This window comes from Macaca nemestrina, chromosome 1, assembly GCF_043159975.1.
Source record: "Macaca nemestrina isolate mMacNem1 chromosome 1, mMacNem.hap1, whole genome shotgun sequence".
NCBI lineage: Eukaryota > Metazoa > Chordata > Mammalia > Primates > Cercopithecidae > Macaca > Macaca nemestrina.
In genome coordinates this window covers 131883216-131955304 of record NC_092125.1, presented here as the reverse complement: position 1 = coordinate 131955304, position 72089 = coordinate 131883216, and the positions used below count along the sequence as shown (strand labels likewise).

General features: G+C 42.0%; 1 long non-coding RNA gene and 1 pseudogene across 1 annotated transcript; both read left to right on the top strand.

Annotated features, from left to right (window-relative positions):
• Positions 1-18523: 18523 nt before the first annotated feature.
• LOC105485482 (uncharacterized) lies at positions 18524-59408 on the top strand. The gene is made up of 4 exons (XR_989594.2): positions 18524-18610; positions 25178-25333; positions 28197-28313; positions 59268-59408. It is a non-coding gene; the product is annotated as an uncharacterized lncRNA (long non-coding RNA).
• On the top strand, positions 25720-26813 carry LOC105485481 (L-lactate dehydrogenase B chain pseudogene; annotated as a pseudogene).
• Positions 59409-72089: the final 12681 nt, after the last annotated feature.

Below are 72089 nucleotides of genomic sequence, written 5' to 3'. Positions count from 1 at the left end.
TTTCGTGTGGGTCTTATTTTACTAATGCTTCATGAGAGCATTTCTTTGCCCTATTTATCTTCCCAGAATCTAAACTGGTCTTGAGTCATATTTGGTGTACTCTGATTTCCAGGCGAGTCCACGCACCATAGACTTGCCTTTCTGCGGTGGTGAAGAATCCCCCTGATGACTGTGGTACCCCACCTTGTAACCTTCTAACTCCTCCCCCATCTGTGACTCACTATTTCCTGCCTTAGTGCCCTTCCCCTATTTTCCCTATAATGTAACAATTTTCCCTAAATTGTCCCTTCTTATTGGAGAGTTTCTTTCTCTTTCCATTGGTTCCAGGATTGTTTCAAAATCGACTTCTTCCAGGAATACTTCTCTGATAAATTCTGGCCTGTTTTAGCTGGGCATGGTGTATCATTCCTGTAATCCCAGCGCTTTGGGAGGCCGAGGGGCAGATCACTTGAGGTCAGGAGTTTGAGACCAGCCTGACCAACATGGTGAAACCCCGTCTCTACTAAAAATACAAAAAATAGCCGGATGTGGTGGTGGGCACCTGTAATCCCAGCTACTTGGGAGGCTGAGGCGGGAGAATCTCTTGAACCCAGGAGACGAAGATTGCAGTGAAATGAGCTTATGCATTCGAGCCTGGGTAACAGAGTGAGACCCTGTCTCAAGGAAAAAAAAAAAAAATTCTAGCCTATTTAATTTTTATTGTCTGAGAATTTATACATTAAGCCTAGAAGTTTCATTATAGAATTTCTTTTGTCGTAACAGTTGTGAAGCTATTTTGTCTTATCAGAGGTATTATCAGGTTAAGAGATGCATTAAGATCTAATTACTTATGTCACATGAGCACCTCCCTTGCCCAACACCTTTTAGGCTGAAGTAACAAATCTTTGGGAGTTCGGGGTTATTATTATTTTTTCTTTTTTTGAGACAGAATATTACTCTGTTGCCCAGGCTGGAGTGCAGTGGGGGGATCTCGGCTCACTGCAAGCTCCGCTTCCTGGGTGCAAGCGATTCTCCTGCCTCAGCCTCCCAAGTAGCTGGGATTACAGGAGCGCACTACCACACCCAGCTAATTTTTGCATTTTTTTTTTTAATAGAGATGGGGTTTCACCATGTTGGTCAGGCTGGTCTTGAACTCCTGACCTTGTGATCCACCCGCCTTGGCCTCCCAAAGTATTGAGATTACAGGTGTGAGCCTCCACGGCCGGCCGGGAGTTCAGGATTATTGAAAGAGTTTACCTCATGGAGGATGAGCTTCCCTGAAATGTAGGAAGGAGGTCTGGTGATAGAACATTCTGAGGGGGTCACGGACCTGTGTCCCACTCCTCTCAGCACCTCAGGAGTTAAGAGGACCACCGAGGGGGACATATAGAAGCCAGAGTGGTGCATGTTAAGAATAGCGGCCTTGAGACCCACAGCGGAGAATCTCATCTTAAGCTTGGTTCAGAGGGAATGGAGCAGATTTAATTTTATTTGGAGACAGAAAAAATTACAAAAAACAACCACAACAAACCAGTAAGATATTTCTTATACCTTAGTACTGTATAGTGCAATAAATCACTCATGCTACATGTAAATTCCTTCAGGATGGCAACCATGCCTTTTCATCTCACCTGGTCGACAGCCCTCTGTTTATGACCTGAAGGACTGACTCACTGGCTTGTGAATTTATGGGAAACAGCACATTGGTATCTGTGCGTCAATCAGCATCAGAGCAGATGGTGATTAGAAGATAAACAGAAAAAAAGGAGAGTGCACTTCGCTAACTGTGGTTTTTTTCAACCCATAACATCAAACTTCAAACTGTAGTTGAAGTTTTACAATAGTTGATAACTTCTAAATTAATAAGCTCTTCTAAATTAATAAACTGCTTCACCTGTCCTGTAAATCAGGCATTCACCAACAAATATTTATTGAGCGTTAAGTTTCAGAGATTGGTCTAGGTTTTCTCATGGAGCTTTCATTCTACCAGGGGAAGAGATATCAAAAGCAAAAAGAAAACAAAACGATAAAACAAAAAATTAAAAAAAAAAAACCTTTTCCTAAAGATAGCAAATAAGTTAATTACATGGTATGTGATAAAATACCACACAGGGCAGGTGTAGGGATGGGGAATACTGCAGAGGTGAAGTGGGGTGGTTTGTTAAACATCATTGAGCAGATGACATATAAGCATAGATGTGCAGGAACTGTGGGGGTTAGCCCTGTGGAGTTCCAGGGGAAGAACATCCCAGAATGGAGGAAAAGCCAGTGCTAAGACTGGTGATTAGAGCATGTTTGGTATGTTCCAGAAACATCGAGGAGGCCGGCATGGTTGGTACAGAGTGAGTGAGAATGCAAAGATGAGACAGGTGGTAGGAAGGACCAGGTCATGGCAGGTCTTGTAGGCTGTTGTAAGAACTTTGGATTTTTTTTTGGCAGGGTCTCATTCTCTTACCCAGGCTGGAGTGCAATGACGTGATCACAACTCACTGAAGCCTCGACTTCCTGGGTTCAAGTGATCCTTCCATCTCAGCCTCCTGAGCAGATGGGACTACAAGCGCACACCACCTTGCCTAGCAAATTTCTGTAGTTTTTGTAGAGATGGGGTTTTGCCATGTTGCCCAGGCTGGTCTTGAATTCCTGGGCTCCAGCAACCCTTCCTTCTCAGCCTCCCAAAGTGCTGGGATTACAGACATGAGCCACTGTGCCTGGCCAGAACTTTGGTTTTATTTTGAGATCCATGTGGATGTACTGGAGAGTTTTGAACAGACAGAAGACACAATCCAACCAATGTTTAAAAGGACCATTTTGGCTGCTCTGTTGAGAATATACACTGGTGGTGGGGTGCCTGGGGGAAGCAAGAGTGGATGCCTGGAGACCAGTGAGTGGCCTCCTGCAGTAAGTTCAGGCTGGAGGAAGTGGTGGTTGGACTGTGATGATCCTGGTGGAGACTATGGAAGTTGCACATTTCTGGAGATCTATATCTATACCTATCTATCTAAGATAGATAGCTAGATAGATAGATAGATTAGATAGATTAGATAGATAGATAGATAGATTTATTTTTGGAGACAGAGTCTTACTCTGTCACCCAGGTTGTAGTGCAGTGGCACGATCTTGGCTTACTGCAGCCTCTGCCTCCTGCGTTCAAGTGATTCTCCAACCTCAGTCTCCTGAGTAGCTGGGATTACAGGTGCGCACCACCACGCCTGGCTAATTTTTGTATTTTTAGTAGAGATGGGGTTTTGCCATGTTAGCCAAGTTAGTCTCGAACTCCTGACCTCATGAACCGCCCGCCTCCACCTCCCAAAGTGCTGGGATTACAGGCATGAACCACCACGCCTGGACTGTTTCTGGATATATTTTCACAGCAGAGTCTATAGGATTTCCTGTCAGATCGAGTGTGGGATGTGTGAGAGAGGAATCAGAATGAATCCAGTTTTACAGTCTGAGTACTGGAAGGATGGAATTGTTTCCACCTGATCTGGGGAAGACTGTGGGGAGAGCAGGTTTGCTGGAAGTTGGTGGGCGGGTGGTGGTTGTTGGAATTTCAGGGGTTCAAATGTGGACATACAATGTTATTAATGTTTTGTTCACAGATCTAGCAAATAGTTCTGTGAATACTTGTCTTATATTCATGTAAACAGTGAAAATCCATGCAGTCTTAAGTACTCACCACATTCTGAGCCCCTTAGGCAGCCCCTGAGACTCCCCTTCACTTATGTTGCTATAGACAGATTAGACTGGGGATGGTCGCTGGGTACCCAGGCATCAGGGGCCTGTGATGACCACTTGTGAGGTCCCAGTTTCAAAGACGCTGTCCAGTGGGAGCAGCCCTTGTTGTGTACTTCTTTTTTTTTTTTTGAGACGGAGTCTGGCTCTGTCACCCAGGCTGGAGTGCAGTGGCCGGATGTCAGCTCACTGCAAGCTCCGCCTCCCGGGTTTACGCCATTCTCCTGCCTCAGCCTCCCGAGTAGCTGGGACTACAGGCGCCCGCCACCTCACCCGGCTAGTTTTTTTTTTGTAATTTTTAGTAGAGACGGGGTTTCACCATGTTAGCCAGGATGGTCTCGATTTCCTGACCTCGTGATCCGCCCGTCTTGGCCTCCCAAAGTGCAGGGATTACAGGCTTGAGCCACCGCGCCTGGCCTGTTGTGTACTTCTTAACCCATTCATGTTGTCTCCTGTGAGGAAATTTGATGTTAGAAAGAAGATAGAGGCAGATGGATCAGGAGCAGCAGAGGAAATACAGCAGAGGGAGAGAGAAAAACCTGGTTCCTGAAAATGGTGGAGTAACCAGAGCCTCCTGCTTCTGAGGTAGAGATGCTATGAGGTCACCAGGACTGCTTTTGAATTCCTAACCAGTGAGGAACCCTTCTTTATTTATTTTTGGGCTCCTCATGGGTTCTTGCTCTGCCATGTTGAGACACTTTCTTGTCTTCCTTTGCATGTCTACAATGTTCACATCCATCACTGCAAGTAACATGAGACATAGGTTATTTGCAACAGGAAGGTACCTAAATGATACATGATGATATGGTAACCTAGTATATGTTAAGGTGACATGGGAAATTAAACAGAGATGATAGAGTTCAAGCTTTGCTTTCCAAAGAGAACGAATATGATTCATAAATATAAGGATTATAGAAAGATACATTTCATTGTTTGTTAGGACATTGAGTCCCAAATATTTATTCAATACCATATGTGAGGCCCCATTTCATGCGTCTTGATGTGTGTTGATGTTTCCATGACTCTAAATTAGATTCGTTTTTCTGTTTCCTAGATTTCACCTTTCTATATCTTTCCACATCTCTTCCCCCACCCCCATTTACCCTGTTTCTTCCTGATTTCCTCACCTGGTTAACTTTTTTTTTTTTTCCTGACCTTGACTACTTTTTTCGCCATCAGCTCTAGCTCTGCTGTGTTGTTAGTTCTCATTAGGATTTTACTAGAAGTGGGTGTCTACATAACTCCTCAGAATGAATTGAACAGTAGATATTTGTAAAATGAACAAAATAACTTTTCTTTTCCCATGTACTTTCTTGGTAGGGATGAACTTAGTCATGGACAGAGATAAAGCAAAACACATCTACAAAGGCTAAGCCTGCATGATCATGATACTTACTGTTCAAAAACCTCTAGTGACTCTATGTCAGAGCTGGGATGGTCTGTGATAGAAGAGTCAGTTGTGTGTCTTTCTACACACAGAAATTAGTTTTCTTCAGGGCAGAGAGAATCTTATTTATCTTTGTATCTGTATTCCCACTGTGCCCTGCATGCAGTAGGCACATAATAAATGATCCTAGGGAATAAGTTGAAAAGAGTGGGATGAGTTGCTCATATCAAGTATTACATAGTTTAAAGTTATAGGCTTGAAAGTCAGTTTCAGCCCATGAGTAGCAGCTTCCAAAAAAGAAAACATCCTCTTTTGAAGTTTAGGCAGCGGATGATACTCACTGAGGAAACCATGATTAAGTCTCAGGAAACAGAAATACAAGATAAGACACAATCTACTTAATTAATCCGGATGGGTGGGCCTGATATTAAAGGCTTCTGATGTCAAGACCAACCTGAATCATAAACTACCCGTTTGAATAACATCCTTCTACTTCCCCATCTTTATCCGCTGAAAAATATTTTACCTCGATGTCCTCTTTCCCACACCAACTCTTGGACCTTGTGATATTTTACGAGTGTCTGTAGAAGAATCCGTTCTTCAGATTTCCCAAAACTGGGTGAAAGATGTCCTCATGGAGTCAAAAGTGACTAACATGATTCCGAATGAGATTCTATTCTCAAAATGGCAAATTTCTACCAACCGTATTTTAAAGGGGCATGGATGAAAATAATTCAGTAAGCCTATAAATAGAAAATAAAGTTAAGAAAAGAAGTCAAATTGTTGCATACTTCCCAAACCAGCCTCCCTTCCCAACGAGCAACCAGATTTGCTTGGTGTCATAAACTGCTTCCTGCTCTTCCGGGAGCTGCCATTTCCTTGGCTGTATCTACCCACAAGTGTCAATTCCTGATAGCTTTGCTAGAGTGTGATAATAGAAAGCAAGGCTCTTTGAGAATTATTTTTAGTTTTTTTTTTTTTTTTTTTTGACAAGGTCTTGCTATGTTGCTCAGGCTGGAATACAGTGGCTTAATCATGGCTCAATGCAGCCTTGACCTCTGGGGCTCAAGCAGTCTTCCCACCTCAGCCTCCCAAGTAGCTGGAGCCACAGGTGTGTGCCACCATGTCCAGCTAAGTAAAAAGAATTGTTTTTGGTAGGGATGGGGTCTCCCTATGTTGCCCAGTCTTGCCTTGAACTCTTGGCCTTAAGCCATCCTCCTGCCTTGGCCCTCAAAGTGCTGGGATAACAGGCGTGACCCACCATGCCCAGTCTCCAGGTATTTTTTGAACAAGGATGAAAAAGAATTAAAAGAATTAACAGGGTAGATGATTGGGGTGGGAGGGGAATCTTGAGGTAGCTGTGAGTGACCACTCTTCCTTATTTTTTCATATGCCTAAAGAAGGGGATCAGTCATTCATTCAACAAACATTTACTGAGCTCTCCCTATTTCCAGAGACTGTCCTAGGTACTGAGGTTACATCAGTGAACAAAAGAGAAAGAAAATACAAATTCCTGCTTTTACGGAACTTATATTGTAGTGGGGGAAATTCTTCTTGTCATCTATTTCTTTCTCCCTTATGATCAACGGATAAGCTTGTCAGACAAACTGAAGAAAAGAAGAGAAGATTTATTTCTGTCTTTGCCTCTGCTTTTGCCATCCTTTTCTCTCTCCTCGGATGTCCCAAGACTCCATGATTTTCACAGGGACTCCTCCTGTAAATAAATAAAGTTGAGAAAATAAATTCCCACTATTTGCAGTTTCATAGAAGGATGCCTAGAAGAGGCAGTACTAGCTCTTTCAGAGGGATAAACCTAAGTCATTATTTCTTGCCAAAACCAGAATCCTGTTCCCCACTTCTGCAGAAGACATTGTTTCATTGTTCCATCAGGCAGCCAGGTGTAAAATCCAGGGCTCATTGTTGATGTCTTTCTCTTTTCACCTTCAAATTCAATCACTGGTCAAGATCTGTGGATACTATATCCCATGTCATTCTCATTCTCCCATCCCTCCCACCAAACAGTCTAATTCCTCACTTACACTATTGTGATAGTCACCTACTTCCTTTCTCTCTTCTCTCAAATTCAGCCTCCACAATACTGGATTTACCATCCAAGGACCAGCTTCGATCATGCCACCTCCTTGCCTTTCAACAAGCTTCATTGGCTCCCCACTTTAAATATATTCTGATGTTCTTTCAGCGCTGCCCTAAAACATCTTTAACATTTTATCTACAACTTTTAAATTTTTAAATTTATTATTTACTTATTTATCTATTTATTTTTGAGATGGAATCTCGCTCTGTTGCCCAGGCTGGAACGCACTGGTGCAATCTCAGCTCACTGCAACATCCGCCCCCTGGTTTCGAGGGATTCTCCTGCCTCAGCCTCCCTAGTAGATGGGACTACAGGTATGGGGCCAGCACGCCTAGCTAATTTTTGTATTTTTAGTAGAGACAGGGTTTCACCTTGTTGGCTATGCTGGTCTTGAACTCCTGGCCTCAGGTGATCTGCCTTCTTCAAAGTGCTGGGATTATAGGTGTGAGCCACCACGCGGGGGCCACCATTTTTTTATCCCAAGTTCCTGCCTGATATGACATATGGTGAGACGACATACTTTTCCTGGTATTTTCCCCAAGCTTTCCAACAATTAATCCTTTACTCCCACTTTCCTTCCTTTTGGAATTCCCCATTCACATCACTCCCATTTGAAATTCTGCACATGAGTTAAGATGAAGTCCAAACTTCACTTCCTTCCTGAAGTCCTTTCTGACCCCTTACCACACTGTGTTTCTCCTTGAGCACTCAGTTTATCTCGCGAGGTGGTTAATGCTTGCAGTCTTTTGTGTCTCCTCTCCCCTACTAGCAATCAGGGCATTGAGGCAGGTCGGTGACCTCTTCTTCTTTGTGTTCCTCTTACGACTTTACATATGGCTGGTGCTTTGACAAATGTTTGTTGAATTCTGGAATGATGGGGGATTTGAAGCACATGTGTGGGTCAGCGAGTGGGGCACGTGTGTTTTTCGTTTGGAACCAGGTGGGCTATAGGGATGTGTATTTTTTGTCAGGAGTGCTTTAGAGGTCATTTTTGTTGGGCTTAGGGTCAGCCACATTTGAAATGTTTCCATTGTAAAATGAGACAGAGAAGCCTAGGCCCATGGAGATAAGAGTGCTGTCTTTGGCTGTAATCCTGATTTATGAGAGGAGCTGACAAATAACTAGTGCTGAATAACGTTGCTTAACATTTCCCCCTGGTGTTGGCCAAAAGAGTGGTGGAGAGAGACAATTCATGTTCATTGAGTGTCTAGAATGTGCAGTGCAGGCGTTGATTGTGCTCAGTTCTTTTGTTTTGCTTTGTGTGTGTGTGTGTGTGTGTGTGTGTGTGTGTGGAACAGGGTCTCTCTTTCTCACCCAGGCTGGAGTGCAGTGGTGTGATCATGGCTCATTGCAGCCTTGACCTCCCAACTCAAGTGATCTTCCCGCCTCAGACCCCCTGAGTAGCTGGGACTACAGGTATGCAACATCATACCCAGCTAATTTTTGTGTTTTTTGTAGAGACAGGGTTTCACCATATTGCCCAGGCTGGTCTTTAACTCCCAGGCTCAAGTGATCCGCCTACCTCAGTCTCTCAGAGTCCTGGGATTATAGGTTTGAGTCACCACACCCAGCCTTATTATTATTTATTTTTTTTTTGAGATGAAGTCTTGCTCTGTCACCCAGCCTGGAGTGCAGTAGCGCAGTCATAGCTCACTACAGCCTTGAACTCCTAGGCTTAAGTGATCTTCCCCCCTCAGTCTCCCAAGTAGCTGGGACTACAGGTGATGTCACCATGTCCAGCTAACCGACAAAAAAATTTTGTAGAGAAGTTATGTTGCTTAGGCTAGTCTCCGACTCCTGGCCTCAAGTATTCCTCCCACCTCAGCCTCCCAGAGTGCTGGGATTATAAGTATGAGCCGCTGCACCCAGCCCTGCTTGGTTCACAATAAAAATGATAGTGAACACTTTGGGAGTGCTTAATATGTGTCAGGCACTGCTCTCAGCACTTTATCTTTGTTAACTCGTGTCATTCTTATAACAGCACCATAAGCAGATGTTATTATTATGAGGAATTGAGACACAGAGAGGGCAAGTAACTTGCCCAAACTCACACAGCTGGTAAGAAGACATTCCGAACACAGGAAATCTGGTGCCAAAGAGCAGTTCTTAAACCTATTGCTACGCTAAATTTCATTCAATCTTTGCAGCCCCCCATAAGGTAGAGGATATAACCTTTACTACATAGATTTAAAAAACTGAGTCTCTGAAAGGTTAAACAGCTTCCCCATAGATATACATGCAATAAATGAGCCACCTGGAATGTCAGTTGAGTTTCTATCCATTGCCACAGGAGCACGCATGAGATTCTATTTTTTTTTCCCCAGTGCAGTCTGTAACAAATTATTATCTTCTTTTAAGAAGAGTCATGAAGACTGGAAGAATTATCCCAGGCTGAGGCCTTGCAAACAACTCTCTAGAGCTAGGTCAGAAGCTTCTTCCAGGTGAAATCTTTGTGCCCTCTTCTTTTATGCTGATTATAGTGATGATGATTCAGGCTCAAAAGATTTCCTGGAAATGAGTGTCCAGTTTTGAGTTAATGGCATGACATGCCCAATTGGGTCAGTGAGTGGACCTGTTGATTGTGAATTCCCAGGAAATCCCCTGAGAGCTGGTCACAGTTGGTTAGATAAGGACGTTCCTTTTCTCGGGTTTTTATGCACATTCCCGGAGGACTTTAGAAAGTCAATTCAATTCATTTATGAAACTGGGAAATGCTCTATAACTTCTGCCCCATTATGTGCTTATCTCTCGAGAGTGTGTACCAGATGAGATTGCATGCCTACGTGTAGCACTTCTGTGCAGTCTGCATCTCTACAGGCAGTACAGCCAATGACAATATCATTTATGTGCACGACTGTCCATTACTCACCATATAATTCATGAAATGACCTATTTCATTCATTTAGTATCTTGAGAATTATTTTAAAACATAGATTCTCCTCTGTCTGGAAGGTTTAAGCATGGCCCTGCTTAAAGATGGTAGATGAACCAGGTGCCCTGTTAGCCACCTTCTGATTCCCAGAGTTCTATAAAAGCCTGGAGGTAAAGAAAATGAACCCAATTTTAAACTGTCTTTGACAGTAAGAGCTAAAATAGAATAACTATCCAGTTCAGTATCTGTTCCTAGGTCTACTTTGACCAAGAAATGTGTCTTTTTTTTTTTTTGCTCTTAATATTGTTTTTAATTGACACATAATTGTACACATGTATGGAGTATAGTGTTATTTTAATACACGTATATAATGTATAATGATCAAATTTGGGTAATTGGCATATCCATCACCTCATCTATCAAGCAAATGTGTCTTTGAGAGCCAGATGGGACAACAAATAATGATTGCGGTGGAACACAGCATTTTAAAGGTATACTTAGGTTGCTCTTTTGGAGATGCTATTGAGGGAGGAGGTGAGACTCAACTCCAGAGGCGGGAACTCAGACACCGGACCAGATTGAAGATCAGCTAAAACAAGGCCAGGGCAGAAGCAGCTTTCCATAAGATATGCCCACCAGCCTGTGATGTCAGCTTACCATTGCCATGGCAACACCCAGAAGTTATGACCCCTTTCCACGGCAAGGACCCAATGACCTGGAAGTTACCCTTTTTCTAGAAATTTCTGCATAAACCACCCCTTAATTTGCATGCAATTAAAAGTGGGTATAAATGTGTCTGCAGAACTGCCCTGAGCTGCAGCTCTGGGCACATTGCTTTTGGGGTAGCCCTGCTCCACAAGGAGCAGTGCCTCAGCTGCTGCTGTGTACACTGCCGCTTCAATAAAAGTTGCTAACACCTCCGGCTTGCCCTTGAATTCTTTCCTGGGCAAAGGCAAGAACTCGCCTGGACTGAGTCCTAGTTTTTGGAGCTCGCCTATCCTGCATCACTATGAATGGCGCAAGTGCCAGTAGGGACACATTTAAAGATAGGCACGCATCTGGAATTTCAGCTGGCTAAAGATTAAAAATCTGGATTAAAAACTAATTTATGATAAAATAGAGGGCTAAGAAAAATCTATCAAGTATGAAGTATGTGGCTGGTTTCTGTGGTTGATTTTTTTAGCTAACTCCCAAAGGGCAATCCTCTCCCTGAGATGAACTACTCTAGCCCACCCTTACTCCCAGCTGGAGGCGAACTGCTCTTCTCTCTTTGGAACCTTGAAAGGATTTAGCCCTATAAGGTTAGAGTTGCTGGGAAGATACTCATTGGTATATTTGAAATCTCTCGTGTCACAGGCTTCGAAGATAGCTTGCTAGACAAAGGTAAACAGATATTTGAGTGAGTTTTTCCAAGATAAGCCTGCTCACTGTATTTCCTTTTTACCCATCTCACCTCCAGCTTTTTCACCAATATATTCTAGGATGTCAGAAAATCTGAAAATTTGCCAGTAGATTTGAGATCATTTGAAGTTATAAGAGAAGATAATTCTTTAATTCTTTTAGTTTTTTTTTTTTTTTTTTTTTTTTTTGAGACAGGGTCTCATTCCATTGCCCAGCCTGGAGTGAAGTGGTGCGATCATAGTTCACGGCAGTCTCAAATCCCTGGGCTCAAGCAATCCTCCCACCTCAACCTCCTGCGTAGCTGGGACTATAGGTGTGCATCACCACAGCTTGCCTCTTAGCACTTTTTGAGAACATTTCACCTAAATGGAAGGAACTCTGAACCTGGCAATAGGTTAAAAAAGGTACATGGGTGAAAGGCTATGCTGTGAGATGGAGCACCTGGTGTTTTTTACTTTATGCACTGGTAATGTTCGCTGGGATTAAGGAGATGATTTTGTGCACCTGGTTCTGGTATGACATTTGGAGCGAATCCCTTAGCTCCATTGTTAAAGGTGAGCTTACCTTTAAAAATGAAATGACGCAGATCTTTCTTTTGGAACCCCTGATTTCTCTTTCTTTATCCAAATTCCCCTCACACCCAAAGAAAGAGTCATTGAGATTCTTCCATTGTAGGAAAGCAAGGTCACATGATATAGAGTTCTGAAGATTTAGGTTAAAAAAATGAGACCTGGCCCTTAATGGCATGGAAGACGCCCTTAACAGGTTGTGCTATCTCCAAGGAAGCCGGCTGTGTGGTCTTGTGAGCGATCACTGCTGGGAGCTTGGGCTTGGGTGCTGGCCGCCAGCAGCAAGGACCCCCTTCCTCCTGTGGTTCTCACCTCTGGAGGCCCCTGTAGCTTTGTTTAATGTGTCCGTTAGGTCCTCCATAAAACACATGGTAAGATGGAGCTAGGAGTACAAAAGTTTTAATGAGAGAAAAGGCCTGTGAAAGATAGGGAGAAGCAGCAGGACAGTGCAGGGAAAGCCTCAGACTGCTATACAGATCTGATTGTCTTGGCCAACCCAGTTGGGAGTTCTCAAAGGTTGCCCGTTAGCATGGTCCCATATTGGGCAGAAATGACCAAGTCCTAGTCTACCTGCTGTGCTGAGACTGGGAGCCTCTGAGGATGAGTGTAGCCAAGACTTAAAAGCCTAGGTGAAGCCTGGAGTTTCTAACAGCTCTAAGCTGTCAGTTAGCTATACTCCTTGCAGCTGCCAGCAAGTGATTGCTGGAGGGAGATATGAACAGCACACCCTATGGCTGCCACAACTGGCACTGTTATTGGGGGCCGCCTGTTATTTTCAGCCTCACTTTTTCATCCTTGGGCTTATCCAATGTCTTTTTTTTTTTTTTTTTTTTTTTTTTTTTTGAGATAGGGTCTTGCTCTGTTTCCCAAGCTGGAGTGTAGTGGCACGATCTGAGCTCACAGCAGCCTCTGCCTCCCTGGATGAAGCAATTCTCCTGCCTCAGCTTCCTGAGTAGCTGGGATTATAGGCATGAACCACCATGCCCAGATAATTTTTTTATTTTTTAGTAGAGATGGTGTTTCGCCATGTTGGCCAGGTTGGTCTTGAACTTCTGACCTCAAGTGATCTATCTGCCTCGGCCTTTCAAATTGCTGGGATTACAGGCATGAGCCACCATGCCCGGCCTATATCCAGTGTCTTTATCATAAGATATGGTAAAAATATAATGGATTATGAATCTGACAATCTGAATACCATTTCCTATCGTTTTGCTAAAAATTTTGGATCTGGTGGACAATTCAAACCACTTTTCTGTGTCTTTGTGAAATCTCCAAGGTCCCTCCCAACCATGACACTTCAAAATTTATGATTTGTTCCAGGATTTCCAGGATTCAGCATAACATACCTGTTGTCATCCCTTCCAGGAACTGTGGCTTTTCTGGCCTGGCCCAGGAGTTGAGAATGGTGATGGTTCATGGCCTTCAGTGCTCTTTGGTCTCACCTACTCTTGTTCCTTTTCAGTTTATGTGGATCCGTGAAATGGAAGTTCTCCATTCCATGTCCCTGCCTTCATTCCTTCTAGCCTTTGCATTGTTGTAGGCAGTCACTATACTAAATTTGAAGGAAGCAAAGATGACAATGATATAGTCTCTGCTCTCGGGGAGTCTGGTGGAGGGATCATCATGAACATGCAATTGCTATAGAGTGCTGAGGGTCATGGTCTTCGTGGGTGCTGTGGGAGCTTATGGGGTTCAGGACATCCTACCGCAAAATATGGCACCTTGGCACTTGAGGAAACACAGAATCAGGCCATAGACCCTAGAAAGAATCCTCCTCATCCCTTATCCTCTGAAAAGGGCCATAAAACCTAGCTGAATTTCCCTTAAAATAGGTCATAAGTTCCATAGGAGTCCTCCCTCTACCCAGAGAAAAAGGATATCCTCATGTCTGATGACACAGAGGTGCCAAGAAGAATCTGGACAAACAAGCCTTGCCAGTTTCCCCCAGTTCATTACCATTAGATCACATCTTTTTTTTGTCCTCCAGTCACACTTCTGCACGACTGTCCATAAAACATGCAGGTCTCCATGTTTCTTTGGGTTTCTATTTCTGAAGACTCCCATGTCACATAAAAGTTAAATAAATATGTATGGTTTTCTCTTGTTAATCTGTCTTTTGCTGTGGGGGCTCAGTCATGAAACTTGCCATGCCTGAAGGAATCAATCTTTTCTTCCTTGCAGAGCACTTTAGTATGGGAGTCGGGGGCAGGGGTAAAGGGAGGCTGTCCAAAGGCAAAGTCTAAGCTGAATCCTGATGGATGACTAGGAGTTCCTCAGACAAGTGTGGTGATGGGAAGGGGTGTCATTGAGCAGGTGCAGAGAGGGCATTCCAAGTGGAAGACACACAAGTGCAAAGCTTTAATAGGGAGTGAGGAGAAACTAGAAATTACTTAGAGTGGTAAGGCACAAAGTGGGATGAAAAGGGAAATCAGAGGGTGTTACTTTAGGGCCCCCAAGAAAGCCTATCCTCAGGGAAATGGGAAGCCAGCAGTGGCTGGAACAGCAACAACAACAAAGATTGGCTTTCTCACACCTGCTCCTGATGACCTGACTATGCCCCTATGGCTGTGACTCTTGTGAGCTGTGCTCTCGGGCCGTAGATTTTCGGGAGAGAGGTGGATGTTGCTAGGGGAATGTGATTAGCAGGCAGTGGAGATGGTAAGTTTGACTGTCTCGGCAACATTCTGAGGTCTGTTTTTCCTCCTAGGCGGCAGTCACAGGAATTATTTAAATCAATGTCATTTCAGGGTTGAGGCCCCCAGCACATTGTAATGGAAAGTGCACTGGCTGGGTTCAGAGGCCTGATTGCTCATTGAGGTGGCACCGTTTACAACCTTGAATGACGCTGCTGGGGTTCAGAACACAACACCCCAAAATATGACACTGTGGCATTTGAGCAAACAGCAGAAGCAGGAAGGTCTCTCTCGCCTTCCCTTCTCCTTCTCCCCTGAAGCAGGTCATAAAATCTAAGAAGTTGTTGACCTTCCTCTGAAGCAAGTCATAGGCTCTTCATTTGAAAGGTGCCATCCCTATACCTGGAGGAAAGGAGCTGAAGACAGAGAAATGCCCTGAAGAGTCTGAACAAACAAGACTTGCTAAGTTCCCTCTGGGCTTATTGCCATTAGATCACAGCCCCTTGTCCAATCATACGTTCCCAGCACTGTCCCCTCTTCATCAAACCTAAGAATAAAAACACACAGGTTTCCCTGTTCTTTTGGGACATTGCCAAAGTCTCCTATGTCAGGTAAAATTTTTTTTTAAAAAGTTTGTTTGGAGACAGGTCTTGCTCTGCCACCCAGGCTTGGAGTGCAGTGGCACAAACACAGTTCACTGCAGCCTTGACCTCCCGACTCCTGGGCTCAAGCCATCCTCCTGCCTCAGCCTCCCATTTAACTGGGACCACAGGCATGCACCACCACGGCTGGCTGTATTTTATTTTTTGTAGAGATGGAGTCTCCCTGTGATGCCCAAGTTGACTTTGAACTCCTGGGCTCAAGCAATCCTCCCACCTTGGCTTCTTGAAGTGCTGGGATTATAGGTGTCAGCTACCGCGCCTGGCCTAAATTTTAACTTAAATGAATTCGTATGCTTTTCTCTTGTTAATCTGTCTTTTGTTATTGGGGCCTCGGCCACAAACCCCTGAGCAGCGGCTGAGAAAACATATTTTATCCCTTACAACTCTGGCAAGTAGCAATCTTTTTCAGTTTACTTACTCCCAGTGCCCTTTCCGCTTTAGAATAAGGTCCGCTGATTGAGTCAGATGCCTTCGCACCTTGTCCAGTGACTTGTGTACCTGGCGGTGGTTCTGGGCGTGTGCTCTACCAGCATCACCTGGGAACTTGCTAGAAATGCAAATTTATTGTGCTCCACTCCAGACCTAGTGAATCAGAAATCCTGGGGGGGGAGTAGGGGGTGGGGACTCAGACATCTTGTTTTAAGCAGGCCTGCAGGCGATTCTGGCGAACATTAAAGTTTGATAATCACAAATATAGGGTAAACTTTAATAAAAATTTGCCGCAGCAAACGAGAAAATACCAATTTAGCTCTGTTTGCTGCAGCTTCGCAGTTTTACCGGGAGAGGGCGCTGACGGACCTGACTTTTGCCTTGTCTCGCAGTAGAGCCCCACTGGAGGGTAAACAGCAGCCACAGTAAGTTCTGTTGCAGAAATAAATTACAGATACATATAGGAAAAAGGACTTCAAAAGGCTGCGGCATCAAAGTGTCAGTTAAAGAGAAGGCAACGCTCAGAGTTGCAGGTGGAGCAGCGGGGCTGCATCAGCGTCTCAAATTCCGAAAATATTTTGGGCTGAAGTATTTCTTTGTAGCATTTCGTGGAGCCCCTTTCCTTTGATATACACTAGCCTTCCGACTTGCCTTTGTTCTTTTTTGCACGTCAGGTTTTATCGCTGACAAGCTCCAACGCGTCAAAGGCGTTAGATCTGAGGGCTGCAGCAGCCTTCGCGGTTCCGCATTGAGCTCCTTCCTGCAGCCCACTGCGGAGGTCACGGCTACGTGTGGGCAGGGAAGGCCCCCTACCCACTTCCTCATTCGGACCCGCCACCCTTAGCCCGCGATCACCTTTTGATCTCTTGTGTCGCACTGGTGTCCCCCCTGTTTCTCCTGCAGCTTCCCTGGAGTCCCTCATTGTGGAGCTGTTCACGGCCCCATTCCCTGCATAGCGGGATTTTGCACCCGAAAGAGGCCCTGAGGGCCAGAACTTAATACAACCTTGAATACCGGGGCAGGGAATGGGGGTAAGAAAAAAAAAAAAAACTCCCACTGGTCCTCTTCTCTCTCTCTGGCACTGCATATTCATCTTGCCACCAAGTCACACCCTCATCAGGAAGTCTGGTTTTGGGTGTAGTGGGCACAGGACGATTTGGGGGATTTTTGCATTTGTTTGAGCTACACGGAAAGAGAAATATTTAACTCCTGAAAAGAATCAGCATATCAGGTGCCTTATTACACTGTGTGGATGTGCTATGGAGCAGTTTAGAAACCTTTCTGCAGTCGTGTTCTGCAGATTTCATCCCAACAGAAAGTTGCATCTTCCAAAAAATGTAGTTCAAAATAATAAGGCTTCATTAGTTTTTAAATGACCAGTGCATTTCTTTCTCTTGGGGGAGCGGGGCAGGGAAGGGGATTGTGTGGAGATCTGTACTAGGAAACGAATGCCTGTAGGTGTGGGAGAGACATGTTTTGTAATTTTATGAATATCCAAGGGATATCTTTTCTCAGTTGACACTGGGATGCTCATATATTTATTCTAAACAAGAAATTCGAATGGAAAAAGCTTCACTGTTCAGGAGAGACGGCAAAAGGAAGGGTGAAATCGTTCAGAGCACGGTTTTGGTTTTGTGGTGACAGGTTCAAGGCAATGAACGCACATAATGTTTTGCTCCTCAGGGCCAGGTTGTCTCCAGTGTGTAGTGTATATACACATTTAAATGATGGCTTGGAACTGCAGAGTTATCTTGACTTTAGAATAATAAGACAGAAAATACAGAAAATGCAAGGGCTACTCCGCAGCTGTTCTTGATCTGTCATTGTGATACAATCCAGGTTTTGTTGTTGTTGTTGTTTACTTGTTTTATGGTTTCCGCCCTCCCTCACAATGGTCTACAATCCTGGAGCTTCTCTGTCACTTTCTGGATAACAGGGAACCATGTCTTCCTACCCCCATTTTGTTTTCATTCCCAAAAATTGAGGGTAAAGGTATTTCCCTTCCACTGCATGCCAAGAAGTCAATGCTTGCTGCTGCATCCCCAGAAGAGTGCCCGACACATGTGAGGAGCTCAAGAAACATTTCCTAAATAAATAAACAATCCCAAGACTTGTGCTCTTTCCACTGTGTCAACTTCCTTTTGCATCTTGACCCTTCTCACATGGCAACACCTTTTCTGGGTAGGGACCTTCCCCCTCACTAACCACCCAGAGGTTAAAGTCCTCCTGGGAATCAGAAGATTGTGCTGCTTGCTCAAGATCCAGATGGCTTGCACTGTGCAGCAAACAGTACATCTCTGTCTTGCCTTCCAGCTGTCAAAATCCCAGTGGAATACCCTGGCTGCTCCACTTCCAGCTTCTTTCCCTGTCTGACCCCTTTATAGGCTATATGCCTGGGATCTCCTTGCTCATGCCAAAGTGGGGGAAGGCGTGGCTTCTATGGACTTGATGGTCCTACTGAGAAAAGGCAGATGAAACTTCACTTGAAAGACCAGGGATAAGAAAGCCTACTCGGCATGACAGCATCCAAAATCCATTTGTTGGACATAAGTTCTGAGACAGTTAATTGTATGTGTCACCTTGACTGGGCTGAGGCATGCCTGGGTAAAGCTGATAAACATAGTTTCCGCTGCTCCACCTGCAACTCTGAGTGTTGCCTTCTCTTTAACCGCCACTTTGATACCGCAGCCTTTTGAAGTCCTTTTTCCTATATGTATTTGTAATTTTTTCTTCTGCAACAGTCAATGAGGGTGCAATTGCCATTTGAATCAGAAGACCAAGTAAAGAAGGTCCATACTTACCAATGTAGGTGAGAGTCATCCAATAATCTGTTGAGCACCTGAGAACAAAGGTAGGGGAAGGAGGAGTTTGCCCCTTTTTGCTCCTGCCTGGTTGCTTGAGCTAGGACGTTGGTCTTTTCCTGCCCTTGTGTATATCCTATTGGTTCTGTTCCTCTGGAGAACACTGATTAAATACAAGATTCTTGGGCTCAGTCATTTGAATGTTTCCAGTGGTTTCACTCAGATTCCTTTTAGTATCTATTTAACTCATTGTGTTCCTAGTGTCCCATGCCCTGTGGTGAAAACATCTGGGTTCAGCGGTGGCGGGTTGGGTTGACTTAGGGCTAGGACTGGGCTGGAAATTCAGGCACACACTACTTGGCTGCTTCCTCCAGCAGCCCGGGCAAAGCCCCTGAGCCTCCTCCTGACCTGAAATTCTTGTCCAGAACATTAAGACAGTGGGATCTTTAAGCTGGGAGCTCTGATGTTACTGCATAGAGTTCGCCTCTGATATTTTCCCTTTCACTTTGTAGTAACTCTAAGACTAGGTTCTAGGAACTAGGTTCTTGCCCTATTCTTTTTGTCTAAGCTCTGCTTATACCACTCTTCTGGTAACTGAGTCCTAGTCTTGTTCCCTACAGGGCCTGAGCTCCTGGCCCCTTTCCCTGTCCAGGGATTATGGCTCACTGTAGCTTCGAATTCCTGGGTTCAAGGGATCCTCCTGCCTTAGCCTCCAAAAGTGCTGAGATGACAGGCATGAGCCACAGCACCCACACTCACCTTCTGGCATTTTTTGATCACCTTCTCTCACCTGCGTCATGCCCAGTTATCCTGGGACCAGAGTCTTGCTCCTAAATGCTGGACACTGTGCTGGGTTTCTATTTCTGGGTCCTCCCGATACAATTACTTGGCTCTCTGAGGGAGTGCTCCAACCGCCCGTCTACCCTGTTGGATACAACTGGACTTCACGATGTCGATACTCCCAGAGACTTCTTCCTAGTACTGACTTCACCCAAAGAAGTCTGTGTGCCCTCAGGTCCCAGCTGTCCTAGTTTGGCTCATCACTTCAGTCTCACCCCTTCCGACTTGCACACACCTCCAGAGAGACTTCCTTGACACAGGGTCTTGCTCTGTTGCTCAGGCTGGAGTGCAGTGGTGAGATCATAGCTTGCTGCAACCTCAAACTCCTGGGCTCAAGAGATCCTCAGTCTCCCACCTCAGTCTCCCAAGTAGCTGGGACTACCGGTATGTGCCACCATGCCCAGCTAAATTTTTATTTTTTTTTTGGAAAGACAGGGTTTCCCTATCTTGCCCAGACTGGTCTTGAACTCCAGGGCTCAAGTGATCCTCTTGCCTTGGCCTTCCAAAATGTTGGGATTACAGGTGTGAGCCACTGTACCTGGCTTAGAGAAACTTTCTTTAGAAAAGATTTAGAACACCAATTTGTCCCTAGCACCACTCAGTTTAAAACCTTCAAAGGTTCTTTGTTCCCTTTCAAAGAAAGTTCAAATTCCAAGTTATTATCATCCTTTACCAGACTGTAGTATGATACAGTTTTGTGTAGTGGTTAAGAGCACAGATCCTGGGTTCAGACTGCCTGCATTCAAATTCAGGGGCTCCCTTTTAAGCCAGTTGATGTTTCTCAATCTGGGTCCTTGGAAAATGGCCAAACAGCAGCAGCAAGCCTCTCCTATCTGCTTGCACAAAGGTGGCACAAATTGCTATTGTTTCTATGACAACTGATGGCTTTTTCTCTCCATTTCATAAAAGCTGCCTGTGGAAGAAATGTGCGAGGCAGTGACTGGCCTGGTAGACCACCCAAGCAATGTATGTCACGATTTTATTGTCTTCACCAGTCATGGCTCTTTGTCTCCGAGTTCTGTCATATACTAGCTGTGTGAACTTGCTCTTGGGCCTCAGTTTTCTTACCTATAAAGTGGTGATATTTAGTCTTAGGGTAGTCAAGAGAATTAAGTGAGTTGATATACCCAAAACACTTAGAACAGAATCTGACACATCATAGGTATTGTGTAACTGTTAGCTGTTATCAGTTTTCAAGACTGATTCTCTCTAGCTGTCCACTTTTACTACATGTTCCACCTAGACTGAACCACCAGTGTTCCCCTTGAACATATCATGGTTTATGTTTATACCTGTTTATGTGTTATTTCAACTACTTGTCTTTCAAAACCCAGCAGGATTTCAGCTTAGGAGAAGCCTTCTTTTGCCTCCTACATGATTTAGATGATTCTACCATACTACAGGAACAGCATCTACTACTATGCCATCTTTTAACCTGTAATTGACCTACTGTTTCACCTGCAATACAGGAGGCATCTTCAGAGGAAGGGATGCTTCTCAGTGTTTGCGTCTACAGTTGCGTCTAGGACAGTGTTCGTGGAGAGTGAATACTCATTCAGCGAAAGGACTCCATTGCTTGTGAAGTTGTGGTTATGATCTTGGTTTCCTCAGCTATTAAAGGAGCCAAGCTTGACCTTCCTTTAGCATGACCCAGAGTGGTTCAAGCCAGTAGCTGTTCTTACACTGACTCAGTCCCTGCGTGATGATGACTCATTGCTGGGGTTTTACCTTCCACAGGCTCTTCTGATAGATGGGATTTTCTGAAACTTCTTTCCTCCCATTGGATCCATGATTCCAGCACTGTCCTCCATAGCTTCTCCCCGTCTTCTCAGGGAGAAGGTGCTTTGTCCTGTGGACTGTGCAAAGACCTTCTTGCTGTAGAATGTAGAATGTGTGACTATGACCGAGCCATTCTCAGAGGCTCATCAGAAGTGCTAGAAGAAATACCTTGATTGTCAGAGACTTCTAGTTACCTATAAATGTCTCTTTCTTCTTTTACTTAGCAGTGGTACTTTGTTCAGAGTAGCAATGAATCCAACCTAAAGACCATATTTTCCATATACCTTGCAGCTAGGTATGGACATACGAATAGATTCCGGCCAGTGAGTTTTACATGGAAGTGTTGGCTGCTACTTCTGACAAACCTTTGCAGAAAGGGAAGAGCGTGCCTTTTATCCTCTTTCCCGCTGTTTGGAATGTGGTTGTGACTGCTGTGGAAATAACAGCCACTGTGGGCCCTGAGGCTGAGGCCCTCAGCCTAAAAGTGGAAAGGAAATCTGAAAGGAGCCTGGCTCCCCAACTGTGGTAAAACTCCCATAGTAGCCCAGGTCTGCCAGTTTCTGGCTTTGGCCAGGGCTCTTTTTAGCTTAATTTAATATTTCACTTCTTACCAAACACCCAGAATTCAAGAAGACAGGGCTCTTTTTGACTCTCTGTCTCATGCAGCTAAACCAAATCTGACTGATTTGGTGTGCAATTTGTTCTTGTCCTAGCAGGAGCATGCGGAAAGCTTCTGAATGAATTTGGATCCTGGTTCAGAATCGAGCCTCAAACCAACCCACTTGACTGGGGTGGGGTTGTGTGTCTTCCCCCTGTGAATGGCTGCCCTCCTGCCTCCTACTGTTTCCGTGTGATTCCCAGCCTCATTCCCTCAGATCTCTAGTTTCTTTTGCCCTTCATTTGGATTTGACTTTCTGCCTGGTGAACAGACCCACTGCCCAGTTGGTATCACCCATGGCTTTATCACCAAACCCTAAGTCTCCACTCCTGGCTCCCTGATCTGTATCTACAAACCTTGGATACTCTCAGCATCAGTACTGACAAATAAAAACAGCATAAAGAGCAGGAGAGAGACTCCCAGAAGGTCTGCTAACATATCTCTTCTCCATGAGCCAATGAGACCTGAATTTTTACATGAGCTTAATATAGTTAAGGCCACTCTGTCCCATCTCTCAGGCCGACACGTTCAGTATTGGGTGAGCCACCAGGGACTGCCAGCCATTTAGAGCCCACTGTTGAAGGATGGGGTTACTGATTTATGGGGAAACCATTCTGCAGCAGATGGAAAGAGGCCTTCAGTTGAGGGAAAGCCACGGCCACCTGGCCTTGTGCGCTACTCTATCAGCGTGGTCCTTGGCCGCTCAGCTTCACCCTTGGGAACTGTTCCTTTCCCAGTGCTAGACTTCATCACCAACTTAATTATGGTCTCTTAGAGATGATTATAGCTTCTCCTGATGAGAACAGATCCCATCAGACTGAGGTCCACACACTCGGCACCCTGCTGCTCCCCGTAGGATGACGCTGGTGTAAAAAGGTTACCGTTGCTTCATTAGCCCTTGGAGAGGGGAACTGGGGGTTGAGTCTTTCTGAAAGTGTTTCCACATTGAGGGCTGTATTTTAATTAACCCTCAATCCTAAGCAAATATGTGACAGCCCACTTGAAGGGCATAGGTTTGCTGGCTTGGCAGAAATTCAGGGGCTCCCTTTTAAGCCGGTTGATGTTTCTCAGTCTGGGTCCTTGGAAAATGGCCAAACAGCAGCAGCAAGCCTCTCCTATCCGCTTGCACAAAGGTGGCACAAATTGCTATTGTTTCTATGACAACTGATGGCTTTTTTTCCCCTTTTCATAAAAGCTGCCTGTATGATGGACAGCAGCATGTGGAAGAAATGTGCGAGGCAGTGACTCGCCCGGTAGACTGCCCAAGCAACCTATACCATGATTTTATTGTCTTCACCAGTCGTGGCTCTTTGTCTCTGAGTTCTTTCCATTGTTTGCTATGCAAGTCACACAGAAGGAAGAATAATAGCTGCTAGGCTGAAGGAAGAGAGACCCCAGCAATTTGTATGCAATCTCATTTGAACTCTTGGATTTGGGAAGGCAGTTTTGCTTCCCCGTCCCCTTTTTTTTTTTTAACTGCTGCTCAGCTTCTTGTGCTTAATGAGGCTTTTCAGAAAGGAACACTAGCAAACAACAAAACATGAGTTCTGCCCTTTAAGCAATTGCTTTCTAAATTATTTATCAGAATATAGTTGTACTATCAAGGTGAATAAAGAATTTCTATATTTGTAATGTACAGGGCCTACGTCAAACAAGTCAGATTGTTTGGCTCCTATAACAGCAGTGGCATTTAACATCCCATTTCAATGAACGAGGAATCTATAGGAAAAAATAACTTTCTGAAAATAACAATTACCAAATTACGTTAAGTATTTCGGTTAGTGGTTCCCAGTCAGAGGGCTGAATATCTTTGGAAGGGCATAAACATCAGTGCAAGGTATGGCAAATCTATTAGACAATCACTATGTCCACAGTGTGAATAAATACAATGGCTCCTACAGATAGGTCATTTTATTTTTCAACTGTGTATAGATGCTGTTTCAAATAGCAAAGTGCAAATGGATTTTCTTCTTTTCCTTTTTTTTTAATTTTTTTTTTTTATTTTGAGATAGGGTCTCACTCTGTAGCCCAGACTGGAGTGCAGTGGCATGATCTCGGCTCACTCCACCTCCACCTCTTGGGTTCAAGCAATTCTCCTGCTTCAGCCTCCCAAGTAACTGGGATTACAGGCATGAAGCTGGGATTACAAGCGTGCATCACCACACCTGACTAATTTTTGTATTTTTAGTAGAGACGAGGCTTCCCATATTGCCCAGGTTGGCCTCGAACTCCTGGCCTCAAGTGATCCGCCCACCCCGGCCTCCCAATGTGCTGGGATTACAGGCATGAGCCACCACGTCTGGCTGCAAATGTATTTTCAAAAGTAGCTAAATTACTAGAAGCTTCTGGCCATTATTTTTTCAGTCAACAGATACAAAACAAACATCTGCTATAATGGGGGAGGGGTCTCAACAATTTTTAATGTTAGATAAGGGTTCTTGTAGGCAAAATGTCTTGGAAATTGTACTCTGTAGTTTCCCCAGATGGGTAAAGAAGTTTCAAGAACATTTTGGGAGCTAGGGTATCAGACATCTAAAGAGGTGTTTAGAGATTATGTAAGCTGTCTGGGCAGCAAGTATAGAGATCACCCTATAGATAGAGAGATTTAGGTAAAAATAAGTCCTGGGTTCAAGATCAGATGGCTGGAAGCGGGCAGTGTGGGGAACAGTCTTGCATCTAGTTCTTGACCCTAGCAGGTGATGTAGAGGTTTGCATGAGACAGAGAGAACCCAGAAATAAGGGGGCTTGACTTAGAGAATCTCTCTGAGTCTTCTAGCTTTGATATTCTGAGGTTTTGTATCATATACCAAGTAGCTGGAAACTATCTAGGTTGATTGCTTTTGGGGGCTTTGAGAGCGGCGATGGGGTGCGGAACACACTACCCCCAAATATGGCTCCTTGGCATACTATTTTATGCCAAGGAAACTGCAGAAGCAGGATGGTCCCTCTCTGACCTTCTTCTGCCTTTCTCCCCTGAAGCAGGCCACAAGAGAATTCTCTGTTTACCTTCCCTAAAAGAAGGTCCTAAGACTCTTGTTCCAGAGGGTTCCTGCCTTATACCCACAGGGCAAGATGAATCTGAACAAACAGGCCTTGCTATGTTTCCTCAGCTTATTACCATTAGATCATATCCTTTTGTCTTCCAAACTTCTACACATCTGTGGACAAAAATACAGTTTTCCCTTGTTTCTATGGGTCTTCATTTCTAAAGCTCCCATATCATGTAAAAATTTTATTAAATTTGTTATGCTTTTCTCGTGTTACTCTGTCTTTTGTTATAGGGTTCTCGGCTGTGAACTTTGGGATGGGTGAGGAAAAGATTGTTTTTTCTCCTCTGCAGCAGGAATAATAGCAAAGTTACACAAGTTAAATGGCACCCGCACTTGGTTGGAAAACTTGTGGCTTGGGAACTTTCTTGGGAACTTCATTCCATAATAGTGTGTTATGGATCTGCTCAGAAGAAGACTTCATCTCCTCAGTTCACTCCTTTTTATTTGTAAGTATATTAGCAGTAGCAGACATTGCTTGAGGGCTCAGAATTGGAGAAACTCCTTAGTTCCAAGACTTCAGAGCACACTCTGCAAAGGATGGGGCAGGGATGCTCTGAAGGATCCCAAATTATTAAATGACCTTTGTATGTCTATCTGCAAAATGGGATTCAAGCCAGTGGCCCTGTTTTTCAGTTAGTGGTGGTAATATCATATAACTTAAAAAGCATTTTGCCCAATAAGTGATAGTATTCAAACCTAAGAGTCTTAAGCTTGTTTTGTGAAACCAGCTCAGTCTAAATGATACGGCAAATAAGACAGTGGAAAAAATAAATTATAGCTTTTGAAGGCTTCTTTTATTAAATGAAAAACAGTCATATTAATATTAAACTTATGGACATTGTGTTCTCCGCACTGCTGTTACTGAGGTCTCCAGCACCTTCTCCCTCCTGTGTAAAATGGCAACTCTTAAGGAAAAACTCATTGCACCAGTTGCGGAAGAAGAGGCAACAGTCCCAAACAATAAGATCACTGTAGTGGGTGTTGGACAAGTTGGTATGGCGTGTGCTATCAGCATTCTGGGAAAGTCTCTGGCTGATGAACTTGCTCTTGTGGATGTTTTGGAAGATAAGCTTAAAGGAGAAATGATGGATCTGCAGCATGGGAGCTTATTTCTTCAGACGCCTAAAATTGTGGCAGATAAAGATTATTCTGTGACTGCCAATTCCAAGATTGTAGTGGTAACTGCAGGAGTCCGTCAGCAAGAAGGGGAGAGTTGGCTCAATCTGGTGCAGAGAAATGTTAATGTCTTCAAATTCATTATTCCTCAGATCGTCAAGTACAGTCCTGATTGCATCATAATTGTGGTTTCCAACCCAGTGGACATTCTTACATATGTTACCTGGAAACTAAGTGGATTACCCAAACACCGCGTGATTGGAAGTGGATGTAATCTGGATTCTGCTAGATTTCGCTACCTTATGGCTGAAAAACTTGGCATTCATCCCAGCAGCTGCCATGGATGGATTTTGGGGGAACATGGCGACTCAAGTGTGGCTGTGTGGAGTGGCGTGAATGTGGCAGGTGTTTCTCTCCAAGAATTGAATCCAGAAATGGGAACGGACAATGATAGTGAAAATTGGAAGGAAGTGCATAAGATGGTGGTTGAAAGTGCCTATGAAGTCATCAAGCTAAAAGGATATACCAACTGGGCTATTGGATTAAGTGTGGCTGATCTTACTGAATCCATGTTGAAAAATCTATCCAGGATTCATCCCGTGTCAACAATGGTAAAGGGGATGTATGGCATCGAGAATGAAGTCTTCCTGAGCCTTCCATGTATCCTCAATGCCCGAGGATAACCAGCGTTATCAACCAGAAGCTAAAGGATGATGAAGTTGCTCAGCTCAAGAAAAGTGCGGATACCCTGTGGGACATCCAGAAGGACCTAAAAGACCTGTGACTACTGGGCTGTAGGCTATAGAAATTTTAAAACTACAATGTTATTAACTCTGAGCCTTTAGTTTTCATCTGTGTACATGGATCACAGTTTGCTTTGATCTTCTTCAATATGTGAATTTGGGCTCATAGAATCAAAGCCTATGCTTGATTTAATGCTTGCAATATGAGCTCTTGAACAAATAAAATTAACTATTGTAGTGTAAAAAAAAAAATTAAACTTATGTTCTCCATGACGTTCATAAAATTTGATATAAAATATTGCCAGCTCATCTGTTGAATGGCTAAACCCTTCAATTTACCCAATCTTCCCCTATAATTAACATCCTGTTTTGCCATTTTCTTTAGCTGGGAAATATTTGCAATGAGTGCTATATAACCACTGCCTCCAAGTTAAGTTTAATTTAGTTTTATTAATATTTATGCATAGATAATTATTCTTAACTGCATAAATGCAAAAATATAGATTTCTTGTTGGTGCAACCTTTTTTCTTTTTGTCTTGCTTTCTCTCTCCCCCAGAATCACTCCCATGTCAACACCTTTGCATGTATTCTTTCTTTTATATTTATCACACACAAATATTCAATTCTATCTATGTCAACACTTGTACATTGACCGGAGTTTTGGAGTATCTCACTCCTTTACTACAGACAGGTTCCTTCCTTCCCACCTTTTTGCCATGTGCCTTCTTTAGTGACATACAGTTACCAAATCAAATGGCTATTTTGTAGTGACCCCTTTTCTAGGCTCGTGTTGATGACATCATATAACTTTTTTTTTTTTTTTTTTTTTTTTTTGCGATGGAGTCTCAATCTGTCGCCCAGGCTGGAGTACAGTAGAGCAATCTCGGCTCACTGCAAACCCTACCTCCCAGGTTCAAGCAACTCTCCTGCCTCAGCCTCCCGAGTAGCTGGGATTACAGGCACATGCCACCATGCCCAGCTAATTTTTGTATTTTTAGTAGACACAGGGTTTCACCATGTTGGCCAGGCTGCTCTCAAACTCCTAACTTCAGGTGATCTGCCCACCTCGGCCTCTCAAAGGGTTGAGATTACAGGCATGAGTCACTGCGCCTGGCATAACTTTAAAGCATTTTGCCTAATAAATGATAGCATTCAAATCTAAGAATCTTAAGTTTGTTTTGTGAAACCAAGTCAATCTAAATGATATGGCAAATAAGATAGCAGAAAAAAGTAAATTACAACTTTCGATGGCCTCTTTTTTAAAAAAATAAAAAAAGTCATAGTAATATTAAACTTATGTTCTTCATGTGATTCATTAAATTTAATCTAAAATATTGCTAGTTCTTCTGTGACCTCTTGTGATAAGAAAAGCAACTCCTGTTATTAACAGAACTGTGCATCATATATTCTAAAAGGCAAAAACTTCTTCTTTTTTTTTTTTTGAGACAGAGTCTCATTCTATCACCCAGGCTGGAGTACAGTGGCACAATCTTGGCTCACTGCAACCTACACCCCTTGGGTTCAAGTGATTCTCCTGCCTCAGCCTCCCGACTAGCTGGGATACAGGTGAGTACTAACACTGTCGCCTAATTTTTGTATTTTTAGTAGACAGGGGGTTTCACCATGTTGGCCAGGCTGGTCTCGAACTCCTGACCTTAGGTAATCTGCCCTCCTCAGCTGCCCAAAGTGCTGGGATTACAGGCGTGAGCCACCAAGCTTGGCCATAAAAGGCAAAAACTTAATAATGAGATATTTAATGTTTCTCTCCCATGATTAAATATTGTAATCCCATTAGAGATCCTATATTGAACAAATACCACGATCTCTCTCAAATGGTACTGATCCTTGTCAAGTAGCCCCTCCTGAGGTTCCACTGGCTTGTAACTGTGAGTTCCATCTTCATCTCTACCGCCTGTCATGAGGTTTCATACTTTCTCCCGGACTTCTGATCCAAAGGCAGCTCCTGGAGGGGGTCTTATGTTGTATTCATGTGTTTCAAAATAACCCTCTGCTTTTGTTGTGTGAATGACTGGGGTATGGTGCCCCAGAAACTGATTAGTGAGTCCTAGCCTTCTTCCTTCCTGCATGCAATTCAGTCCTTGTAGAAAGCAAAGCCTTGTTTTTATTTTTTTATTATTATTACTATTTTTTGAGACAGAGTCTGACTCTGTCACCCAGGCTGGAGTGCAGTGGCGGGGTCTTGGGTCACTGCAAGCTCCGCCTCCCAGGTTTACCCCATTCTCCCGACTCAGCCTCCCGAGTAGCTGGGACTATAGGTGCCCACCACTATGCCCAGCTAATTTTTGTGTTTTTTTTTGTATTTTTAGTAGAGATGGGGTTTCACTGTGTTAGTCAGGATGGTCTCGATCTGCTGACCTCATGATCCACCCGCCTCGGCCTCCCAAAGTGCTGGGATTACAGGTGTGAGCCACCACGCCCATCCAAGTCTTGTTTTTAATTATGTAAGATCTGTGTATCCCTCTCATCCCACCCCAGCACTTAAACACTGATATGGTTTGGCTGTGTCCCCGCCCAAATCTCACCTTGAATTGTAACAATTCCCACATGTCAGGAGCGGGGCCAGGTGGAGATAATTGAATCATGGAGGCAGTTTCCCCATACTGTTCTCATGGTAGTGAATAAGTCTCGCAAGATCTGATGGTTTTTATAAATGGGAGTTCCCCTGCACAAGCTCTCTTGCCTGCTGCCATGTGAGATATGAATTCGTTCCTTTGCCTTCCACCATGATTGTGAGGCCTCCCCAGCCATGTGGAACTGTGAGTCCGTTAAACTTTCCTTTGTAAACTATCCAGTCTTGGGTATGTCTTTATTAGCAGCATGAGAACAGACTAACACAACTACCTTCTTCATAAACCTCTCCTCACTTGCCTCTCAGGAAGTTTTACTTGATTGGCAGCCTCCCTACCTTTGCCTCAGGGATGTGATCTTTCCTTCATCCTCTTCTCTACACACATTTGGGAGGCCAACAGCTCCTAGGACATTAACCATCATCTTTTGCAGCAACTTCCCAAATATCTCTGTCTAGACTTGCTCTGTCTTACCTATAACATGAACAATCAGTTGGATATTTCAATTTAGCTGCTCCACTGCTGCCTTTTCTTTGACATGTTTTAAGTGAAAACTGTCAATTCATTAATTAATGCTCCCACTTCTTTATTTACCTTTTATCAACTCTCTGTTTAAAATGATCATTCCTGGCACTAGGTGCAAATTATTAGAATTATCTTTGTCACTTAATCTCATATCTATATCTGATCTATTGCAGTGTTAGTTAAGATAATGCTGATACAGAAAATAAGTAAAAACACAGATAATAGCTCATGATAGCAGCACATTTCTCAATTACATTACATCCCTAATAAGAGTTCCTACTCACTGGGTAGCTCTCCTTTAAACAGGGAGAAGGGACATGAGCGCCTTCCATCCTTTCGCTCTATCATGTCCTAGGCTCTGTGCTTGCTTGATAGAAGGGGAAAAGAACAAGGAGGGTGAGGTGCGGGAGGTCTTCGGTTCAGACCTGGGAGTGTTGCCCTGCCCCTCATTTATGGTATGCTCCTTTGGCTGGAACTCAGGCACCTCACCAATGTAACGATAAAGGTGATTGGAATGTATTTAGCTGTGTGTCCTGAAAGAGTAACAAATGCAAGGAAGCTGGCCAGTCTCTGCCAGTTGCCAAATCATGCAGATTGTTCTTCTGTAGTCTTTCCCATCCATGTCCTTTGCCCATTTCCATGGCTACTGCACTAGGGCAGGTCCTTATCCTGTTGTATGTGGAATACCACAATGTTTGCTGAATGATTTGTTTTCTAAGTTGTTTTCCCACGTCTAGTCTTTTCTCCTCTAATGAATTTTGATCTAACAACCAAAGTGAGCTTTTCAACCTACTCAGGGACTCCGTGTTGCATAGCGTTCAGAGCTCTCCAAAGTTTGCCTCTGTATTCTTATTTCTTTTGATTCAACTTCATGGACGCTTTTGTATTGTCCAACTGATCTATTTAAAGTGTCTGGTCTTCAGGTTCTTCCTCACTCAGTTTCTTCCACCTAACTTTAAACGTTGACATATTATACCTGAGTGAATAAACTGACTTAGCAGTCAGAGTGTGTTTAAATTATGGCGCTGCCACTAATTAGCTTTATGATTTTTCTATGCCTGTTTTCTTTTGAAAAAAAGAAAAAATCAAGGTATAAAACCTACCTGTCCATGTTTAGAAGTATAAATAAGTTTGTTTAAATAATGCCCTGAGTTGACTGGTATTCACATAATAGTTATTAAATGAGCAATGTGCAGTAACTAAGAATGTCCTTCTCCATTGGTAACCACTCAACTCCTACACTTTAGTCAATATTTTACCTAAGCATATTCAAAAATTTGAAACCTTCCCCATCCATTCTATCCCAAAGTGATCTCTTACTGTTGTGAATCGTTGAATCTACTTATTTGCCAATTAATCTTGTAACGGTTTATGATATCTTTATGTGCACAGAACTTTTAATGTTATCTTTTGTTGGAAATAACCTTTCCTGTGAAGTTTCCCCCGCTTGCCAGTGAGATTTGGAGAACTGACTGTGGCTTATGTATCCTTTAATCTTCAGTGCCCTGCATAGTGATGTTTTTTGGTAAGCATATCAGTAAGAGCTGTTTAGTAATAATAAATACATTTCTAGTTTTCATTGTTGTACTCCTGGCCACGAAGTGAAGGGACATGTAAATGTTTATTTGGTAGATTTTAAGGTACCAGTTAGAGGGGTTCTGCTGCTCCAAATTATGAGAATTCAAGCTCATAATTATGAAGAAATTGATGGAACTGTGAATACTGAGCCTGCTGGCATCCTGGCCCCCAACTGGGGCCATTTGAACACTTCACATTAGTAATCACTTCTTTGCAGGGTAGTGTGGGCCCCCCATGAGCAGTTAATTAGGGGGAGCAGGTTTATTACTGCAAAGTGGTTGAGTTTAGAACAAGCTAAATAAGAAGATTGAAATCATTTTGGAAGAAACATGGGATATTAATACATTGGCTGTAAGTAATGAAAGATAATGATAGCATTAAATTCTAGCAACAATATTATTAACTGCAAGGGAACTAATTTGTAAACTCTGAGATGGATTTGCATTTGATGAAAGGACCACTGAGAATGCCCACCATGGAGACACCTTTGGTAAGATTTGAGTGTAACTCTTAGCAGCTGCGTTGTCTGGGGCTCATTGCAATGACTGGATTTGGATTCTTTGGCAGTGAAAGATAAACACCCTTGAGGCAGGGGAATAGGGTCTGGAGGCAGGGAAACTAAGGGCTTCCAAGAACTAAATCCCAACCTTCTTCACCCACGTAAATAACTTTGTAACTTTACCTCAGCTATGGCAGAAAATATTCTCTTCATTTGCATAGGGTATACAGCGAGTAAATAACTTTATAACTTCCCTTCCCCTTCATTATATAGGGCTTGAACTAAGTAACCAATGGGAAACCTCTAGAGGGTATTTAAGCCCTGGAAAACTCTGTAACCAGCACTCTTGATGCGCTTGCTTGGGCTGCTCCTACCCTGTGGAGTGTGCTTTTGTTTTCAATAAATCTTTGCTTTTGTTGTTTCATTCTTTCCTTGCTTTGTTTGTGCATTTTGTCCAATTCTTTGTTCAAAATGCCAAGAACCTTGACACCCTTCACCAATAACACCCTGGAGAGGGGCAAAGAGAAGTTGTTGTTGTTGTTTCTTTTTTAACAAAACAAAACTTCATATTCCTTTAATAGACATGAAAAAAAAGTCACTGATGATTTTTATGACATGCCTAGGAGTGGATGCTGAACACAATGGTGTTTGCTGGCCTCCTTAGGTGGGTGGGTATAGGGCACAGGGAGTAATAGTGGTGGGAGGTTTCCAGGGTTTTTCTTCCCCTTTCTGTAACAAGGTGGTATTGAGAGTGGGACAGCTATTTAGGAGAGAGGAACTGGGAGGGAGGCAGATGAGGAACCAAAATCTTTTCCTTTGACCCTAATTTGCTCCTGAAATCATCCCACTGTCAAGGCAGGAAGAAGGAAATAGGGAGCCAAAAGGGCTAATGGAGAGAGGGGAAAAAAAATCACCATTGTTCCGTGTCACTGGGCTTTGACAATACTTTATAGTAAAGATCTGAAGGCTGCTCTCTGCAGACTATCCAAAGAACAAGCAGTGTTTTGTAAAACCATCTCGAATGTTAAGGGGACATTTGAGCTTTCTTTGACATTTACCTTTCTTCCTTTTCTGATTGACTTCAAATTTGAGTTACATTAATATTATTTAACCTAGTCCAGATCTTTGCTCTTCTTGCCAAATATCCTACAACATTTCCTTTAATTTTATGGAAACAGACCTAGAGACATGAAGGTAGATTAGTGATTTACTAGATCTACAAATTAGTAGCAAAACCAAGACTAGAATACAAAACTGGGGATTAGCAATTATTTGCTTTAACTATTATATGTTCTTTGTTACCAGTGAAGAGCTTATTGTGTTGCTAAGATACAGTCTGGTCACCGTTGAAGGGCATTGTTCTATGTACAATGAAGACACTTGGCTTGATTCATTGCCTTGGGGTCTTAATCATATTATTTATTTCTCCAATTCACAAAATTTTATAATTCACCATGGGTGTTTTAGTTAATTAGTACAAATTGGAAAGGTCTTACAGAGTACAGAATTATTTCCTACAGGACCCTCTTTGGTGATTATAAATCCAGTTTAAGTAAATCTTGACAAAGATAAAAGCAATTACTTCAAGTTCATAGAAAACCTCTAGGTTCTTATGTTTTTCAATATTGTCCAGCAAATTCCGCATTATAATTTTAATGTTAAATTATATCTTTTGAATTACACACACCCCAGTATGCATGGAAAAACTTAGAAACTTCATAGCGTCATTTCTCCAAAGGCTCGTTCACTAAATCTCTAGACCTTTTCTTTGCATCTTAAAAACCCAGGCAACAGGAATTGGTAAAGAGACACTTACAAAGCTGTAGAAAAACCCAGGTTCTTGTCACACGACCAGGAAACGTTAGGCACGAAGACATTTTGAAGTGTGAGGGGGAACGGAATGTATTGGACGAAAAGGAAAGGGAAAAATAACTCTGTGCAAAGCTAGATAAAGTCCTGCTAGCAGGTTTCCCATCTCACAGATTGAATCCCAGGTTACTACGGAGGAACCTCCTACCGGAGAGATCAGGCTCCTTCCCCCAGCAAACTGCGCGAACTGCTCCAGGCTCCACCCTGCCCTCCCAGTGCGCAGGTGGGCATTATTCAGAAAGAATCACCTGGGAAAGGGCAGGCTTCATCCAGACCACAGTCCAGTTTTTCAGCCTTCAAGCTGCTTTAGGCTTGAAGGAGGGGTTTTTCCCAGGGACCCTCTGCTGCCTCCTGTCACTATTGAAACCAATATTGCATTTTTTTTTTCTTGCATAGAAATTCTAATGCGCGGTGGCTCACGCCTGTAATCTTAGCACTTTGGGAGGATGAGGCAGGCAAATCACTTGAGGTCAGGAGTTTGAGCCCCGCCTGGACAACATGGTGAAACCCCGTCTCTACTAACAAAATATAAAACATTAGCTGTGCGTGGTGGCATGCGCCTGTATTCCAGCTACTCGGGAGGCTGAGGCAGGAGAATCGCTTGAACCTGGGAGGTGAAGGTTGCAGTGAGTCAAGATTGTGCCACTGCACTCCAGCCTGTGTGACAGGGCAAAATTCTGTCTCAAAAAAAAAAAAAAAAAAAAAAAAAAAAAAAGCTATTTTATTCTCTAATCAGATTTTATTGAAATGGAATGCAGCATGGTTTATGATTTTTTAAAATGGTATTAACTATTTTTTATCTACCCATTTGTTAGATAATGAACAGTAGGTAGATTCTCTTTCTCACTGTGAAGCATAAGGATAGAACGTTCAAGTCTGTGAAAGCAGTAGTGCCATTTAGAATCCAAAATGTGAAAAGTTCAACATAATTAACACAGAGTAACAGTTTGCTTCATAGCATTTTGAAATTGACATATCATAGACAGTTGTACTGCTTCTGAGTTTGGTAACATTAATAAACAAGTACTTGTAATTTAAGAGTAATTACGAATCCATGTGTGATTTTCTAATGAAGTCAAATAAAGAAATCAGCAATTGGGAAGCATTCTTCAGTTCTTAATTAGGAAACTAGCAGCAAGTTAACAGTCTTAATTTTCATCCAGTTTTCCCATTGTATTGCTCTTATGTAATGGTATGAGAAAGCAATTGTGTTTGGAGAATGCCCAGTTTGACAGCACAGTACTTGGAGCTATGAAATCCTTTCCTCTACCACTCTTAGAAGCAGTGCTATTCATGTAACATACTTTGCACTTGGCAGAAAGAAAATGCTTTGAGATCTTTGGATCTCAAGGATCCAAGGATCTCAACGTGCTGTAGGAAATTATAGCATATTTAATTCTTCAAAAGAAGAATATGAGGAAGACATGTGACGAATCTTATTGGACTCATTTTACATGTAGAGACATTTGACAGTGTAGCTGACTTAGTCAAAGCACTGTAAGGAAAGAATAGAGCTTACTCTCCATATTTCCAAAAGACATTAAGTTACTGATAAAACAAAGCTGAATTCATTACTTGCTGATGTAGGGAGAACACCCCCTTGACAATGTCTGAGGTTTCAGAAGATAGAGCTTAGGGGCATAAATTTATAGGGTTTGGAGGTCTGGTTGAAAGTAGGTTCAGTTTCAATGTAGTTGTCTGATTGGATCAGACAAAGTTCAGGTTATAATACTTCAGGATTTGTAGACCAATAAATCACACTTTTACTTTCCTGGGCAAGAATTTTCTGTAATAAATAGTAGAGGTATATTGACATAAGAACCTTCATTTTTAGGCCTGATAATTCAGCTGTGGAACAGCAGTCCCATAGGACCCTGATCAGATTAGTTTAGAATTTATCCATCTATCCACTCACCTATTTGTCTGTTCATCCATTTATCCATCCGTCCATTCAACCAATATTCATTAAGCACTTCTTATTTTTCAGACACTGTGACAGATACTAGGGATGTGGACATAAATGACATAGTTTTTGCCCTTAATGGGCCCCTAGTCTAATGAAGGCCACAGATACCTTAATGATGGCTATGATTACTAGTAGTATTGAGAGGTGGCAACATGCTAGCAGCCGTCACTCTCAGTGCCTCCCCGGCCTCAGTGCCCACTCTGGCTGTGTTCAAAGAGCCCTGCAGCCCGCCACAGCACTGTGGGAGCCCCTCTCTGGGCTGGCTGAGGCCATAGCCACCTCCCTCTACTCTCGGGGAGGTGTAGAGGGAGAGGCGTGGACGGGAACCCATGCTGCCCCGGGGCTCGCTACCAGCGCGAGTTCCCTCCGGGGTGGCTTGGCTGGCCCCGCACACGGAGCAGATGCTGGCGCCGCCGGCCCAGGGCAGTGAGGGGCTTAGCACCCGGGCCAGTAGCTGCAGAGGGTGCCGGCAGGCCGGCACTGCACTCCAGTTGTCTCTGGGCCTCAGCTGTTTCCCAGTAGGGCAGGGCTCAAGACCTACAGCCCACCATGCCCAAGCCCTGCAGCTTGCCATGCCCAAGTCCCTCCCTCTGCCATGGGCTCTCACGCTGGCCCAAGCCTCCCTGATGGGTAGTGACCCCTGATCCCTGGCTGCTGGTCTCATGGACCACCCAAGGGCGGAGGAGTGCAGGCCCTGCTGGGGACTGGTGGGCAGCTCCGCCTGCAGCCCCTGGTGCCAGATCCACTGGGTGAGGCCAGCTGGGCTCCTGAGTCTGGTGGGGACTTGGGGAACTTTTATGTCTAGCTAAGGGATCATAAAGGTACCAATCAGTGTTCTTTGTCTAGCTCAGGGTTTGTGAATACACCAATCAGTACCCTGTGTCTAGCTCAAGGTTTGTAAATACACCAATTGGTACTCTGTATCTAGCTAACCTAGTGGGGACTTGAAGAACTTTTCTGTCTAGCACTCTGTGTCTAGCTCAAGGATTGTAAATGCACCAATCAGTGCTCTGTGTCTAGCCAATCTAGTGGGAACTTGGAGAACCTTTATGTCTAGCTAGAGAATCCTAAATACACCAATCAGTACCCTGTCAAAACGGTCTAATCAGCTCTCTGTAAAGTGGACCAATCAGCTCTCTGTAAAATGGACCAATCAGCAGGATGTGGGTGGGGCCAGATAAGAGAATAAAAGCAGGCTGTCCCCATTAGCCAGTGGCAACCCCCTGGGGTCCCCTTCCCCAGGAAGGGGAAGCTTTGGTCTTTCGCTCTTTGTGATAAATCTTGCTGCTGCTCACTCTTTGGGTCCATGCTGCCTTTATGAGCTATAACCCTGACGGGAAAGGTCTGCAGCTTCACTCCTGAAGCCAAAGAGACCACAAACCTATTGAGAAGAACAAACAACTCCAGACGCGCTACCTTTAAGAGCTGTAACACTCACTGTGCAAGGTCTGCAGCTTCACTCCTGTCAAGGAGACCAAGAACCCACCAGAAGGAAGAAGCTCCAGACACATCTGAACGTCTGAAGGAACAAACTCTGGACATACCATCTTTAAGAACTGTAGCACTCACCACGAGGGTCTGCGGCTTCATTCTCGAAGTCAGCAAGACCAAGAACCCACCAATTCTGGACACAGTATTATTACTTATTTTTATTTTGATAGAGACAGGGTCTCCCTACCTTGCCCAGGGTGGTCTCCAAGTCCTAGACTCAAGGAATCGTTATGCCTTGGCCTCCCAAAGTGCTAGGATTACAGGTGTGAACCACCACGCGCGGCCTTAAGAAATGGTTATGATAGCAAATGCTGTTGAGGTAAGAATAAAATAGGGGGAGATAAGATGAGAAAAGTAGGTTGTTACTCAGTTGTAAAGGGGCTCAAATGCAGTGTTCAGAAAGTCTAGCTCTATTTGGTAGGCCAGGAATTTTTACTCTTGGCTGCACTTTAACATCACCTGCAGATAAAAAAAGATGATAGCCCCACCCAGACCAATTAATGTCAGAATCTCTGGGATAGGGTCTGGACAGTTAATGCCCTGGTAATTCTACTGTATAGCTAGGACTGAAAGAGACTGACAGAGTGACCGAGGTGCCATCAAGGTTTTTAATGAAGTCAATGACAACTTTTGAAGTGCATACAAATGATGGAGGATTGAAGCAACCAGAGGTGGAGACCACTTGGAAGATTCTTGCAACATTTGAGGTGTGGCCTCAATGAAGGCAGGGGCAGTGACTCTGCAGAAGCAGGCAGATTCAAGAGGCACTTTGGAGTTATTTTTGATGCTCCTTTGATTAGCTACCTCAGTCTTTCACTTTCATCACAATGTCTTGCAAGAACAGAAAAAGTGCTAAAAAATTCATGAACTGAATTAACAGAAATGTTGATGTTTACTGTGTGAACAAAAGCATAGTGGAAGGTAGAATCAGTCTCACACAATAAGACTTTTTTTGGAGGAAGAGTGTGGGACTTGGGAGTCAAAGCACTAAGGGTTGGGACTTGGCTTTGCCTTTGATAACTTGCTCGAGCTGAGTAAGCCCTAAACTGCTCTAGGACTTGGTACAATGAAGACCATGTTTTCTGCTCTGAAATCCTGCCAGGGATTAGATGATGTAATTGCTGTGAAAGGATGTTAAACATTAAGAAGAAAATAGGTAACAAATTGGGCCTAGGGGAACTCTCTAATCCCAACACTAAAAGACTTTTCTGTGATTGGGATCTTAATGCTGTCACTACTCTAGAAATTGGGCAAAGGTCTCCCCTAAAGGCTCGGTTCTTAGATCCCCAGCCCTTGTCCTTCACATAGCTCTTGTCCGTCTCATCTTTTGTGTTGCCACTTTCCTGAAGGGTCTTCTCAGTGCAAGGGGTGGCAGGCATTCTTTGGGAATGGCACAGTGTTACAAAAGTAAATAGCCCCTACTCTCTGTCAGGTACTTGCTAATTGTTTCTTGCATTATTCAATCCTCATAGCAAAAGGAATAAGAGCTAGTGCATGAATACTGCAGCTTTCTGCTACTGACCATAGCAAGGTATTCGTGCAAAAGTCCCATAAAATAAACTAGTAAATGTCCTACAAATTAGTGGGAGAGAGCCACAAAGGTAGGGTTTATTCAATCCTCACAACAATCCTCTAAGTGAGAATTAGTCAGTCCTCACAACAATCTTGTAAGTCACATGCTATTATGATATCCATTATGCAGATGAGTAAATTGAATTTTTTTTGAAGCTCTAGTTTAGACAGAGTCTCAGTCTCTCGCCCAGGGTGAGTGCAGTGGCGCGATCTCTTTTCATGGTAACTTCTGCCTCCTGGGCTCAGTTGACCCTCCCACCTCAGCCTCCCAAGTAGCTGTAATTACAGGTAGGTGCCACCAACTCCAGCTAATTTTTGTATTTTCAGTAGCACAATGTTGGCCAGGCTGGTCTCGAACTTCTAGCCTCAAGTGATCTGCCCGCCTCAGCCTCCCAAAGTGCTGGGATTACAGGCATGAGCCACCGTGCCCAGCCACATGTTCCCTTTAATTAATATACTTTATCATATGTCATCTGAAAACACAGCCCATTATTAGGTGCATGGAAGGACACAAATGTAGTGGTGCCATTGGTTCTTCCATTATAGGAACTTGGACAAGTCGTTTGATCTTTCTGGAAGTCATCTACTTTGTAAGTTGAGAGGATGAGACTCAAAAAAGATGACCATCTTTCGTTTACTCCACACATTGCAGTCACAACACATTCTCATTAGCAACTTCACTCATTGAGCACAGTGACTATTGTTGAGGAATTATTTAATGGATTCTCCACCTTTTTACCTTAAAATTCCTGGACTCAGTTATTTTCCAGTTTCTAGAACATTTATTCTACATTTGTGATATTTGCCTTCATGCAAAGTAGTTGTGTGGGGCATCTAACGGCCATTCTGATATATTTTATCACAGTTTCCATGACAGAAAGATAAAATATAGTGAAATACTTTAAAAACACTTCTTATTAAACATATGCTTGTTGAGCTATCTTTATGTGCTGGCTATTCTGTGAGGCCCCTTGGAAAGCGTGGAGAGCAGGAGTAAATCTGGATCTTACTCCTGCTTTCAGTCAGGTCGGGGAGGCAGACACTAAATCGATGATGGCATTAATTGATGTACAGGTATAAACACAGGCAAATCCTCTGAAGGAAGGGATGAGTTTCTGTGAAAAAGTGTAACAACGAAGCTGACTTAGACTGGAGTGGCAAGTAATCTTCTGGAAGAAGGTGATGGTTTAGCTAAGACATAAAGGATGAGTAGATTATTAACTAAGCTGGAGGTAGGGGTGGAGAGAGGGAGCCATGGGAGTGGCATGTGTTAGAACCTTGTGGTGTAAGAAAATTGCTGAGCCCAAGGAACTGAAGGAAGGTCAGTGGGGCTACAGAATAGAGAACAAGGTAAAGGATGGTATTACTTGATGATTGAAAGTAAGAAAGAGCCAGAAATGCTGGACTTTTTAGTCTACATGAAAAATTTTGATCATTAGTTTGCAATTCGTGGGGAGTCAAAAATGGTGTTGTAAGGGGCAACATCACCAGATTTAGGTTTTGAAAACATCGCTCAGGCTGATATGTGGTGAATGTGCTGGAGGAGGTTAAGAAACAGGCAGACTATTTAGTAGTTGACTTTGCAAGAGGTGGTGGCAGCTTGGGTGAGGGGAGAAGCAGTGGACATAATAAGGAGTAGACATATTTGAAAAATACTGAAGCCAAGATTCTGGTGTATCGGTCTGTTCTTACACTGTTACAAAGAAATACCTGACCTGAGACTGGGTAATCTATAAAGAAAGGAGGTTTAATTGGCTCAGGGTTCTGCTGGCTATACAGGAAGCATGGCTGGGGAGGCCTCAGGAAACTTTGAGTCATGGTGGATGGCAAAGGGGAAGCAGGCACGTGGCTGCAGCGGGAGGAAGACAGCAAAGGGGGGAGTGCTACACATTTTTAAACAACCAGATCTTATGAGACCTCACTCACTATCACAAAAACAGCAAGGAGGAAATCCACCCCGAGGATGCAGTCACCTCCCACCAGGCTCCACCTCCAACACTGGGGATTATTATTTGACATGAGACTTGGGTGGGGACACAAATCCAAACCTTATTATCTGGCTTGGTGCCATTCACTGAAATTAGGCATTAGGTTTTAGGGTCAGACCATGAGTTTTGCCTTGTAGCTACTGAGATTGGGTTGCCTCCAAGACTTTTGATTAGCGATTTCATGGTTGGAATTAGGCATCTTGTTTGAGAGCTCAGAGGAGAGGTCTGGGTGGCAGTATGTATTTGAGAGTCTTAGAGACTAGAGATGATGGGCGAAAGCATGGGTCTAGATGGAATTGCCTAAGGAGAGAACAAAGAGTAAAAAAAGGAGGTAGAGGGCACAGTCTTGAGGAACTCTACCATGGGGACTGGCAAAGGAAAAAGAGACAGCAAAGCAGTCAAAAAAAATGAGAGATGAGGGAGGAAATGAGAGATGAGGGAGGAAAACCAGGCCAGTGGGGTGTCATGGAATCTGAAGGAAGGAGTGTTTTAAGTTGAGGGAGTGTCACATGTTGTCCTAAATGCTAAAATGTGCCCTTTGGATTTGTTGACTTGGAAGTTAAATGCCATGGCATGTTGGTCACGGAGACCATTTAGGAGTGACTTTTAGTGAGTGGAAGGTGAGAAAATGGAAACAGTGGTTTAGACAACTCTTTTAAGAGAATGGCTGTGAAAAGCAGCAGAGAAATTAAAGGCTATAGAGTGATGAGAGTTTTTTTTTTTTCTCAAGATGGTTTAATTATGGGCATGTATAATTGTTGATGAGAGGGATCCAATTGAAAGGGAGAGGTTGATTTATATAGAAGACAGAAGGTCCCAGAGATGAGGGAAAGTGAGTTTTCCAAAGCATGGGTACATGAATGGGCCTGGGAGGAGGGTCATTTCCTCTAACATAAGAGGAAGAATGAGGCAGAATATGGGTACACCTGTTTGGAAGTTCACTGGTTCTCTCTCATAATTATTCACTCATTGTAATTCTTTCAATCCTAGGCTTTCAGGGAGGAAAGAGATCATTTTCCTCAGTTATTTTGCTTTTAAAATTATTCCTTCCTATTTTAAAGAGCACTTACATTCTCTTTAAACCTTCTGTTTTCTTCATTTTGCTTTCCAACAGATTCATTAACATTTTCCTTTATTCAAATTCTCACTCATGATCTCCTGTGTAAGACTGAGGCAAGTTGCTTAACACTTCAAAATTAAACCCTCTCAAAATATTTTTGCTGTTTTAAAAAGGACACAATGTAAGAAAGATGTTTATAATTTTTTTCAGAAATTGTATATACATGACAAGTGATTCAAATGCTATATTTATAATCATTACCTTTAGTACTTAGAGTGAAATAACCAATCTTATTAGTTTCAGAGAAATCAATTAAACATGCAACTTTATTGAAAGCAATTGTGACTTTGGGAAGCTACAAAGGAAATAGAAAAATGAGTAATTTCAAATATATAACACCTCAGTCCTTTGTGTTGGTGAAGTCTCCTTAACCTTCTGTGAGAGGAAAATCTGCCTAGAATTCTAATTACTGTGTCCAAAAACTAACAAGCATACATTCTAGTCAGAGCATTCTTTGCAATTTGATTGCTGAGAAATTGATCAGCTCCATTCAGGAGTAAGGCTTCCTGTTTCCAAGACAACAAAGAGTTGGACTTTAAAGTTATTGATCTAGTTGTTTTGGCTACCATAATGGTGAAACGAGATTGATGGACCATAATCTAACAGTTGCTGGGAGATTCCTTATTAGTCTTGAGCTTCCTACTTTAGGAGTAACTGTACATAATTCCTAAACGTTTACAGCCAAGATGAATCCTTTTTGCTGATTATCTTTACAGAGAGCAGTTTAATTGGAATGTAATTCTGTTTCTCCAACTTTAGTCGGATATAGGCTGCAAAATAAATCTGGGGAGTAGAAATGTTCTGTCTCAGCTATTCCTCATCATGAATTCCCACACTGTTTCCTTTAAAAAAAATGACCTGCTGCAAACAATTACTCAGGAAGACAGCTGATTCCATCTCCTTTCTACTCTTGACCAACCATGCGATATATTTCCAAATAGTTCATCACTCCATAGTTTTTTCTTGAATGTTCTCTCCAGCATCCAATATTTTGCACCAACTAAAGTGCCAGGTCCTTGTCTGCCTGTCCTATATTTTTACACTTACACTGACTTGGGAGATTGTTCTTGATTGCTTACTGCATTAGATGGTCATCATGTTTCCTCTATTCCTCTCAGGCAACAATATATACATCCAAACAACCAGTGAGTCTGTTGTCTGGAAAAAGGAAGAGCATATCAGGTCATGCTCCTAAGGATTCGTTCATCCTGCCTCAAATGCAGTTATGTGGTATTCAGTGATAATACATCAACCAAGATGAGAGCATGGAATTTGGCAAAAGACCTTTTCCCTAATCTGTGAACTTATTTATGACAGAAGTCTGATAGAATTATATAAATGAAACCACAGTTATCTATCAATGAATTCTGTTCAATAAAAAACCCCACAATTTTCCTGAGAAAGCTGAAGTTGTTCTATAGGTTGAAGTAAATCTAATTTATTTCATTTCATTTTAATTCAGCAAACATTTCTTGACTACTAACCCTGTACTTGGTACTGTGATAGGTGTTGTCAATGCAAATCCCAGCCCTCAAAGGACTTATTGTCTTCTGGGGAAGAAAGATAATTAAACAGCTACAGGACAATGTGATGCTTGCTATAATAGAGGAAAACACAGGATGGTTGGGGGGCTGAGTAAAGGGAATACCTAACTTTTTTTAAAAAATAATTTTTTATTTCAATAGCTTTTGGAGTACAGTGGTTTTTGGTTATACAGATGAACTGCATAGAGATGAAGTCTGAGATTTTAGTGCACTGGTCACCCAAGTAGTGTACATTGTCCCCAATATGTAGTTTTTTATCTCTTGCCCTCCTTCTCCCTCCCCCTTCTGAGTCTCCATAGTCCATTTTACCACTCTGTATGTCTTTGCATACCCATAGCTTAGCTCCCACTTATTAAGTGAGAACATACGGTATTTGGTTTTCCATACCTGATTTACTTCATTTAGAATAATGACCTCCGACTCCATCTACATTGCTTCAAAAGACATCATTTTGTTCTTTTTTATGGCTGAGTAGTAATGAATACCTAACTTTTGAAGGAGGCATTTATCAGACTTCAAAGAGCAGATGACGTGGCACCTGAACTTAATCTTGAAGGGTGAGGTTGGCCAGGCTGACATAGGAGAGAAAGAGGGTCTAAGTTTCAAGAAAATATATACAAAAGCACAGAAACACTGAAGAGCATTTATATAGAGAGAATGGCCAGTCACTGGGGTTGGCTTCAGGCTGACATGCCTCTAGAGTTTACAAATAGGACAGGAGACCAGAATGTGAAATTTTCCAAGAATCTTTCACAGAGGAGACTGGAGTTGAGTTCATGCTTGAAAATGGCCAACTGAAGGGTAGATAAAAATGAGAGAAGGGGGTATCCTAGATGGGGAAGGGATATCATCAGAGGCTTGTTTCTCAAAGCTTTTATTGTTCTGTCACATGTTGAAAATATGAGTGTTCCTATTGAAAGTGAATGACAGCTCCCCAAATACAACCTGTTGAGAAGACAAAGCTTAGTTTATTGTTTAACACCTATACAGAACTTTGACAGTATCTTTGAAGGGGAAAGGCATGGTGAGAATTTACTGAGGATAGTAATTTTGGTTTAAACTAAGTACTTCAATGTAGGGATTTTATTAAGATTGGGTAAGGATCATGACACAACAGTCTAGGATTGGTGGAAACAGCAAGGCAAGGATTTTGAGGCAAGATATTCAAAGAATATTAGAGCATAGACTGTTGGTACTTTCCATTGAAGAGTCAGTGGGCCTGCTTGGAAGCTGTGTCATGAACAATCAAAGCAGTGGCCTGGACAAGAGATATCTGGGAAAGTAAAGTAATGCTCATGAAGTAGAATAGTAAAGTCATATGAATGTAGACAGTCACATCTGGTTTCCATTCTTGGTGTCCCTATTGAGGTTATTTAGATTTTCATTTCATAGTACACACTGGCATAAATAGGGGAAGCAGCCTGGATAGAATGGAACACTGATGGGCTTTGGTCAACCTAAGCCCTGACCTAGTCAATGTGGGGGCAGGAGAGATACAGTCCTTGGTGCATCTATAACCCCTCTGTGCCCCAAGTGCTCAGCATACTGACTTAGTGTCTCTGCCTTAGAGAAAGAGATAAAGACACAAGTCTTTGTGGAAGAATTGTTTGTAAGAATATAAAATTGGAAATAACCTCAACATTCATCAACAGGAGAATGGATGGGTAAATTGTGGTATATTCAAATAAAATGAGATATTGTACAATAGTGGAGAAAAATGAGTAACAACTACAAATACCCACATATGACCTATAAACATACTCTTGAGGGAAAAGAGGATGTTGCCAAATATATATGCACTATTATAACCTTCATACACACAAACGCCTTCTATAGAAAGTATGCATGGACAATTGTGAAAAGTATAATGAGATGCACTTAAGGGATAACAATCTGAATAGTGGTTATCCAGGGGGCTTCAACTGCAGTGGTAATGCTATTTTTAAAGCTAGGTGATAATTTCATGTGTCCATTATATTCTAAAGTTGGGGGCATTAAGACCTTAAATTCTGATGAGTCTTTTTTGCTAGTGGAAGTAGCTCCCCGACTCCCAGCAAAAGTAGCATCCCACCCAGTGAAAAGTGGCCTTTTCACTTCACGCTGAGAAGATTACCTCACATTCCCTGAGAAAACAGTAATGGTCTCTGCTGAGGCAGATGCCGTACAAGACAGTGCGGATTCTCTTCAGATCCCACCCATATCAATCCTCTTTGTTCTAGTCCTATAATGAGACTCAAGTCCCGGTTGACCCATAAAGATGAGGTACAAAGTGCCGTGCATGAGGTAATGTGCTACATTTCAAAATAACTAGTTGAGGTTTCTAAGGTATATAAGTAGAATTTCAGGCATACATGTGGAAACAGATATTAATGGTGTTGGATAACAGTGGAAGGAACATAAAGTTAGATCAGGCTGAATTTATTGATAGAAGCTAACTAAGCAGAGATTCTGCATTTAATACTGCAGCTTGGAGAGTTAGAAAGGGCTCTCACATGTTGTTTGGTTTATTGGCTAAGACATGGATCAAAAGATGTTCCACTGTGAGAAAATTGGAAATGCCTGTTCTGCCTTGGTTTAATGTAGAGAAGATAATTCAAAGGCTTTTGGAGATCGGAATGTTAGAGTGGGTTTGTAATTTAAGACCTATTCACCAACACTGGGATGGTCTGAGAGACATATCCTCACCAAAAAATACTTTGAGAAATAAATATGGGAGGAGAAATAGATGTCTTCTTTGTACACCAGACCTTACAGTGAGAACCATAGCCATTCAGTTAAATTACCCAAATCAATGGGAGCAACTGGGATTCTGGTGTGGCAGAAGCTAAATGGTGGCAGTCAACTACCAAAGGCACAGTGGGTCTGGTTACTGTAATAGCAGAGTCAAAGCAGTAGTCAGAACAGTCTGATTTGCACAGGCCTACGGCATTGGCTAGTAATCATGGCATTCCTAGAAGTGAAACAGATAGGAAGCCTACTAAATTCTTTCTTGATTTGTGTAAGCAGAAAACTTCCAGGTCATGTAAACAAAAGTCTAACTCAAACTGCAAAAGCAAAGAATCATAGCCCTTCGGTCAGTTGCCAAACTTGAGCAAGTTCATAGACCCAGAAACCATTGAAAAAAGGAGAAGTTAGGTCCCCTCCAGAAAGGCCCTTGGTACACTACTACAAATTTAGACTGTTAATCTTTCTCCCAGCCTCTCCCAAAGTCACCTGTGGTCTTTTATTAGGGTAACTGTGTGTTGGGAAAAGGAAATAATCAGACCTTTTGGGGACTACTGGACACTGGCTCTGAACTGATATTGATTTCAGGAGACCCAAAACATCACTGTGTCCCTCTAGTCAGAGGAGAGGTTTATAGGGCTCAGGTGATCAATGGAGTTTTAGGTCAGGTCAGTCTCACAGTGGGTCCAGTGGGTCCCTGAGCCCATCCAGTGGTTATTTCCCCAGTGCCAGATGCATAATTAGAATAAACATACTGAGCAACTGGCAGAATCCCCACATTGGGTCTCACCTGATAGCCATTAGAACTACTTCTATCTGGGAAAATAGTAAATCAAAAACAATACCACATTCTTGGAGGCACTGCTGACATTAGTGCCACCAACAAGAACTTAAATGATGTAGGAGTGCTAATCCCCACAACATTCCCATTCAATTATGCTACTTGGCCTGTGCAGAAGACAGATGGATCTTGGAGAATGACAGTGGATTACTGTAAACTATACCAAGTTATGACTCCAATTGATGCTGTTATACCAGATGTGGTTTCAATGATTGAACAAATTAACACATATCTTGGTACTTGTTATATAGCTGTTAATCTGGCAATTGCTTTTTCCTCCCTGTTTGTCCATAGGCCCACGAGAAGCAGTTTGCTTTCAGCTAGCAAGGCCAGCAATACACCTTCTACCTCATGGGTATGTAAACAGTTCAGTCCTAAGTTGTAACTTAGTTTGCAGGGATCTTGATTGCCCATTGCCCTTCCCTTCAATAAGATACCACACTGGTCCATTACACTGATGACATTAAGCTGAGTGGACCTGGTGAGCAAGAAGTAGCAGCTACTTTATACTTATTGATGAGAAATTTGCATGTCAGAAGTAGGAAATAAATATGACTAAAATTCAGGAACTCTCCTGAAACTGCCTTTGCAAAAATTACAGCAGTGAGAAAAATCTGACATAGAAATTATGACAGTGAAAATAAATAGGACTTAACTCACTCCATGTTGCTTCTAATTTCCAAGCTGTTCTTGTCCATCCTGGGCATAGGCCAGATAAACTATTAGAATAATTTAGTTTGTAGTTTAACTTAGAAACAAAGTTGATGACAGCCCCTTCCTAAAACAAACCCCTCCTTGTCTGGGGACAAGACTGTCTTTGTAAAACTAACAAATTAGTCACAAGATTAGAAATTGTGGCTTAGCAGTTACACAGCCGGAGGCCACAAGATTTCTAACCTCCTCAAATTTTCTTATAGATAACACCACTATTGTAAAACCTGAGAAGGGTGTTTGAAGTATTTTTCAGACCCTGCATTGTGATGGACTAGCTGGCACCACCCTGACTAGTAAACTGGCTCATCTGGTCTTTTGGCTCCTACCCAGGAATTGACTTAGTGCAAGAAGACAAGCTCTGACTCCCCATGATTTCCTCCCTAACCCAACCAGTTAGCCTTCCCCATTCTTCAGCCCCCTGCCTGCCAAAGTATCTCTAAAAAACCTTAGCCTCCAAATTTTCAGGGCAGCTGAAACTCCTGTCCTTCTGCTTAGCTGGCTCTGTGTGTATTGAACTCTTTCTTTACTGCAATGCCACTGTCTTGGCAAGTTGGCTTTATCTGTGCAGCAGGCAGTAAGAACTCATCAGGTGATTATATTCTACCTCAGTGAAATTTAGGGGTCCAGTGATGTAGAGCATGTTGAGATATTTTTTCCAAGGTGAAGAATAAATTGTTGCATCTGGCCTCCCAGTGCTGGATTTTTTTTTTTTTTGCATCTGCAACTGTTGGCTGCAGAGATTAATGGTTGGTGTCATTCTCTGAGAACAACTGTCCTGAAAAAAGTTGGGGATAGACAGGGGTGGAAGGGAGATTTGAACCTCCTATTATTTTATGAAACATAACCATAAATTGTCCCTTGTAATTGGAGAGAGTGTTCTAATTTGGGGGCCTGGGGCTGTAGGTTGTCTGACTATGTCTCATGCCAGAAATCAAGTTAGGGTAACATTAGTCAGGCTATAAACATGACATTGAAATAATTAACATGAATAAAACAAGAAGAACGCTTGGCTCACATTTAAATTTTCACTTAAATGTCCAGTAGAAATGCCTGCTTGGTTCTTATTGATTTTTAAAATGAGTTTGGTAGTGTTTATCAAGGCTATTTAGTTCACTGAATCTACCACTTAACTTTCTACAGCATAACAAAGGGGGAATAATTAAGTGTTCATGCAGAGATTGGCTTAAATCCCAATTTGACATGGAACCAGTACAGTTGGAGCTCCAGGAAACTCTGGGTGACTGACAACACATGAATTAAGTAATTATTTTCAGTATCTCTACTTTGCAATTACCTTGAAATTTGAAAGTGGATAATTAATTCCTAATTCCTTAGTCAATATAAGAAAATCCTCAGAATTTGAGCTAGGCTAAGCCTGGCAGTCTTATTCTGAACCTTTCCAAATATTTCAGTTAACCTGTCATATGCCAAGTGACTTGGTTCAAATAAAGTGTCTTAAGATTATTACTAAGATCCTGCATTTAAACTTAGGTTTTTATTTTTAATTTCAGTCCACTAAAATTTTGAGAACAGTGTAATAAATGTTTATTTGAATTCCACTGGTTTATCTCAGATGGATTTGTCTCTGGGCATAGACAGAGGGGTCTATGTGCATTCAGTGTATATGGGAGAACAATCTTTGTTTTGACCTCGTAACCTCGTTCAGCCCCAATTCTCATGCACATGGGTTTATGACCCAGAATATCCACATATATGGCTTTGTGGAGGGAGAAAGCCAGGTTCCAGGAAATCACAGCAGTGCGTCATACAGAATGTTTGAACTCAAGGAAGGATGGTGCATGCGAAGTCATGCTTCCTGCTCAGATGCTGCTACCCACAGTGATCTGCAGATTTTAATGGAGGGCTGAGGGGACAAAAATGAAAATATTCTTTGTAATATGGGCTATATCAAATTTAAGATGAGTCTGTGAAAAGTTGATTGTTAAATAAAAGCTATCAAATAAAAATGAGCCATAATGTGAAAGCATTTTCTATGATGCTCTTCACTTAGAAATTTAGTAATAGAGGGGGATCTGGTATATTGTATAATACATTTTACATATATTTAGCTGGAATTAACAAGGACTATCAGTAACATTGCATACAGAAGGCTTGAAATATCTAGGCAAAAAATGGTACAATTCATTTGGAAGAAAATGCATCATTACTCTGACATTAATTACTAATTTCCAGGTTCCAATTTTTAGTCTGTGTGCTGCCTGTCAGTGCAAGCCTCTAATTTCCCAGTTGCTTAATGTAGCACTAATAATTTTTAATTTGCAATATACTCATGTAATTTTATCTTAAAGTAAATAATCTCTTGAGTGTAAACTACTTTGCATACACTGATTCTTTATCAAAATGCTCAATTTTACCTTTCTCTCTGTCTTTTTTTTCCTTTTTCCTTCCTTTCTTCTTTCTTGCCCTCCCTTTCTATCCATTCTTTGTATCCCTCATCCATTTTTCCCCTGTGGGTTTCATAAATAAATAAAATCTCAACTAGGCAATAAATGCATATTTCCAACAGGTACTTACTCTTTGATAAACAAAGTTGAGAGGGTGGGTGTGGTAAAAGATGGCAACCAGGAACCTGTTTCTACCTGGTTCCCAGGATTATGGAGCCCCTGGGGAGGGAGAAAGCTCCAATAATGGCTAACATTGTACTTGCCCATTTTGGTGAAATAGAGCTGGATTTCATTTGACTTTTAAAAAAATTTTGGGTTTTGTATCTCCTTTATTAGGAGACAATTTTATGTTTTGTATACATACACAAAACAAAACCCCATAGAGCCTTGGTATATCTCAAAACTTCTAATTTGTCCCTTTTCATTAATAAGACTTACTTTAAAATTTGAGACTCAAAACACTCCGTACTGCCAGATGATATAAGAAATGACTTCTGTTGGCAGTGTGATTTCTCCTTGAAGTTTGGTGGGATTCCCTTAGTGAATACTAATGTTATGCTTAGCTCAGAAAAGGTAAATCGTGTAACAGTCTTTTTGCCTTTTTTTTTTTTTAAGTAGGAAAAGGATTATCAGTTTTATTTAATTGGTTTCACTGTCTTCAAATCGCTGTTGGCTCTTAGCATAGATTTAACTAAGATTTTAAAGAAGGAAGTCATAAGACAGAGGAGGGGAGTTAGGTGGTTTTTTATTATTCCAGAAAGGTCAGTTTGTATCAGAAATGGACTTACTTTGGCTTTCAGATATTTTGTAATCATTTATCTTCTTGAAATTTAAATAGATTATGTTAGAGACAGAGGACCTGAGTATTAAATTTAGATTGGAAAGGAACTAGCACAATTAAGAGAACTATGCCTGGAATATGCAAAAGAAACAGGTATAATAGAATAAGTTCAACATCCAAATGGCAAGTCTACAGTGAGTTATCCTGAACCTACAGTAATCCTTCAAAAATGATTTTATTTGTTCAAGCAACTTCTTAGACAATTTGATGACAAGCATATGTCAAAGTTCAATTTCAAACTTTAATAAGAGAAGATGCTTTTGAAAAAGTCAGCTCAAAGTCTCCTGCTTAATAGATATTTTACATGAATGTTTAAGTAAGGACCTTAAGACGGTCAGACCATCACAAGACCCATAGTCAGGTGGATGGGTGATGAATTTCTTTTTCAGAAGGAATTTCTAATTTCAATAAAGTGTACCAGAAAGTTGTTTAAGAAAGCATTTTATCAGGGATTCTCTATAATTCTCAAAAGAGGTTGTGAATTTTATCTCATTAAATCCAGGTATGGTACAATTATTTTTCTCATAACAGTTCTTTGCTTGTAACCCTCAAATTGCTTCCCATAACACTGAGAATAGAATTCAAATTTCTTTCTTTTTTTTTTTTGAGACAGAATTTTGTTCTTGTTGCCCAGGCTGGAGTGCAATGGGGCGGTCTCGGCTCACTGCAACCTCCGCCTCCTGGGTTCATGCCATTCTCCTGCCTCAGCCTCCCGAGTAGCTGGGATTACAGGCACCTGCCACCACACCTGGCTAATTTTTTTGTGTTTTTAGTAGAGATGGGTTTTCACCATATTGGCCAGGCTGGTCTTGAACTCCTGACCTCAGACAGTCCACCCACCTCGGCCTCCCAAAGTGCTGGGATTACAGGCATGAGCCACCATGCTCAGCCAAAATTCAAATTCTTACAAGACCCCATACACGTATGATGTCATTTCCTGCCTGATATAGTTTCACTGTGTCCTCACCCAAATCTCATCTTGAATTCCTACGTGTTGTGGGAGGCACCCAGTGGGAGATGATTGAATCACCGGGTGGGTCTTTCCCATACTGTTCTCATGATAGTGAATGAGTCTCAAGAGATCTGATGGTTTTAAAAAAGCGGGAGTTTCCCTGCACAAACTGTTTTTTTTTTTTTTTTCTTGCCTGCCGCCATCTATGTAAGGTATGACTTGCTCCTCTTTGCCTTCCACCACGATTGTGAGGCCTCCCCAGCTATGTGGAACTGTAAGTCCAATTAAACTTCTTTCTCTTGTAAACTGCCCAGTCCTGGGTATGTCTTTATCAGCAGTGTGAAAATGGACTAATACACTGCCATTCCTTTTCCTGACTCAGGGTGCTTCCTTTCTGTTTGTTGAATATGCCTACCATAATCCTGCCTCGGATCTTTGCATGTGCTGTTCCCTTTGCCTAGAAGGCAGGTCTCCTGCACATCTAGGTGGTTTGTCCCTCTCTTTATTCATGTCTCTCTCTGTTCCATTCTGACCTCATTTAGAATTACAACCCTCCCAGCTCCATCCCCTCTCTGGTGCCCTCTGTTTCTTTGCCCTGTTTAGATTCTAAATACTGTTTACTGGCATTACAGCATATACTTACTGTTCATTGTTTGTCTTCCCCTGTTTCCACTGGAGTGTAAATAAAGTCCATGAAGGGAGGGACTTTGTTTCATTCACTTCTATATTCCCAGGGCTTAGAACCGTGCCTGGCTTATAGTATATGCACATAAGACCACTCTGAGCCTGAATGATGTTCCCACAAAAATACATATGCTGAAGTTCTAACCCCTAGTACCTTAGAATGTACCATATTTGGAGACAGGATCTTTACAGAGTCAATTAAATTAAAATGAAGCTATTAAAGTTATTAAGGGGGGCTCTAGTGCAATCTGACTTGTGGTCTTTTAAGAAGAGTAAATTTGGATACAGACATGTACAGAGGGAAGATGATGTGAAGACACAGGGAGAAGACGGCCATCTACATGCTAAGGAGGGAGGCCTGGCCTGGAACAGATCCTCCCTCATGATCATCAGAAAGAACCAGTCTTGATGACACCTTGATCTCAGATTTTGAGCCTCAAGAACTGTGAGAAAATGAATTTTTTGTTGTTCAAGCTACCCAGTCTGTTGTACTGTGTTATGGCAGCCCTCACAAGCTAATATAGCACTGTACATATTCTTAATATGGATTTGTTAAATTAATAATTAAATGGTATGGAACATTTTTGTAAGGACAAAAGATAGTGGGCATTGTTGAACACTTATGCAGGAAAGAAACACAGATGATGATTTCTTAATGGAAACTTCATGATCAGCATGGAAGCAAGATGATTTGATGGGAGGGTGAAGGTACTGGTGCTTTGTATTTGTTGGGTTAGCACTCCAAGCATCGCTATGGGAGCATCTCAAGATGCTCTAATCCATCTTGCTGGGAGATCTTATCCAACAAATACAGAGCACTAGTATCCTCTTGTCTTGGAGATAATTCAGTCTCTCAGAAGTTTGAGAATACAATGCATTGCTACTTGGAGCTTAACTATGACCAACAAAGAAGAAAGCATATGAGTAAAGTAATGGTGATCTGAATTTTAAAAGAAAGTGATCCTATCCTCTTGGTGTTTATGATGGTCAAGGATGCTGATTATTATCAGACTTACAAACTGGACTTCGGGAAATCAGACTAAAAACAGTGAAGAGGAAAGATAGGTATTAATTCCACTATTAAAAATAGTAACTGGCAAAAAAAAAAAAAAAAGTGTAAAAAGCATTTCTCTGACATTGCAATTACAACTGACTTCAATGAGGATATAAAGAGGAGTTTATATAAAGGACCCACAGGAAGCATATTCACAAAACACAGAAGGAGGGACCCACGGCTAAGAGGGAATACAAAAGAGTGGCAGAAATCAATAATACCAGTGTTAGGAAAACTGCAGGCACAAATGTACCCAGACGCCACCAAATACCAAGGACAGCAACATTTCAATTTTGATTTAACGTGTTGGAGACACAAAAACAAGGCATGTTTCTGACCTGAATGAAACAGATGGTGTAATGCTGACTGTCGACTGCAAATAGAAAGCAAAACTATTTAAGTCCTATTTTGTTTTCATATTCTTTGCCCACAAAAATAATTTCAAATTGGAAAGCCCAGATAAATAACATTAAAAGGGAATGGCAATCCTCACTAGGTCAGAATAGTAAGAGAATTAGTTGTTTTTAATAAGATCGAATCTCCACCCCAGATGGATGATATCCCTGGGCTGTGAGAAGACATGCAGGGAAGCCAGACTGTCATCATTTATCTTGAAGGAATAATGGTCAATAACAAAATGAAGACATTTAGAGATGTCTAATGTTGTATTAATCTTCCAAAAAGGGCAAAAGACAATTTCTAAAAATGATGCAAAATTAGGCTAACCATTGATTTTTATTATTAAACAGATTGTTAAGCAGATGGCTAGAAAACTGTGAAAAAAAAGTGGTGGTCCTTCATTGTCATCTATTGTCACTACCCATTGTTGCATCCATTTTCATGACATCTATGCCACTAAAAGTAATTTATACCAAATCAAGCTCATTTTCTTTTTGGAAAAGACACCAACTGGAGGATGAGTGGAGCATTTGAGATGCACTTGATTTTGAATTTATTAAGGTTATTTGTGTCTAATGATATCCCCTTTTAACTGTCTAATGAATACATCGTCCTCTCAAACACATCATGACCTGAGTTGAATTTAGTCTTCCGTCAGAGAAGAGTTTTCTCTTTTCAAGTTCTGTCCAAACTTTCAGCCTTCTTTACTTAAAATTTAATGTTATAGTAACTTTTTAAATAACTTTTTTATAGTAACTTTTTTCCAACTTTTATTTTAGATTCAGGAGGTACATGTACAGCTTTGTTACCTGGGTATGTCGTGTGATGCTGAAGTTTGAGTATGAATAATCCTGACACCCAGGTACTGAGCATATTACTCAATAGTTAGTTTTTCAACCCTCGCCCCTCTCCCTCCAGCAGTCCCTAGTTTCTATTGTTGCCATATTTATGTCCGTGACTACCCAATGTTTCGCTCCCACTAAGTGAGAACATGTGGTATGTAGTTTTCTTTTCCTGCATTAATTCACTTAAGATAAACAACTAATTCTCTTACTTATGCTGACCTAGTAAAGTGGTTTGATTTGCATTTCTCTGATTAGTGATGTTAAACATTTTTTCATATGTTTGTTAGTAGCTTGTATGTCTTCTTTAGAGAAGCCAAAAGCACATGAAAGAAAACCATAATGAGATACCATCACATGCCAGTCAAAATGGCTATTACTTAAAAAATTACTAAAAAAATAAAAAAACAAACAAACAAACAGATGTTGGTAAGATTGCAGAAAAAATGGAATGGGAAATATGGCCATTTTAATGATATTGATTCTTCCCATCTATGAGCATGGAATATTTTTCCAGTTTGTGTCATTTGTTTCTTTCAACAGTGTTTTATAGTTCTCCTTGTTGAGATCTTTCACCTCCTTGATTAGATATATTCCTAAGCATTTTTTTGTTTGTGTGTGTGGCTATTGTAAATAAGATTGTGTTCCTGATTTGGCTGTCAGCTTGAGTGTTAGTGGTGTATAGAAATACAGCTGATTTTCATATACTGATTTTGTGTCCTGAAATTTTACCAAAGTGTTTATCATTTCCAGGAGCCTTTTGGTGGAGTCCTTAGAGTTTTCTAGGTATCTCTCTCTATCACAAAGAGAGATAGTTTCACTTTTGCTTTTCCTATTTGGTTGCCTTTTATTATTATTATTGTTGTTATTATTACTATTATTATTATTTTTGCCCAATTACTGTGGCTAACACTTCCACTACTATGTGGACTAGGAGTGGTAGGAATGGGCATCTTTGTCTTGTTTTAGTTCTCAGGGGAATGCTTCTAGTTTTTGCCCATTTGGTACAATGTTGGCTGTGGGTTTGTCATAGATGACTTACTATTTTATGGTATGCCCCTTTGATTCAAGATTCTTGAGGATTTTTATCATGAAGGGATGTTGGATTTCATCAAAATCTTTTTCCTCATCTATTGAGATTATAATATGGTTTTGTTTTTAATCCTGTTTATGTTGTAAATCACATTTATTAATTTGTATATGTTGAACCAACCTTATATCACAAGAATGAAGCCTACTTGATCATGCTGAATTAACATTTTGACTTGCCGCTGGATTTGGCTTGCTCATATTTGTTGAGGATTTTTGCATCTGTTTTCATTAGAGATATTGGTCTGTAGTTTCCTTTTTTTGTTTTGTATTTGCCAGTTTAGTATCAGAGTGATGCTGGCTTCACAGAATGAGTTAGGTAGGAGTCCCCCCTTCTTGATTTTTGGGAATGGTTTCAGTAGAATTGGTACCAGTTCTTCTTTGTACACCCAGTAGAATTTGGCTGTGAATCCATCTGGTCCAGAGCATTTTTTGGTTGGTAGGTTTTTTCTTACTTATTCAATTTTGGAACTCATTATTGGGCTGTTCAGGGTTTCAATTTCTTCCTGATTCAATCCTGGGAGATTGTGTGTTTCCTGGAATTTACACATTTCCTCTAGATTTTCTAGTTTGTATGAGTAGAGGTGTTTATAATAGTCTCAGGATCCTTTGTATTTCTGTGGGATCAGTTGTAATGTCACCTTTGTAATTTATGATTGTGCTTTGTTGGATTTTCTCTTTTTTGTTAATCTAGCTAGTGTTCTATCAATCTCGTTTATCCTTTAAAGGAACTAATTTTTAGTTTTGTTGTTTTTTTGTATGGATTTTTGTGTGCCAATTTCATTCAGTTTTGCTCCAATTTTAGTTATTTATTTTCTTCTTCTAGCTTTAGGGTTAGTTTGCTCTTGCTTTTCTAGTTCTTGTAGGTGTGATGTTAGATTGTTGATTTGAGATCTTTCTAGCTTTTTGAGGTGGGTGTTTAGCACTATAAACTTTCCTCATAACACTGCTTTTGCTGCATACCATAGATTTTAGCATGTTGTGTCTATGTTTTCATTTATTTCAAAGAATATTTTTTTCTGCCTTGATTTCATTGTTTACCCAAAAGTTATTCAGGGGCAAGCTGTTTAATTCCCATGTAATTGTGTGGTTTTGAGAGATCTGTATTGGTTTTTGTCTTTATTACACTGTGATTTGAGAGGATGACTGGCGTCCTTTCAATTTTTTTGAATTTATTGGGACTTGTTTTATGGCTAAGCGTATGGTCTATCTTAGAGTATGTTCTGTGTGCCAGTGAGAATAATGTGTAATTTGTGATTGATGGGTGGCGTATTCAGCAGATGTGTATTAGGTCCAGTTGGTCAAGTGTTGAGTTTAAGTGAAAATTTTCTTTGTTAGTTTTCTTGCTCAGTGAACTGTCTAACGTTGTCAGTGGGGTGTTGAAGTCTCCCACTATTATTGTGTGACAAAGTCTTTTTGTAGGTCTACAAGCATTTTTTGAAATGAATTTGTGTTCTCCAGTGTTTAGTACGTATATATTTAGGAAAGTTAAATCTTGTTGAATTGAATCTTTATCAGTATGTAATGTTCTTCTTTGTCCTTTTTCTGTTGGTGCTTTAAAGTCTGTTTTATCTGATATGAGAACAGTAACCTCCATGCTAAATGGAAAACAAAAAAGAGCAGAGGTCACTATTCTTATATCAGATAAAACAGACTTTAAACCAACAACAGTGAATCCTTTACTTTCAGCCTGTGGGTATCAGTAAGTGTGAGATGGGTCTCTTGAAGACAGTAGCGATGGGTCTTGTTTTGTTTTGTTTTGTTTTTTCCTCTCCCAATCTGCTAGTGTGTGCCTTTTAAGTCAAACTTCCAGTCTTCTAAGATGCTATCCTCCTAGTTACCCTTGGGTCTTTGCTCCTCACTTCTCCTATACTGTTGTGATAATGTCCCGCCTTTCTCTCAACACCCTGAATCACACTCCATGTTGCTACCAGAGTTATCTAAAAATCGACCTGATTCTACTTAGAACTTTGCTGGCTCTTTGATGTCCATTCACAAGTTTATCCCAGCATCCCAGTTTAACCTGCAAATCTTTCATAGTCTGTTTCTGGCTTTCCTAGCCTAACAATTGCCTTCCGAAGCATTGCATAAACCTATGATTTTGCTTCACTAATCATTTTACTAGTCTTGTTTTGACACACTAAACTTTCAATTATTTGCCCTAATTAACATTCTTCTTTCTGTTTACCATGTCTTGAACTCCTTTTCTACCTAGCAAACTCCTCCTCATACTTCAATGCAAAGCCAATGTCACCGCTGTGTAAAGCTTTTTCTGACTCCTTCAGGCAGAGCTAGGTATTCCCTTCCTTATGTTCATATAACAGCATATATATATATATATATATATATATATATATATATTTATATATATATATATATAATTGCACTTATTAGATGGCATAGAAGTTATTTCTTTACTCTTCACCCCTTTACTAGCCATTGAGATCTTCAGGAGCCAGACTTTGCCAAATGTAATTTTTCTCTTTCCATCTTACTAGCATGTTACATATAAATGCTCAATTAGGCCAGGTGTGGTGGCTCATTTCTGTAGTCCCAGCTCTTTGGGAGACCAAGGCAGGAGACTCACTTGAAGCCAAGAGTTCAAGATCAGCCTGGGCAACATGGTGAGACTCCGTCTCTAGCTGGGTGTGCTGATGTGTGCCTATAGTCCCAGCTTGAAGCCTGTAGTCTTTAGCCTCAGGAGGCTGAATCAGGAGGATCACTTGAGCCCAGGAGCTCAAGACTGCAGTGAACTCTGATCAAGCCACTGTACTCCAGCCTGAGTGACAGAGTAAGACCCTGACTTTAAAACAAAACAAAACAAACAAACCCCATATAAATGCTGAATTAATGTTAATAAAGGACAAATGATTCTTTTTGCTGGCAAGATGGAGAAATTTGGATTCACAGTTTGCTGAACAGTGATATACAGGGTGTCTGGCTTACAGATGATTGAGACCATGCTACCTGATCCTCTTGACTTCTTTTCCACCTTGATATTTCTATTTATCTTCAGCCAATCTTTCCAACGCCATCTCAACTCACCATTAAAAAATATCTCATTTCTTCTCCATTATTAACCCATGTATTTTTACTTTCATCTTGTATCCTTCCATTTTATTTTGGAAGCATATATATACCATTTGCCCTTCCCATTCTTTTTGCCATCTCACTCCCCAACCCCTACGTGAATCATTGAGGAGTTAAACAAGAGAAATGGTTTCTGTCAGTGGAGGTGGTGAAAGAGATCATTACAACATAACTGAAGGTGAAGAAAAGGATAAATACCAGCAAAATCGTGTAAGAATGATGCTATCAGGTTAGCCGTGATCGTGTAAGAAAAACCAATGAAAGTTCATTTTTCCAGGACAGTTAATTTTTGCAGTATGGGATGGGCTATGTGTTATAATAATTATTAAGCTATTTAGGGAGAAACTGTAATCACTACTCTACCTTGGGACACCTTCATCCTACTATGAAGCACTGGAAATGGTGGTAGATGAGATTGTATTTTCATAAGCCATGCCAGAGGCTAAACACCTTTGTAAGAGTGGGCTTAGAAGTTATGTCGAGGAAAAACATAGTAGCTTTGAAATTGAAGGACACTAGAGAATTCTGAGAAGAAACAGAAAGTTTAAAAGGCCCATGGAACCAGATGAAAGGAGAAAGGGTAGTGTTTAGAGAGAAAGAAGTTCTCTGAGCTGGCCTATCCAATGCCAATCAGGGACTTTCTGAAAATCTGGCTATTGATGCATTTGCTCTTTCATGCTGCAGTAAGATAAACTAGTTAGAGGCTCAACATCCAATGTCCAACTTAAAAATATATATATTTATATATAGTTTATATATAAATATAATATATACTAAATTATATATTACATATATAGTTCATATATATTATATTATATATTTTTATATATTATATACATATATATATATTTTTGAGACAGAGTCTTGATCTGTCACCCAGGCTGGAGTGCAATGGCACAATCTCAGCTCACTGCAACCTCCGCCTCCTGGGTTCAAGTGATTCTCTTGCTTCAGCCTCCTGAGTAGCTGGAATTACAGGTGCCTGCCACCACACCTGGCTAATTTTTGTATTTTTAGTAGAGATGAGGTTTCACCATGTTGCCAGGTTGGCCTTGGACTCCTGACCCACCTAGGCCTCCCAAAGTGCTGGGATTACAGGCGTGAGCCACTGTGCCTGGCCTAAAATAATTTTTATCGTGTTAAACATATATAAAATAATATTTTTCATTCTAATCATTTTTAAGTGTACATTTCGGTGGAACTAATTACCTTTACAATGTTCTGCAATCATCACCACTATGTCCAAAACTTTTTCATCAACTGAAACAGAAACTCTATAACCATTAAGGAGTAATTCCCCTATTTTCCATGTAGCCCCTGGTAATGTCCAATTTTATTTCTGTCTCTATTAAGTTGCCTATTCTAGCTACCTCATGTAAGTGGAACCATACAATATTTGTCCTTTTGTGTTTGGCATATTTCACTTAGCGTGTCTTCAAAGTTCCTCCATGTTGTAACATGTATCAAAAAACTTAGTTCCTTTTTAAGGCAGAATAATATTTCATTGTATGCATATAATACATTTTGTTTATCCATTTATCTAGTGACCATTGCCCAACTTTATTATTCCCCCACATGTAGTATTTTATTACTGGTATCTCTGAGGACAAAGCTATCTGAGCCTTCAGGGGAATTCTGTATGTGTGTGTTCTTTCTAGGGGGAAGGTGGGAACACAAGATGCCCGATGCCCTCTCTCTGCCTCACACTTTGTTTCAATGTGGGTGTTGTATGGCAGTGTGAGCATACACTCATGAAGATCACTTGACCAGAGACACAGACGGATTTCTTCTTTCCCTACTTCTTTCCTAACACGCTCCTCCTGTGGAACCAAGTGGAGGAGCCTATTGCCTGGTTTGCCTCTGTCAACTCTCCCTCTGTCCCCACTTGTCCCTTGCTCCTGCCATCCTGTCTCTGCTCTGTGCTAGGTGATCTACCAGAATTCACCTCATTTGCTTCTTTTCTTTTCTTTTCTTTTCTTTTCTTTTCTTTTCTTTTCTTTTCTTTCTCTCTCCCCTCCCCTCCCCTCCCCTCCCCTCCCCTCCCCTTCCCTTTCCTTTCCTTCCCTTCCCTTCCTTCCTCTCTTTCTTTCTTTCTCTCTTTCTTTCTTTTTTCTTTTCCCCTTTTTTCTGAGATGGAGTTTCACTCTTGTTGCCCAGGCTGGAGGACAATGGCACAATCTGAGCTCACTGCAACCTCTGCCTCCTGAGTTCAAGCAATTTTCCTGCCTCAGCCTCCCAAGTAGCTGGGATTACAGGGATGTGCCAATATGGCTGGCTAATTTTGTATTTTTAGTAGAGACAGGGTTTTACCGTGTTGGTCAGGCTGGTCTCGAACTCCTAACTCCAGATGATCCACCCGCCTCAGCCTTCCAAAGTGTTGGGATTACAGGCATGAGCCACTGAGTCAGGCCTCATTAGCTTCTTAAAGCACCCTCTCTGATGTGTAAGTCTCAAGGCCAGGTCAAGACATTTGTTTTCTGCCCCAACATTTTACTTCAACAACTCTTTTGAAGGTCACTAATAAAAGAGGTCATTCCGTCCAATGACATTTTCTGATCTTCATCATTGTCTTTCTGTCTAGAGTATGAGACCTCACTTACACCAACCCTTGGAGGCATTTTCCTTGTTATCTGTGTATCCTAACCCTTGCCAAGCTATAATCGCAACAATAACCTTTTATATTTGAATTATTATGCTTGCCTGTAGGAATTCTAGTGTTTCACTGAATTTTCTTTCCCAACATCTTTGGAAATTTCCAGGGGGTTATTTTATGTTTCATAGATTTTTATTCTGTCATATAAATTCTGTTTTATTCTGTCATATAATATGACATTTATATGACTAAATAAAATCATTTATATGTTTTTATAAGCATTTTATGCTTATGTTTTAAACATTTTTAATGTTTTTAATGTTTTAAAAACATATAAATGTTTAAAATCACTTATATGTTTTTATAAGCCTGCCACCTCAAATAACACAGTTGTGTCATTTTTCTGTACGTCCCCTCTTGCCATCTTAAGTTGGGTCACCCCAGGCTACTGCCTTTCTCCATATCCTGTTTTCTTGCTTCATTACCAGACTGCTGCCTCCACTGCCAGTGACCTTAGTGACATTCCATTTTCCTGAGCACTTATGTATCCTGCTGGTAACTCCTATTCACTCATTTAATCAGCTTCAGGGAGGGGATCCTTCTTCTCTTAACTGTATCCCCTCTAAAACATGGGGCAGATCCTTCAGCTACTACTAAAAATGACTTCTTGTGTGGACCAAATGTAGGTTGAAGCTTGACCTCAGGAAACCTTACTGGGCTGGCACCTGGGGAATACCTGGCCCCATAAGGAGGGCTCCTGTGGGAATGTACACCCTTCACCGATATCAAACAGCGCCTTCACTCAGGACTCTTTACTCCACTTTTGTCTGTACCTCTCTGCTTTGCTATTTGCTATTTGGTTTTATTGGCTCAGGCTTATACATGGGCAGGGGATGTGCCCATGTGTCCACTGGCTGTTTCAGGGCCACATTCTTAGAACATAGAGTATGAGGAGAAAAGCTTCTCTATTCTAGTTCCAGTTTTATAAAAGACCTCAGGGAGAGACTGATACTGGCCTGGCTTGGGTCATGAGCCCACCTGAGCTTCAATCATTGTGGTAAAACCTCAAGGCACTGTAATTAATTTAATTGTGTAGGAACCAGCCTGTGATTTGGAGGATGGGGAATTTCATCAAAGCAAAGGGATGTGGAATCCTTCTGAGCTAGGTGCTCCTTCCGGTTTTTATCCACAGCGTCATGCAGAACAAATGCCACCTCATAATGATGCCCTAGAAAGCAGAGCCAGCTGCTAAGTTTTAGAATGACTATTAAAGTTTAGTTTCCATGGACTTCATACGAGAGCCACCTGTTTTTCTTCCTTCTCTCTCTGTCTCTCCTTCCTTTCTTCTGTTTATTTGTTTTAAAAACTGTTCTTCCTTTTTCTTCTTTTGTTTACTTTCCATTCTCTAAAAGCAAGATTATTTCCCGGTTTCTCCTACTTCTATATCTTTTTGCTCTTTGAACTCTATTTCAAGCCTAACCCTGGCGCAGCTGATTAAATAGATCCAGTTTTGACACCTGTGGTAAAATTGTATATTTTGGGACTTCCAAAACATAGGAAAGATATAGCTTTCTTGCAGGAAAGATACATCCTTTTTGCAAACTTACCTCTAGGCCTGAGTCCCAGATAGACGTTTCTAGGTGTTTACTTGAAATCTCCACCCAAATGCCTTATAGGCCCTTTGAATTCAATATTATCAGAGCAACTTTTTCTTTCTTTCTTTCTTTTTTTTTTTTTGAGACGGAGTCTTGCTCTGCAGCCCAAGCTGGAGTGCAGTGGCGAGATCGCGACTCACTGCAAGCTCCGCCTCCCGGATTCACGCCATTCTCCTGCCTCAGCCTCCCCAGTAGCTGGGACTACAGGCGCCCACCACCTCGCCCGGCTAATTTTTTGTATTTTTAGTAGAGACGGAGTTTCTTCACCATGTTAGCCAGGATGGTCTTGATCTTCTGACCTCGTGATCCGCCAGCCTCGGCCTCTCAAAGTGCTGGGATTACAGGCATGAGTCGCCGCGCCCAGCCTATCAGAGCTACTTTTTTTAGTCATAAACACCTGTGGCAAAATTGTATATTTTGGGGCTTCCAAAACATAGGAAAGATATATCCTTCTTGCAGGAAAGATATATCCTTTTTGCACACTTACTTCTGGACCTGAACCAATGAAAATCCCTTGCCCCCCTCTGTGTTTTGTACTTTTGGCTGATCCTGGAATTGAGGCTTTTACACCTTGCCTTGCCCATGGCTTTGCATCCCAAGTGCAGGCTGTGAACCTTGTCTCCTGTTGGTTCCCTCTGTCTGCCTTTGCCCACAACTCCCAGCAACGAAGGACCTTCAAGTCATCACCCGAAAATGTTTGGTGATAGCTTTAGTCAAGATTACTGGAGAGGGAATTCTTGCATAGAGTAGAAGTTTGTACTAAATCTCTTTTAAGATTCCCACCAGTTCTAAGGATTGGTGATTTTATAGGATAAAATGTTTAATGTTTTCTTATATGGCCACATTCCCTTGATTTAGCTGAAAGTCTTTGTCATATATATATGTGTTTGGGGCTGATGTTAAATTTTCTTTATGGATTTGTTTGAAACAAATGGGTCATTACTTGCAGCCTGGATAGTTTTTGGCTTCCATGGATTATCCTGGCTTTGCTATTTGTTTTGGTGGAGAAAAACTCCTAATTAGCTCTGTGGCAGAAACTGCCAGTTTTCTCCCATTCCTCCATAGTAATAGGCTCTTCAGCTGACACACAGCAGCCTCCTTGACCTCTTAGCCACCTTGGAGCTGAGTGTGACTGAGTTCTAAATATGAAGGAAGTGAGACCTGTGCAACTCTCGTGTGTCTTAAGACGGGGAGGTGGCTTGCACTTCTTCTGTGCTTTTCCCTTTCTCTGATGGCTGCAATGCAGATATGGGAGCAGGCATCTTGGACTATAGAGACAAGTGCAATACTCTAGGATAGACAAGTGACAACATAAAAGGGGCCTGGGTTCCCGCATGCAGAGCTACTACCACCTGAGTCCAGCTTGTGAGAGAAAAAACTGTAATCTGGTTGAAGCCACTATTATTTTGGATAATAACAAGTCTTATCATTTAAAACTGTATCCTAAAAAATACTAGTTTGCATTTTCTCATAATCCTGTAGTCAAACCTTTATCTTCTGTGTATGATATGGGTAATTGCTATTTAGATAAGTAAACAAATAAAGCTATATATGGAAAGTGGATTAGATTGAGGGGTCCTGGAGCCTGGACAAACAGAGATTTTAGAATATAGGAGCCAGGCTTGAATAAAGGAGACAAGAAAAGGGAGCTAGCATTTTTTTGAGCATCTACTATGTACCAAGTACTACGTCAGGCGCTTTACATATGACACCTCATTTAATTCTAGAGTTTACTAATGTTATCCTCATTTTGTAGCTAAGGAAACTGAGTTAGCAGGGAGAATTTGGCCAGTGGCCAGTAAGGGTGGAACCAGAATTTAGCTTCAGGTCTGAAGCCAAACCTAGCTCTCTCCCTATACACTGGAAGAGAGGGTGGAGGGAGATCTTGAGCGTGGAGAAGAGCTGGAGGGAGGACATCCCAGCGGTCACCAGCGGGGAGCCTCCTGGGGAAAATGGCACAAATGACTTTGTTAAAAATTGTAAATGGACAATTTGTAATTGTATACATTTATGGGGTACAACGTGATATTATGAGTTTTGAATTCAATGTGAAATAATTAAATCGCATCAATTAATGTATCTATTGCTGCAATTGTTATTTTTTGTGTGTGCGGTAAAAGCCTTTGGAATTTACTCTCTCAGCAATTTTGAAATGTGTAATACACTCTTATTAACTATATCCACCACATTATGCATCAGATTAAAATAAAAACCAAACCAAACTTATTACTCCTGTCTGAGATTTTGCACCCTTTGGCTATCATCTCCCCATTCCCACTCGCGCTTCAGCCCCCACACCCCGCGCCTTTGTAATCACCATTCTACTCTCGGCTTCTTTGAGTTTGAGTGTTTTAGATTCCCCATATGAATGAGAAATGCAATATTTGTTTTGTTTTTCTCTGCCTGACTTATTTCACTAATTACGTCCATATTTTGAAAATGACAGAATTTACTTCTTTTACAAGGCTAAATAGTATTCCATTGTGTATTTACCACATCTGCTTTATCTATTCACCTGTTGTTGGACATGTAGGTTAATTCTATAACTTGGCTATTGTGAATAGTGTTGCAATGAACTTGAGCGTGCAGAGACCTCTTCAAAAAACTGACTTTAATTTTGGGTAAATACTCAGAAGTGGGATTGTTGGATCACCTGGTAATTCTAATTTTAGTTTTTTGAGGAACTTCCATACATTTTGCCATAAGGGCTGTTTATATTCCCACTAACAGTATATACAATGGTTCCTTTTCCACATTCTCAGCAGCACTTGTTACCTTTTGCCTGTTTTGATAATAGCAATTCTGACAGGTATGAGGTGATTTCTCATTGTGGTTTTAGTTTGCATTTTCCTAATGATTAGTGATGTTGGGCATTTTAAAACATGTTTGTTGGCCATTTGTATGTCTTCTTTTGAGAAATGTCTATTACAGTCCCTTGCCCATTTTTTTTGTTGTTGTTTTTTGCTATTGAGTTGTTCGAGTTTCTGATATATTTTGAATACTAACCCCTTATCAGATGTATGGCTTGCAAATATTTTCCCCCAACCAGTAGATTGTATCTTCACACTGTTGTTTCTTTGCTGTGCAGAAGCCTTTTAGTTGGATGTAGTTTTTAGTTTGAACTGTGACTAAAGGATGCACCTAAAGATATTGGCTTGTACATCTTCCGCAGGAGTCAGGGAACTGAATTTAAGTTAGGAGAGACAAGGAGCCTGGATCCTGTCTTTAGGTCCTGGTTCACGTTCAGTGGGAGAGGGGGCTCTTTTAAGTTCAGTGAAGGCAGGTGAGGCTCAAACATTCCTTTATCCAGATCCTTAAAAGAAGGGCCATAAAAACAGAGAGAAAAACCTGCATTTGGAAGTCTGATACAGAGCAATATTCATTCCAACACCAGACTGAGGGAGAAACTCTCACAACCCTGACATCATCATCTTTTAAACCAGGTGTAGGGGAGAAGCTGTCGGAGAACAGTGCCACCATGTGGCAGAGTAAAGAATAGCAATAGTTGGGACAATAGACCAGCAAACAGGAGTCAACAGTAGCTTGCAGGAGACTGGGGTTTTGGGGACAGGAGGCAAGTTGGAGGTGAAAGTATGATGGATAAAAGCTTTTTCTTTTTTTGCAGTATAATACTGATGAGGGTTCACTGTGGCCTGGGAAAAATAGCATTATATTGGGATTGTTACCTGAGCCTTTAATTATTTCCAAGCCTGGGGAAGGGAAGTTTACTTGCAGAAACTGGAGATTGTGGAAGCACTTTTTTTTTTTTGAGACTGAATCTCACTCTGTCCCACAGGCTGGAGGACAGTGGCATGATCTTGGCTCACTGCAACCTCTGCCTCCTGGGTTCAAGCAATTCTCCTGTCTCAGCCTCCCAAGTAGCTGGGATTACAGGTGTCCGCCACCATGCCTGGCTAATTTTTTTGTATTTTTACTAGTGGCAGGGTTTCATCATGTTGGTCAGGCTGGTTTAGAACTCCTGACCTCAAGTGGTCCTCCCGCCTTGGCCTCCCAAAGAGCTAGGATTACAGGCATGAGCCACCACGAGAAGCACATTCTTTAGACAACCAGGAAAACTTGAATTCAGTGTTTATCTTTGAGTGAGCTTTGTGGATCATGACTAACAATCCCCAACAGCTTGAGAAGTTTAGGAAGGATTTTCCTTGCATTTAGGAAGTACAGAGGGCAGGGGTAAACAAAGGAACCAGCAACAGAGCACTGGGTTCCAGGAGGCACAAGAGGCAGCAGAAGCGACTGAACATTGATATCTCAAGCTCAAGAGCTCTAAATAAGCCGAGGCAGTTCAAAGCTGGGCTCTAACTGTGGCTGAAATTGCTGACCTGGGTATAGTTTATAATCTTTTATAACCTCACACTCTAGGAAAGTAATCTTATTATTTTATTACAGACAAAAGCATTTTGTCTCATTGCTTTGTATCTGAGGACAAAAGAACTAAGGCATTACATTAGAGATGTCAATCATGGAAGCTGCCGGCCCTCTGTCCTTCCTCAGTGAAACAGATCTGTGCGTAGCCACTGCTGAGCAGACTTTCCTGTGCCGCCAGGGCCATTCTGTTCTCCTCCCATCCCTGCCTACTTTGTAACTATTATTTGGACAGAGGTGAGCACTTGATCCACGACTGGCTAGTGACTTATTAGATTATTGACTTGACATTAGATAGAGGTTGCCATGCCAGTTGTATTTCTTCTTTCAGTGTTTGAAATGGAAAATATTGAGAATATTAGATAGTCGGTGACTGTAGCTGAAGCTGAAAGTATGCATAGAGGCTCTTAGAGGTAGAGTTAGCTCCATGAGGTTGATGAGGGTTCATGTGGGGTTATGAAGAGAGGACAAGCAGGAGCTGGCAAAGACTTCCTGCCAGAGACTATATCGCCAAGAGGAAAGTACTAGAGACAATTGATGATCACTAGAATTGCCTTAGTTTCTGATGGCTTCCTGGTTCCAGGTCCAGTTCTAGTTCTGCTCTGCTCCACATCTGTACTTACAAACAAACTCATCTTTTGAGGTCAATTGAATGTCTTTTCCTTGCAAAGGATGTATTAGTCAGGGTTTTCTAGAGGGACAGAACTAATAGGAGATCACACACACACACACACACACACACACACACACACACACACACACAGAGGGGAGTTTATTAGGTATTAACTCACAGGATCACAAGGTCCCACAATAGGCTATCTGCGAGCTGAGGAGCAAGGAGGGCCGGTCCAAGTCCCAAAACTGAAGAACTTGGAGTCTGATGTTTGAGGGCAGGAAGGATCTAGCACAAGAGAAGATGTAGGCTGGGAGGCTAGGTCTGTCTCTCCTTTTCATGTTTTTCTGCCTGCTTTATATTTGCTGGCAGCTGATTAGATTGTACTCACCAGATTAAGGGTGGATCTACCTTTCCCAGCTCACTGACTCAAATGTTAATCTCCTTTGGCAACACCCTCACGGACACACCCAGGATCAATACTTTGTATCCTTCAATCCAATCAAGTTGACCATCACAAGTCCACCCCTTGTCGACTTGAACCTATACCCATCTCCTGAGATCATACGTAAACTTCAAATAAAGACAATAATAAGGTCATAATTATGCCTAATATAATATAGCTACCCTTTGTACAACTGGAAACACACAAATCCCCAACCCAAATACTATTACATAAAGTTAACAATACTTACGTGCTGATTGAAATTAATAAATCTTATGTCACATGATAAAAGAATAGGAAATAAAATAAAGATTTTTTTCTTAGTACAAGTGTATATATACATGCACAAACATGTTTTTAGCAAAAGAAGGGGGAAATAGTCATGACAATTACAGTCCTCATTTCTGCAGCTGGTCACATGGTCATAGCTGGTATTGATAGCTACCTTCTTCTACTACCCATTCTGTATTCCCTTTGCCTTCAGTAAGCACCTCAGCAGGTTGTGGTTTTTGTCCTGGTGGAGTGACCCAAACCTTCATTCCTGAGGGATCTGGGCCATTTATAGTCCTGCCTGGATAGGGTTGTTGTAGTTTCCCATTGACCTTAATCTCAGGGCATGGTAATACTAAGGGACTCCCTATTGGATCCCCTGTACTCCATGCATGCTTTTCCTTACCTCTGTTGTGGAGTAGACTGATTTCATCTTGACAGTCTGGGTCAATCACCCCAGCCAACACTGTAACTCCCTTCTTAGCCTGTTGACTTAAAAGTAGGAGGGGCCCAAAGTGTCCAGGTGGCAATCTTAACTTCCAATTTAATGGAATCGTTGCTGTGTCTCCTGGTGGCAACGTTCCTCCCTCTGGAACTAACACCTCTCGGCCAGCAGAATGTAAGATCATGGGATCAGGAAGCAAAAATTTTGCTAGTTGATCACTAGGTGTGATGGTGAGTGGTGCTGCTTCCACTTCCACCCCTTGATTTCTGGACCTGTGAATCTTGGCAATGGGAGAAACAGTACCATATACTGGATGCTGATTCAGAGCATGCATGACCTTCTGGAGAACTTTGCCCCAGCCCTGCAAAGTATTGTCACCTAGTAGGCATTGTAATTGTGACTTCAAAAGGCCATTCCACCGTTCTATGAATCCAGCTGCTTCAGAATGATGGGGAACATGGTAAGAGCAGTGAATTCCATGAGCATGAGTCCATGCCACACTTCTTTAGCCACAAAGTGAGTGTCTTGGTCAGAGGCACTGCTGTGTGGAATACCATGACAGTGAATAAGGCATTCTATGAGTCCACAGATGGTAGTTTTGGCAGAAGCATTGCATGCAGGATAGGCAAACCCATATCCAGAGTAAGTGTCTACTCCAGTGAGGACAAACCTCTGCCCTTTCCATGATGGAAGGGGTCTAACATAATCAACCTGCCACCAAGTAGCTGGCTGATCACCCCAAGGAATGGTGCCATGTTGAGGGCTCAGTGTTTGTCTCTGCTGCTGGCAAATTAGGCACTCAGCAGTGACTGTAGCCAGGTCAGCATTTGTGAGTGGAAGTCCACGTTGCTGAGTCCATCCCTGCCACCATGGCCACTTTGTTCATGGGCCCATTGGGTGATGACTAGGGAAAGAGGCTGAGTGGTGTCCACAGAGCAGGTCATCCTATGCACTTGATTATTAAACTCCACCTCTGCTGAGGCCACTCGTTGGTGCATGTGGCATGCACTCACATGGCATACAAGTATCTTCAGAGATTCTGGCCACTCAGAGAGGTCCAGTCATATACCTCTTCCCTAAATTTCTTTGTCACCAACTATCCAATCATGCTTCTTCCAAGTCCCTGACCATCCAGTCAAACCATTGGGTCATAGCCCATGAATCAGTATATAATCACACATCTGGCCATTTACCCTTCCATGAAAATTGCACAACCAAGTTCTGCCCACTGGGAAGATTTCCCTTCACCGTTGTCCTTTAGGTATGTCCTAGAAAGGGGCTGTAGTGCTGCAGCTGTCCACTTTCAGGCGGTGCCTGCATATTGTGCAGAACCATCTGTGAACCAGACCCTAGTCTTCTCTTCCTCTGTCAACTGATCATAGGGAACTTCCCATGATTCCATCTGTGCAGGCTGGGGGAGAGAAGGCAGGGTGGCAGGAGAGGAGACAATGAGCATATGACCCACTTCCTTATGTAACTTACTTGTGCCTTCAGGACCTGCCCGAAACTGATCACATATATACCACTTCCATTTGATGATGGAATGCTGCCGTGCATGACCCACTTTATGGTTAGATGGATCAAAAAGCTCCCAGTTCATGATAGGCAGTTCAGGTCACATGGTGACTTGATGACCCATAGTCAAACGTTCTGTTTCCACCAAAGCCCAGTAACAACCCAAGAGCTGTCTCTCAAAAGGAGAGTAGTTATCTGCAGAAGATGGCAGGGCCTTGCTCCAAAATCCTAGAGGCCTCTGCTGTGATTCACCTATGGGAGCCTGCCAAAGGCTCCAAACAGCAACCCTATCTGCCACTAACACCTCAAGCACCATTGGATTTGCTGGGTCTTACGGCCCAAGTGGCACAGCAGTTGGCACAGCAGCCTGGACCTGTTGCAGAGCCTTCTTCTGTTCTGGACCCCACTCAAAACTGGCAGTCTTTCAGGTCACTTGACAAATAGGCCTGAGTAACACACCCAAATGAGGAATGTGTTGCCTCCAAACTCCAAATAGGCCCACTCAGCCTTGTGCCTCTTTCTTGGTTGTAGGAGGAGTCAAATGCACAACTTATCCTTCACCTTAGAAGGAGTATCTCGACAGGCCCCACACCACTGGGCCCCTAGAACTTTTACTGAGGTAGAAGGTCCCTGGATTTTAGTCAGATTTATTTCCCATCCTCTGGCACGCAAATGTCTCACCAATAAGTCTAGTGTGTTTGCCACTGCTTGCTCACTGGATCCAATCAGCATGTCATCAATGTAATGGACCAGTGTGATATCTGGTGGAAGTGAAAAGCAATCGAGGCCTCTCCGAATAAGGTTACGACACAAAGCCAGAGCTTCCACGTGGTGTTGAGCCTGCAGGTGCACAGAAGTCAAGAACTGAGGTTTGAGAACCTCTGCCTAGACTTCAGAAGATGTATGGAAATGCCTGGATACCCAGGCAAAAGTTTGCTGCGGGGGCAGCAGGGCCCTCATGGAGAACGTCCACTAGGGCACTGCAGAAGGGAAATGTGGCATGGGTGCCGCCGCACAGAGTCCCCACTGGGGCACTGCCTAGTGGAGC